This window comes from Nuphar pumila, chromosome 3, assembly GCF_984573655.1.
Source record: "Nuphar pumila chromosome 3, dmNupPumi1.hap1.1, whole genome shotgun sequence".
Taxonomy (NCBI): Eukaryota; Viridiplantae; Streptophyta; class Magnoliopsida; order Nymphaeales; family Nymphaeaceae; genus Nuphar; species Nuphar pumila.
Genome location: NC_143251.1, coordinates 123,550,130 through 123,616,449, shown reverse-complemented (window position 1 = coordinate 123,616,449; position 66,320 = coordinate 123,550,130). Strand labels below are relative to the sequence as shown.

The following is a 66,320-nucleotide window of genomic DNA, read 5'->3' as shown; positions in this document are numbered from 1 at the left end:
TCATTCAAAGACTCCTTCAGGTTTTTTCTCGCCTATTGTCATTATTTAAAGATGACTAACCGAGGATCGAGGGCAGTCATTGAGATCGATACTCAAAATCGATTTATGTACATGTTCTTATCTTTTCGTCTATACATCAATGAGTTTATTAAAGGATGCCCTCTAGTTCTTCTGCTAGACGACATCTTCCTAAAAGGAAAATACATAGTTATATTATTGTCGGCCCATAGTATTGATCATTGTTGTCAGATGTTTCTGGTTTCCTTTATAATTGTGGATAGAAAGTCAAAGGATTCATGGGCATAGTTTTTGTCACACGTAAAACGATAATTGGATCACTACGATATTGAGAACCCCAGAGCTGAACAACAGCTAACAGTCATCTTAGATAGGCATCTAAGGCTACAGTATGTTGTCCCCCACGTATGGACTAATTGTTATGTTGGATATTGCATAAAGTACTTGATGGACAACTTTAAAACTGCTTTTGGTCCATCACTTGTACCACTTTGGTGAAGCACAAACAGAGCAGCTACGACAATACAATGTACATACTTTTTTGACAATATCAACAAGCAACATGGAGACAGGTACATATATGTCACAGAAGATGTTGTAAAGAAACATTGAGCTAACAGTGAGTTTTCAGCTAAGAGGTATGTGTGCTTAACCTCTAATATAGAGGAGGGCTTCAATGTGTGGATTCTCACAATATGTACAAGCCCCTGATTTCTCTTATTGAAAAGTTTGGTCTCATGTTGATGAAACTTTATGAGCAAAGAGGAAATGATGGGCAGAATGCCTAACGTAAAAGAAAAACTCGATAAAGATAAGAAAGATGCATAAAGGGTACGTGTGCAAGTAGTGCATTGCCTCAAGCACTGATATGAAGCCTGCAACCAAGATTTTAAATACACTATTAATCTCATGAGTCAAGAGTGCAGTTGTAGACAGTGGCAGGTTAGTCGGATTCTGTGCAAACATGTGATCGTGTGCATTTTATACGAAGGCAATCAACCATATGAATATTGTGACAAATGATACACTATTGATTCATATCGCATTGCATATAATAGTTATTCATTCATGCTGATGGTGAATAATGTGTCACACATCGATCCTTTGAACCTTATTTTCCTCTTACCCATCAAATGTGGGTCTTAAACCAGGGTTTCCTAAGAAGAAGAGACGGATAACAAACAAGAATATTGTGTCATACAAGTGTAGTATATATGGCGAGCTTGACCATAATAGGAGAAAGCACATTAAATTGTACATTTATTCTTTGGTTTATTGTGCCATCTGTATTTGTTAGTTTTTTCTTTAAAGAATTTTATTTCTTTATATTTATGTAGTCTTTGTTGATGAATAACTCCAATGTTTTATGTGTTATATACATATCTAAGGTAGTTCACAATGAGTACAAGGAGAGTAAAAGGAAAAGAGAGACGTGGCAGACGTAAACCCTATAAAGGTCTATCCTCAGCGCCAACTGTTGTGCCCGAGATACAGGATGTGCAGGAGACTGGTAGGGATCTAAAAGAATTTGATTTTGATGGAAAGTGATGTAAGTGTGAAGTTTGCATGTTTATTTGTTTGTTCTTTTTTATATATACTCATTCGAATATAACATGCATGTACCACATATATAACATTTAGCAAAATTCATAGAAAGACTTTAAGTAAAACACAACCGCCTTGTGAAAAAGGGAGAAAATCTGCCAAAGACAATTTACCTTACTCCTTATTTATTTGTGAGTAAGCATAATCTTTTGTTTTTGTTGTATTACTACTTAAAAATAAAAAAAACTAACTTGTATATGTTGACTGGTCAAAAAAATTGCTCACAACTTTTAGGCATGAAGATGGAGGGCAGTTACATGCTTGAACGATGAATTTTGGCCTTATATTTGGTTTGAAGCTGATAAGGTATCCGTTTATAACATTATTGCATAAGTACCAAACTTAAATTTTGGGTGCCCAAGTTGTGTTTTAATCTCGATTTATTTTGCATCTCTTATTTTCTTCCAACTGAAACAACAATCATTGGGTTATTTGGCAAATAGATATGAATGTGAAGAAATTTATGTTGTACAATTCACATCACACCACAACATGCGCAGATAATAACGTCATGAGCATAGTAAGTTACCATTACCTAGTTAACAATAGTCATCAGATGATAGTGTCTCATACTAAGTAGGTTTAACATGTTTAATGTTTTGTTGCAGGGTCATTTTTTTAGAGGATGTATGGGCTATGATTATTTCACTAATTGCATGATCACACTTGCAGATGATATCCCTCGGCAAGATAACGAGTAAGTACTTTGCTTATATGTTTGTTAATTCAATTATTATTTTTTACATATTGTTGACTTGGATTATGATTGTTATAAGAAAGACTATGGTCTTTTTGTGGGGCAGAGAGCATGAGAGAATTTCACCCAAGTACGTGTTTAAATAAATTTTTTATGATGCGCATCAGAAGGCTGGAAGATATTTTTATAACGAACATAAACCTTTTTGTCAGGCTGATATCACAGATGACAGAAAATAAATGATCGTTTACTACAAGCAAGTTAAGGAATTTGAGTTAGAAAAGGTAGTTGAAGTGAAAAAGGCAGCAAAAATCACAATAGCGCAGCTAGCAAGATCAAACACTACAAAGCAAGAGGAAACTACAATAGCATAGCCAACGCGAAAGGTAGGGCTATTGACATCACGAAAAGAATATTCTTGGTTGGTGGCAAAGTCAGTGCGAACAAAAGCTCTATGTTTGACAAAGGCAAAGGAAGTGCAAATCGAGGCTCCTGGTTTAACGTTCGAAAAAAAAAACTGATGGCTGAGGATGAGGATAATGATGAATTGTGGGGCAAAAATGATAATATTTTCAGATGGATATATTAAGATGAAATAAATAGTAAATGAATGGATGTTATTTAAAATTTGGATAATGTTTAAATGTAAATTTTACAGATTTTATGATGTTTTTAAACACTGAATGTTCTCACATTTGTATGTTTAACTTCATACTAGGTTTAATGTTCTATAACAAAAACATGCGCAAATGTAAGAAATTAGTATGTTAAGGAGAAAAATTGCAAATATTGGTCATTTATCACAAGTTTTTTTTCAGACTTCCTCATCATTGTTTGCAAATATTTTTTGTGGACTTACTCATCCTCTCAAATAATGGTCATTGTACGCAGCTTGGAGGTTTGAGTTTAAAAGAAATTTCACAACTTTTTTATATGATGTTATTACATTTTTTATGTGAAGTAACTCAAGTATTTGTGCAGTTTGGAGGTTTGAGTTTGAAAAAAAAATTGCAGTTTTTTTATGTGACATTATTATATATTTTTATGCAAAGTAACTCAAGAATTTGCGATGTTTAGAGGTTCAAGTTTAAAAAAAAGTTAGCTCACACTCATTTTATGTGAATTTTATAAATTTTTATTTGAGGTAACTCAAGTATTTGAGAGGTCTGTCGGTTTGAGTTTAAAGGAAATTTTGCAGATTTTTTATGCAAAGTTATTACATTTTTATGTGAAGCAACTAAGATATTTACATAGTTTGGAGCTTTGAGTTTGAAAAAAAATTGCTGGTATTTTATACAATTATTATATTTTTATGCAAAATAACTCAGGTATTTGAATAGTTTGTCGGTTCGAGTTTAAAAGAAATTTCATAAATTTTTTATGCTAGTTTTGGAATTTTTTATTTGAAGTAACTCAGGCATTTGTGATGTTTAGAGGTTTAAGATTTTAAAAAAAGTTCTCTCACATTTTTTTATGTGAATTTCGTAAATTGTTTATGTGAGGTAACTCAAGTTGCGAGGTTTGTCGGTTTGAGTTTAAAAAAAAATGGTAAATTTTTTATACAAAGTTATTATATTTTTTATGCGAGGTAACTCAAGTAATTACAACATGTCAATGATTTACAAAACAATTGAAAATATAAATCACTACCCTAGATCCCTAAGTCGTGCTTGCAGTTGCTCATTTACCTTAGCATAGTTTTCTATGATCATAATTTGATGTTATATAATGGCTAGAGACATTACATCAAGTGTTTCCTTTAACACACTGATTTTGACCTCCTTTATAGCATGTGTATCCTCCAATTACTAGATCTCTGCCAGTGCAAGAGCCAACTGAGTATATGCTCTACTTGCATTTTTTTTACGTTTTATGACACACTCCTCCTCCTCCTCGGCTCTCCTTTCAAAGGGATTGCCTGCATCATGATAAGAAACTACATCTTCGTCATCACCAGCAACTACCATGAAAGACAAGCAGTTGTCTTGGCTGCCCTCGCACTACTTCGCAAGTTTCAATTAGAATAGGGTGAGGTAATCCTTTGACTTATCATTGATTGTCATCGGGATAATTTTTCTAATTATGCCAGGGTGATTGATTCGTTGCTGAACATAGCCAATTTGCTAGACCACTCGTTTGGCCATTTAGCACTCCACTTTATTCATGTTGTGTAACCAAATGTTCTTCCTCGCTATAACCTTTGCTTGCACAATGATATCCTGGTTCTCCTCCTCCTCACCCACATCTTCATAGGAGCACTACTTTACCTGTAATGCCCCAAAATTTTGAACTTGTAAATCTTTTAAAATATTTGAAAGAGGCTAGAAAATCTTTTATTTTTCAGAGTTTTGTTTAATAAATCAAGAAAAATAATTTCTTTGAAAAAGGAAGGCAACTTGACAACCTTGGGTGCGTTAGCATAAAAATCCACATTTTTAAACACATATAACTTGCAAACATTTTAATAATCCATTTATATTAGAAATAACTCTCAGTTGTACAAAATTTGGATTTTCTGAGGAAACCCTTGCAAAAAACCAAAATGTTCAGGACGCGGGCTACCAACAGAAATAGTGACATCTCGATACCTTCTCGCAATCGCGCCATCGCCTGTCTCATAACCTATTCATCATCTGTGCTCATGAAATGGGTCAGTTTCATGAAAACTGGTAGGTGGACAAGTAAGACAATATAAAACAGAATTAAGTACATACATTTAATTCTATCATACTTAGGAATTGAAACAAGTGAAAAACCACAACTAACATTATAATTAATTAGCGCAAGTAAAATGCTACAACTAGTATAAGCAATTAATTAACAAAAGTAAAATGCTATAACTAGTATAAGCAGTTAATTAACAAATAATGTGCACTCAACAAAGAATGTGAACATGATAACTTTTGTTTCGATATTAGCTGACATGCGGGTATGCGCAATGCACGAATCGTAAAAACAATTGAGACTAGTTTGGGGCTCTATTATGCCATATATTTTTAATACCCTGAATAGCTAGTTGAGTTTGCTCCTAAGGGGACAGTCGATGACCAAAAGAGGATTCTTCAAAGGCATACGTAGACAACTGATGCATCCTACTTCTACAGAAGTCTATGAGATCTACCACGTAGGATAATCTCTAGTAGTCCTATCCCCTAACTGCGATGACTGGGGACACCGAGTCATTGCCCGTGGAGTGGTTGTTAACAACATGTCCATCAGAGTTTTGTACCATTCTATCCTCTCCCTTGACGAGAAATAACGGGTCGAATGGGTACTTCAGATTTTATTTAACTGAAGACCCATTCTACATGCTTTGGTCTCTCGACCCAACTCAAGTATCTTTCCTATAAAGGTGAATCATCACTATTTATGTGATTGCAACATTATGCCAGTAGCATGATTCGAGTTCACATGACTGTCTCATCCAATCATCGTAGTACTAACATGCCGCACATGTCTACAAGTACGCTACGATGAAAGGGGTATAGGTTTCTCAAAAGGAAACCCCAACACAATGTTTTGCAAAGATGTAATGTAATACAAAAGCTCATTTTTGACATAATTTATCTTTCGAAACATAAGTACAACTCTCGTGCCATTCACATAGTATGAGATCGTCACAGATCTCTCATCTGTTTATCAAAGTATCCTTATGTTGTGTATGGCTCGATACTAGCTTCGATAAACAAGATACATGTTTCTTAACAGAATCCTGCCCAAACACTTACTTGTGCCCCTCATCGGGGTTATCCGAGTCGTATTAGATACGCAAACATAAATAGTAAAAATACTTCTTCCAAATATGGCAATTTGAGAGACTTGGTTACTATCTCGCAATAGGAAAGACTTTCAAATTCTGCTTTGCAAAACTATGCATTTGAAAAATGGGTTCACGCTAAAAATCCTTTTTTTTTTAGAAAACTGAAGTACATAAGTGTGACTCGCATATTTTAAAACAATGAGCGAAACAGGATGCACTCAAGGCTGCACTTATGCAAGTGCAAGTCAGCAAAAATGTGAGCCCATGCACAATACAGTGCCACGGCAAGATGGAAACAATCCTCATTGTGCGAAACTGCACATTGAGCGCAAAAATGCGTAAGTAGTGCACGAAGTGCGAAACTGTACCTCAGCTAGATAAATGCATAAGTAGGTAAATGCATAAAGCAAATAACCTGTGCACTAAAGCGCGATGGCAAAATAAATGACAGAAAGCAGTAAATGCAAAAGTTGTAGCCTGTGCACTAAAGCACAATGGCAAAGTAAATGACATAAAAGAAAGGATAAAGATTATAAAACGGTGTTCTTGAGTTAAAATGCATATATATATATATATATATGCCTAATGAGTGGAGGAAGAGTACTTTGGTGCCTTTATATAAGAATAAGGGTGATATACAAGATTGCACAAACTATCGTGGTATAAAACTCATGAGTCATACTATGAAACTTTGGGAGAGGGTGATTGAGTCTAGGTTGAGGAAGGTTGTCATGATATCGGAGAATCAATTTGGTTTTATGCCTGGAAGATCAACTATGGAAGCTATACATCTTCTTAGACAACTTATTGAAAGATATAGAGAGAGGAACAAAGATTTGCATATGGTTTTTATTGATTTAGAGAAGGCATACGATAGAGTACCTAGGGACGTTCTCTGGTGGACAATGATGAAGAAAGGTGTTTCTCTCAAGTACATTAGTATAATTAAAGATATGTATGAAGGAGTAGTAACCAATGTCCGCACTTGTGGAGGGGTGACAACCAATTTTTCGATAACGGTTGGGTTACATCAAGGATCTGCTTTAAGCCCTTTCCTATTTGCGATAGTGATGGATGAGCTTACGAGATCAATTCAAGAAAATGTACCGTGGTGTATGTTGTTTGCTGATGATATTGTTTTGATTGATGAGTCTAGAGCTGGGGTTAATGCTAAGTTAGAATTATGGAGACAGACATTGGAAGCTAGAGGTTTTAAGTTGAGTAAGAGTAAGACTGAATATATGGAATGTCGGTTTAGTAAGCAACGAAGTAGTGATGGGAGTGTAGTGAAGCTTGGTGAGCAAGATATACCGGTGAATGATTATTTCAAATATTTGGGATCCATCATTCAAAAGTATGGAGAAATTGATGGAGATGTAAATCATAGGATAAAGGTTGGGTGGATGAAATGGAAAAGTGCTACTGGAGTGTTGTGCGATCGTAGAATGCCATTGCGGTTGAAGGGAAAGTTTTATAGGACGACTATTAGACCCGCTTTACTATATGGTACGGAATGTTGGGCTGCCAAGAGACATCATATTCAAAAAATGAGTGTAGCTGAGAAACGGATGCTTAGATGGATGTGTGGAAATACAATAAAAGATAAGATTCGGAACGAAGAGATACGTAAGAAGGTAGGTGTTGTACCCATTGAAAATAAGATGCGAGAGAATCGTTTACGGTGGTTTGGACATATTCGGCGAAGGCCTAATGATGCTCCAGTTAGAAGGTTGGAGAAATGGGAAAATATATTAGTTAAAAGAGGTCGGGGTAGGCCTAGGAAGACTTGGATGGAGATGATAGGAAAGGATATGAATGCTTTGAACCTCACCGAGGACATGGCGTTGGATAGAAATGATTGGAGGAAAAGGATTCATGTGGAAGACCCAAAATGAATTTCTTTTTTGGTTCATATCGCTGACCCCAATTGTTTTGGGATGAAGGCGTAGTTGTTGTTGTTGTTTTGTTGTTGTATATTCTCTATTTTTGTTTAAATGTTAAGTGTTTAATTTAGTTTATTCATTGTTCTTTGCGCAACTTTCCCATACCTTGAGGAGTCTCGGGGTTGCGCTTGCCTTTGAGAGTAAGTAACGAAGGGCTCAGGATGTGGGGGCGTGAGTGAGATCCGTCGCGCGAGCTGCAAAAGACAAAAAGTGATTATTTTAAAATAGAAAGAAATGTCGACCCGCGTTAGCGGTCGGCCCAAGGAAATGAAAGAAGGGGGGGCAAAGGGTGCAACCCCTGCCCACCGGCCTGTTCTGAAAAAGGAAAGGGGCAAGGGCGCAGCCTTTGCCCGCCTGCCTGAATAAAGGGAGACGAAGGCGACAAGCCATAAAAGAAAAAAGAGAAGGGAAGGGGGTTGCGCCCCTTCCCGCTTCTAGCGGTCAACAACGAAGGGGTGCAAGCCCTTGCCGATCTGTCAAAAAATGAGAGGCACGGGCAAAAGCCCATGTCGACCAACCAAACACAAGCGACAGGGGGCGTCACCCTTGCCAAAAAATAAGAGACAGGGACTAAAGCCCCTACCGACCGACCAAACACAGGCGAAAGGGGACATCACCCCTGTCGAAAAATGAGAGGCAGGGCTAAATCCTTTGTCGATCAACCAAACACAAGCGGTAGGGGACGTCGCCCTTGCTGAAAAATGAGAGGTAGGCGCTAAAGCCCCTGCCGACTAACTAAACACAGGCAACAGGGGCGACGCCTCTGCCGGCTTGCCGAAAAATGAGAGACAGGGGATAAAAACCCTGCCGACCGACTAAACACGGGTGATAGGAGGCATCTCCCTTGCCAGCCTGCTGAAAAATGAGAGGCAAGGGCTAAAGTCGTTGCCGACCGACTAAATATAGGCTGCAGAGGGCATCGCCCCTGCCGAAAAAAGAGAAAAAAGAAGATGAAGAAGAAGACAATAGAGGAAAGGAGGGAGTCAGGGGCATACCTGGAGATCAACGGCAAATGCAGGGGGTCCCTGGCTCCGGTGAGGGTTTCGTCGATAGTGGGAGGGAAAACCAAGAGGGAGGAGGGGGTGAGGTGGCCAGACGACGAGGTGAGGGAGGCGGTCGGCAGCCAGAAAATGATGAGAGAGAGAGAACACTGGCGAAGGGGGGAGGGACTTTTCAAATGAAAAACCATACCCCTCTTCGTGCTTTAAATAAGCGCAGAGGGGGGGGGGGTTGTACCAAATTTGGATCTGGGTCAGATATGGATCCAACTCAGGTCCAGAATTTTTTGAATGGATTTTATATTACCTACATAATGAAGTTTTATTCATGGTTAGCCTTATTTTGCATTACTTAAAAACATGTATGACACATAAGAACACAGTAAATTACATAAAAAAATATAAAATGCAACTAAATAGCTAATGTTTAAGTACAATAAAGGAGTAACTACCTCCAACAAGACAAATATGCCGGTCAAGTTTATTTTTCTAGTCTTCATGCTATTCAAAAAGGCATAAAGGTGTGCAAGCGCAATTTCCCCCATGCATATTCATCGATTCGATTCAAGATTGCCACCGAATTAACATATGAACTATGGATCAACTTCCCACTGTTGCCAATGAATAGGCATGTACCAAAAAAATATAGCAAGAATGCTCTTAGATCCTTATCCCAGGTACTACCGACCTTCCTTCCAGCACATAGTAGTTTATCCTTTGTCCTTCTTGCCGTTGTGGGATCATAGTAATTCCTCAATCATGTTAACTTTGGCCTTTCTCTTTTAAAGGCATCATTTGTCGCTCTCAAAACCATAATAGCCAACTGCTTATGACTTTTCCACCGCTGACCACTCACTATCACCTTGTGACACTTCAATTCAGTGATTTGTGTCACATTCTCGAACATGATGGTCATCTATATATCTCCAAATTGAAAGGTTTTGGTTTTTGGGTCCAAAAACTTTACCACGAACTCTAAGAAGGGGTGACTGATCTTTCATGATGAGATCTCAAAGAAACTTAGAAAATGCATACCATCATGCATTTCCTTCATGTCTTTCAGGAGAGCTTGGAACTACTGTCGTACTTGAAACCAATAGAAGTAGTGTATGCGGTTGACATCGGCTTGTGGTTGTTGTCCAAGAGCACCAGACCTTTTATCCCTTTTCGAGGAAATCCTCAGAGCTTGCATTTTTTGCTCAGCATTCGCCCCTTGCTACAATGTCTTCAACCCATGTTGAGTTGGCTTCTCTCCTTATTGAAAAGCATCCTCCTATTGCACATCTGGCTCCAATCCTGACTGAGAAGCATCCAACCATTGTGCAACTCGGTCTTCCCCTTCCTGAGGTTATTACATTTTTTATGCGAAGTAACTCAGGTATTTGCGTAGTTTGCTGGTTCGAGTTTAAAAGAAATTTCATAATTTTTATGTGAATTTAAAAATTTTTTATGCGAAGTAACTCAGGTATTTATGATGTTTGTAGGTTTGAGAGTTTAAAAGAAAGTTCTCTTGCACTTATTTTATACGAATTTTGTAAACTGTTTATATGAGGTAACTCAAGTATTTGCGAGGTTTTTCGGTTCAAGTTAAAACTAAATTTCATAAATTTTTTATGCGATATTATTATATTTTTTATACGAGATAACTCAAGTATTTACAAGGTTTGAGTTTCCATTAGAAAACTCAGGTCATTCTTCGTTGCCAAGTGGTGGCTTTTCAGTCGCAACAGAATCACCCATACCCGCACCACCAAGAATCTAACAGGACTCGTTTTTGACAAGGTGATGGCGTTAGCTAAGTTGATGGAGGCAGCTAAGGCATTTTTGGTGAAGACAGAGGAACATATAGAGGAAATTCACACCGAAAATAATAGGTGTGAAGATTAAAAAGTTCATGAAAATAACACTATTTGCGATTTTGGATAGTAAATGAATTTTTGAAATTTAAAGGTATTTTAAGGAAACATGACATTTTTGTTATACAATGCGATCATTTTTCGAAAAATAAAATTTGAAAAAAAAGTCATTTCCTTGTCCACAAGAGAGAGAGAGATGACATGTCATCATCTTGGAAAGCATAATTTATTTCTTGTACTTTCCTTTGAAAATTAAAAAGTACTCATTTATCTTCTTAAAAAGAGGAAAAGTAATCAGTTTGAACTCTTAGGGAACGTTCGGTTGGATCATTCTGATTTACTTTCTCATTTGAATGAGAAAGCGAATCTGATTCATATAAGCAGCTGAACATAAAGTGCTGGGTTAGCAGATAAGTGAGTGGATGGAGTTCCAACTTGTGGAAATGAGTACTGGGATCCCTTGAGTGTCAAAATGCAAAGCCAGCTCTCTATATTTCTCAGGAAGCTCTGCACCAGATCTCACATTTATAATCTTGCAACTTACACCGAAAAGTTTATTAAGAACAAAGCTCAACTTAATGGCACCAATCCATTCGCTTGATCCAATAAGAGAGGGTCCTTGTCATCAATTCTTACAAGAGCTTGTTGAATATCCCTGTGTGAAGGAACATTTATAGATGTGCAATGCTGCAACTTAAACCAGGAGATGATAGCCTGCAATGATCGGTAAGCACAGCCCCATTCATTGTCATTTATGTCATCCTGAAGGTGATGGTAGTATTCATAGGAACCATCAACCAAAGACACGAAACCTCCTGAGACACCACTACTTGGCATTCCATTATGAGCATCTTTGAGCCGATTAGAATCTGCAAAGAAATCTTTTGCAACACCAAATGTAAGAGAGTTTGCAACTCTAAGAAGTGGACGATCCATAGCAAGCAAATCTCTGCGAGTGAATTCTGCAAATCACTTCAACAACTGTGTCAAAGTTCTGTTAAAGAGAGGTTTGCTGTACCTCATTCTCTGACCATATCCATACCATTGGTCATCAAGGTGGTCGCCTGCTGTGAATGGTTCTTGGCGGCAAAGGGGTTAGGGAATAAGTAGTATAGATATTAGCAAATAAAAGGTACAAATACAGATATTTATACTAGAGATACTTCAATGAGTATGATGGGGATACAGATCTAATGTAATGCACTAATGATGGAACTGTAAAAAAAACGCAGAGATGTCTTAAGTGAATATGAAAACATACATGGAGCCGAGCTGTTAGAAAGTGAATCTCATTTGCCTTTTTAAACAAAAGTCACTTTCTAATTTGCTTGAGATTCAAAATCACATGAGACCCCATGTGATTCTCAATCAGGAGCAGCCGAACGTACCCTTAATAATGAAGGTCACTGTGTTTATTTAGCTTATGATATAACCTGAGTTGAAGGATAATTTTAAATGTAGGCCCTTGTTTGGCAGTTTTCAAGGAAAGTTTAGCTCATATTTGGGATTTCAGAAATGTGATGACCATATTTGAAATTAGGGACAAAAGGTTGAACCCTAAATGAAAATTTTCATAGTTTTTATCAATAACGTGATTACATTATGATTTTGTGAGATTTGTGTGTTTGAGAGAGAGAGAGTCATCTCAATAAATATTACAAAAATACCCTTTAGGTGGGTGATATAAAATATTTCATGTTAATTATATTATTAATATCAACATGCTTTCATAAGTATTAAATAAAAAATCTTTTTTAAATAAACACTACAAAATATTTCATATATATATATATATATATATGTCGCATTATCTATTGAAATTTTTTTCAAACCTGTGTCACGTACTCAAGTCACATACGCATACATACCCATATCATTGTGACATAGATACTGTCTACTTTGTTTTGGTAATTAAGTTGTTTAATATCCCATTTAAGTAGGAATAGCTAAAGTCATGGGATTTGAGATTGCATCTTATAGGCTTGGTTTGTATCATCTATATGTGTATCCTAACCGTATGAAATGAGACAAGTAATGAAGTCAAGTTTATTCTCGTATCCATTTTGCTTTTATCACCATCATGTGCTCTTATAGCTCTCTATCATCAATAAAATAAAAAAAATGCATGCTCCTTGAAAGAATATTGTAGCACTTCTTATCATGGATTTTTTTTTTTAACCTCATTGGTACCTTACAGATTTTTTGATGTCCGTGGACTAGATGCACAATCACTTGTCTGCATGGATCTAACCACCGACTGATAGATCTAACCAGAAGTATTTGTTTTAGGTGTGTCAATGGGTCTGGTGTGACCCAGACCCAACCCGTACCAAACCTTATAGAGTCAAGGTTCGTTGACAAAGAATGGGGTCTGATTAGAAACTGGGTTGGATCCAGAGGGTCTGATTAGTATATAGAAACAGATATGGTTTCTGAAATTTCATACCAATCCTGGGTCTGACCGAGTTCCAATTTAAGACCCATGATTTTTCAATATAAAAAGGATAAAAAAATATTATTTTACTGGGTATGGACCGAGTCTGGTTCATATAATCCTTATGGAATGCAAGTATAGTTTTTCTTATGGCAGACCCGATCCCAGTACCCGCACCTCAAAATCAGATCAGGGTTTGGAGTCACCTGGGTCTGAACCAGATCCAACCCTTTGGCACTCCTAATTTGTTTGAATGACATGGTTTATTTACCATATTATTATAGGTTTAATCATCTCCAAGGCATATAAGATCCAATTTCCAATATAACAGTAAAAAATCAACTGCTCACAATTCATAAATGAGGGTAAAAATGATCCAAAACATCATGTTGGTGTCAACTTTTAACACATGAAAATAGCAAATAGTTCATACTAAACCTCATATAAAACTTTTGATGTTTTGGAAATTGGACCTATGTAAATCAAGAGTATACCTACATAAATTATATATATATATGAGAGCTGAACATATTAGGTCACATTTCCCGTTCTGCCCCATAGGTTTTAAGTGTTTTATGAGATCTGAACCGTTAGATGTGTTTAGCATGCTCGACAAGTTTTTCCAATGAGAAAAAATATTTTTCTGAGCCAGAAACAATTGGCACCTTCATAGCCATTGATATTGGATCAACAAAAAAACCTGTATAGGTGTCAAATTCCGGAGATCCAAAAGCTGGTTCCCACTAAACAAAACCTATACATCACATCTACGGTGTTGGACCTGAGAAAAAACACATAAAACTATAATTTTTGAAGGAGCCTAACGAGACCTAACAAAAAATGGGGCATAAAGAACACATTAATTACTATATATATATATATATATATATATATATATATATATATATATATATATATATATATATATATATATATATAAGAAAAATGGTAGGTGTCTGACCCGTTTTGTACCTACCACATGCCTAGGGAGCTTGGATAGGGTTTTTTAGGTTGTTTTTTAAAAATCTGACCCCATGGATGTGTTCTGCATGATCGATTTACTAGGAAATCACACTTGGATCATGTTTTTTTGAGAAAAATGAATTTTTAATCATTAATTATTTTTTGAAATTGTAGACCGTTGATTTTTTAATCTTATAAAAACCTAACTTGGTGTTGGAATCGTATTATCCAAAAGTCAATTCCCACAAAATCAAACATGTAAATCACATTTGTATGGTCAGATTTTAGAAAAAATAGAAACAATCTTTCCAAAACTTGATAAGCACTTTGTAGGCACAAAAAAAACTCTGGCACCTCTCTCTCTCTCTCTCTCTATATATATATATATATAAATATATATATATATAAATATATATATATATATATATATATATATATATATAGTAGTAATGATAGGATACACTTACCATATCTACAAAGGATCATAATTAATAATTAATAAGAATGTGATTTATATAAATTGCTTTGTAGAACGCATGCTGTCATTTTGGATCATGTGAATATGACGTGCATGTAAGATTTTCAAGACCTTTAAAAATCAAATTCATCACTTAAAAGATCACGTTATTTTTTGTCAATAAAACACGATTCAATATGTGATACTTAGCAAACAATTAATTATTGTCAGTACATTTATATGGTAATCAAACAAATTGTTATCAATACATTTATAAGGCAAGAAGCTAGATGGAACTAGGTGCACACAACATCATGCCTTTCAAACTTTATTTTTGCCCTCAGCCCTCGAGCATCTTTCAAGTTTATCAAATACCAAATTCCCATAAACTTTAATATTGTAAGAAGGTGCTACCGGCTACCCAACTATTCGGCTTTGTTTTCCAATCACACCCCTACTATTCTAATAATAATAAATCATGCTAGGTCAGCTTTAGATGACAAAAGAAAAGATTGAAGGGTATCAAGACAATACTTATTAAGGAAAAAATGGTTGCATGCTATGACATATCATCTCAATCTTAGCCGTCCAATTGAATTCATCTGGGTAGCTACCAAGAAGTTTGGTTCCACTCATCCCTTATGTCATCCCCCATCTTCTTACCCCACTTAAATCTTATTGATGCAATTGTTTTTATCAAAATCTGAACCCATAGATGAATTCAGCATGGTTGCATCATACTTATTTTATGAAAAAGTATGTTTTTTTTTAATACAAAATTTTGTGTTTGGTCAACTGTTGATTTTTTTAATCGCCAAAGAAATCCTGCACACAAGTTGGATTATGATGATTTAAATGTCGAGCTACACTAAGTGAATGATACATGTAGATCACATTTATGAAGTCCCAATTGATCAAAACAACTTGCTTCAATGCAATTAGGGATAGCAGTGGATCGGGGAGAAACGAGGCTCTGCCCTACCTCACCTCGTTCGGACCGGAGATGGAGGACATGAAATGAGAATGGAGGCGATGATGGAGGTTAAAATCAAAACCCGTGCAGGGATGAAGGCAGGATAAACTTATGCTTTTCCCCACCCTGCTCTATTCTTCTCTCCAATCCCCACTCTGCCCCATCCCCGATCTTTCTTTAGGGATGGCAGTAGGCTGAGAAAAAATGGAGCCCCGTCCGGTCTCACCCTATTTGGACCGAGAATAGAGGACATGAAACATGAATGAAGGCGGGAAAGAAAGTTAAAATCAAGACCCGTGCAAAGATGGAGGGCAGGATTTTGAGACAGAAAGGGGGTGGAGACCATGTACCCGGACCCCACCCACTGCCATCCCAAGGAGGGATATGCAGATAGGGATGACTTTGGGGATAAGTGTAATCCATTTGGCTAAAGTGATCCGAGTTTCATTGATTGAAGATTCTTTAGACCGTATTAAGATTCAATTTTATGATTGTGTGACTTTATAAAACAACGATTCTACACAAAGGTAGGTTGTTGTATTTTAAATTCACATAAGGTGTAATAATAAATGTGTATTCTAGCCCATAAAGCATGTTTGTACTTAAAGGTACAATGTTGAATTGCCTATGGTTACATGATCTGCTAGTTTCATCAACTGAAGTCGATTCTTTGTGAATTGAGGTGACAGAGCAACTATGGGTATTGTCATTTCTACCAAAGTAGAACAATAATGACTCAATTATGATTGTCTAAGAAAAAGTGAATAATAAAGGGTCTCAATGTTTACCTTTTCATCACAAGTCTCGTCTGAACAATAATAAAGTTTCATTTTTTGTTCCTTGTTTTATCAGGTTCTTTCTTCATTGACGGTTCTAGTAATATTCTCCTATTAGACATATCTAATTTATCGGATTGGAAAGAAATAGTGTTGTTCACTCTCGGATACACGAACTTAGATTTGGCCCTTAGGATTGACGAATCTCATGCTCTTATATAGTAGAGTACAATCGAACAGAAGGTTATCTCTGAGAAGTGGGAGCACTCGAACAGACTTAGCATGTTGCTTTTACAATCTCGAGTGGCTAAGAATATTCAAGGTGTTATTCCTCACTGCAGAACAGTGAAAGAATTTTTGTGATCCACTGATGCTTAATTTGTCAGTTCTAATAAGGTATGGGCTAGTACATTAATGTTCAAACTAGTATCTATGAAATATACTGATGATAGTCATATCCTACAACACATTTTAGAAATGAAGAACATTGCATCTCAGCTGAATAACATGAAGTTTGCCATTTCTGATTCTTTCTTGGTCCATCTAATTTTGATCTCATTCTCTACTGAATATAGACCCTTCAAAATCTCCTACAACACACATGGTGATGAGCGGTCTTTTAATGATCTCTTGACCAAGTGTATTGAAGAGGAAGAATGATTGAAGGGTGAGAGGGTGCCGAGTACACATATAACCTCTCATAAGAAAAAACATAGGCCAGGGCCAAATAAAGGTTCATTAAAAAAGAAGAACAAGAAGAAAACCTCTGGAGAGTGTTCAAACTCTCAGGCAAAAGCTTAATCCCAGGCATGAAGCTCTTCTATAAAGTGTTTCTTCTGCAAAAAGAAGAGAGATAAGAAAGTGGACTGCTTGAAGCATAAGAAATGACTCAAAAATAAAGATAATAAGTCATTTGTTTCTCATGAGTGAAATTTGATTCATGTTTCATTGCATCATTGGTGGATTGATTATGGTACTACGGTGCACATTGTCAACTCTTTACAGGCATTTCTCAACAAAAAGAAACCAATAGAGCATGAAAGAAGCGTCTTCTCAAGAAATAAGATGCATTCGTATGTCAAGAACGTTGGGACCTGCAGAGTTGTGTTGAAATCGAGATTCATTTTAGATTTGGTTGATACTTTTTATGTTATATCCTATAGTTGGAACCTGGTTTCAATTTTGAAACTTGATAAGTTTGGTTTTAGTTTTAAATTTGAAAACTCCAACCTTGTTATTATAAAAAAAATTTATTAATGCAGATTCTGTATATGTGTGTGATGGTTTGTATCGGTTAAAAACCAAATTCCAAATTTAAGAATCTCATCTATTGAGAACACAATGATTGACAATAAACGTGGTCTAAAGAAAGATTAATCATATTTGCTTTGGCATCGAAGGTTTGGACACATCTCGAAAGAGAGAGTCCAAAGACTTATGAAAGAAAGAATCCTTGGATCCCTTGATTTCACGGATATAGAGTCATGTGTTGACTGCATAAAGGCTAAGCAGTCTAACACGTATAAGAAATATACCAAATGCAGTAATGAAAAGTTAGCGATAGTGCATACGGATGTTTGCGGCCCTTTTTCACCGTATCATACGGGTGAAAAATATTTTTTCACCTTTATAAATGATTACTCACGGTATATGTATCTCTACTTATTATTTGAAAAAACAGAAGTCTTTCGGGTTTTTAAGGACTTCAAGAAAGAAGTAGAGAAACAAATTAGTGGAAAATTTTAGGTTGTCAGGTCTGATAGAGGTGGCGAATATTATAGTCGTTTCACTGAGATGAGACAAAAGGAAGAGCAATTAACGCAGTTTCTAAAAGAGAAAGGCATTGTACCTCAGTATGGCATGCCTGATAGTGCTTACCAGAATGGTGTAGCTGAAATAAGAAATAGTATGCTTAAAAAAATAGTTCGAGAGATGTTGAATCACTCAAACCTTTTCTTGACCTTGTGGGGTGAAGCTCTTAGAACAACGGTACATATTTTGAATAAGATTCCTACGAATGTTGTTCAAATGACTCCTTTCGAGTTATGGACTGGTAGAAAACTTTTTTTGTCATATATGTGCATAAGAGGATGTCCAGCAAAATCTAAATTGTATAACCCACATATAAAAGCCTTTGATCCTATGATAACTAGTAAAATTTTTATTGGTTATCCAAAAATATTAAAGGGCTTTAGGTTTTATTATTCATCTCATACAACATAGATAGTGAAAATAGATAAAGCGAGATTTCTTGAAAATAGTTCTATTGGGATAGATGCATATCAAATTATTGAATTTGAGAAAATGCAGAATTCAGGTTCCATACCTGCGAAAGATAAAAACTCAGTTTTTCCTGTCATTGTCCCTTTGGATAATGTCAGAAAAAGTTCGGTCAATGAACATCAATCTCAAATGGAGCAAGTTGTTGATGAAGATGTACAACAGCAACATGATACAAAAGTTCATTTTGAACCATCTATAGCACATGTATAGAGGTCTACAAGGACCAAGAAATCTGCTATCCATTCGAACTATGTGGTGTATTTGCAAAGGTCTAATAATTTTACAAATATTGACCATGATCCCTTCACCTTTGCAGAAGCCATTGAAAGTAAAAGATCAACACATTTGATCAATGTCATGAAGGAAAATCTTGACTCTATGGCAAAGAACTAAGTGTGAGATCTTGTACCTCGACTTGATGGAGTTAGACCTATTGGTTGTAAATGAGTCTTTAAGACCAAAATAGACTCTAAAGGTCAATTGGATAAGTACAAGGCTAGGCTTGTTGTAAATGGTTTCACACAGATAGAGGGCATTAATTATAATGAGACTTTTTCTCCTATATCAACTAAGGAATCGTTGAGGATAATCAAGGCTCTCATGGCTCATTTTGATTTAGAGCTACAACCTCCTATTAAAATTGCCTTCCTAAATGAGGATTTGAAAGATGAGGTATACATGCAACAATCTCCCGGTTTCAGTGTAAATGACTCGAATCATTTAGTTTGCAAATTAAAGAAGTCAATTTATAGACTTAAGCAAACATCCCGCCAGTGGTATAAAAGGCTCAATCAGGTAATTATGAACTTTAGATTTACTGAAAATATTGTTGATCAGTGCATATACATTAAGACTAATGGGACTAAGTTCATAATTTTGGTTTTATATGTTGATGACATTTTTTCTCGCAACTAATGATTTGAGTCTACCATATAAGACAAAAGATTTTATTTTCTCTCATTTTGATATGAAGGACATGGGTTAGGCCACATTTGTCCTTGAAATTGAGATCCGTCGTGATAGAACTAAGGGTGTCCTTGGCCTCTCTTAGAAATCGTATATCCTTACAGTTCTTAAAAGATATGAAATAGAGAACTGTTTTCCTAGTTTGGCACCCATAGTGAAAGGGGATAAATTGAGTGTAAAGGACAGTTCTCAGGATGATAAATGAAAAGGCTCAGATAGCAACTATCCCATATGCTTCAGCGGTTGGAAGTTTGCAGTACGCGCAAACCTGCATATGACCTCATGTCGCATTTGCTATGGGAATGCTTGGTAGATATTAGTCAAATCTAGGCATTGTGCATTGTAAGGCAGCGAAGAAGGTCATGCGTTATTTGCAAGAAACGAAGAACTATATGTTGACTTACAGAAAGATTGACCACCTAGATGTCATTGGATACTCTGATGCGGACTTAGAAGGATGTTTTGACAGTAGAAAGTCTACTACTAGATATATTTTTCTACTAGCGGGTGGTATCGCCTCATGGAGAAGTAGAAAATCATCTACAACTGCTGCTCATACCATGGAGGTGGAATTTATTACTCTATACGAGACTTCATCTGAGGTTATTTGGATAAAAAACTTTATTATAGGTCTTGGGATTATGGACTCTATTGAGAGACCACTAAAGATCTTTTGTGATAATGAAGTAGTTATGTCTTTCTCAAATAACAACAAGAGCTCAACCTCGTGTCGACACATAGAGTTAAAATACTCTGTTATTAAAGAAATGACTGAGAATCATCTGGTATGTATTGATACAAATGGTACGAAGAACATGACTGCGAATCTCCTTAATAAAGGGCTAGCACCAGGATTGTATTCTCAACATGTAAAGGGGATGGGTCCTTTTATTCCTTCTGATATATGATAATAGATTATGTGATCACATTTGTGAAAATGAATTGATTCTCTATGGCTTTGTATATTGTTGATTTTGCATAAAAGATCTCTCATTTGGTTAAAGAGAATAACTGAATAACAATATTAAAGAACCAATAAAACATGTTAGAAACCAACACATTCATAAAAGTAATCTTAACAGGCTAAAGCATTGAAAATGAGTTGTATTGTAGTACATGAAAAATATGACATTTCATAAAAAAAATGATCTATCTTTGTGACTCATATGATTCATTCTTATGATACAGGATAACATGTGAATCCACATAAAGAATTAAGTCAAGATAATGGTATAAACCTCGATATAGTATATTTTTAATGTCAATAGGTCAAGTGAGAGAATGTTGGACATTTGGGTTTGGGTCTAACTTATAGTGTGGCCCGGTTTGACACTAATAAGAGGGTTAGTGAGGCTGTTAGTAGGCACTTAATGAGAGTTAGTAGGGTGGAGGTTACGTGAACGTGAAGAGTTCACATTCTCTAACCACTCTCTATCTTGCATTATAAATAGAGACGGTATGATGAGAGCAGCTAGAAAAGATAGCATAATTGTTATTGGATTCAAGGTCCTGCTCACCATCGACTTGAAGGCCTGGGCTCATCGCATAAGTCTATTGGTTGAAGAGAACACCGAGCACCTGCACATCACTTCGACCATGGCGTCTACTGGTAAGTGCTTATTTTGTATTCGGGTTTTTAATTTTTGTGAATACATCAACACTTGTGTGACACTGGCTTGAAACCATGGCAGGCTGGAGGACCCTTCTGGGAAGTGGAGTTTGGGAGGATGGCAACATCTCGATCGCCAAGGAAGCAGAGGAAATCCCCATGGGTCATGAAACAGTCAATTACCTCGTTCAGTTCTTCCAAGCAAGAGGACTAAACATACTCGACCTTGTCGCTCTCTCTGGTACATTTTGTTTTTCTTTTTTTCTGTCACCGTTTGGTAAAACCCTTGAGGTCACACTGACGCAAACAGATCTGATCCGAAACAACTAAATACATGGAGTGTCGATCCGGATCGAATTCAGAACAGCCAAAAACTGCAAAAGCATCCTGGATTCTAACCCATTTGCATCCCTACTCGAGGTCACCTTCAACTTCGGAGCAGAGGATGCCTCCTATAGGTCGGTGAAAAGGTTAGATCAGGTCACTCATCAACTCCAAAGATAGCCGGTGATTAGGTGCAGTAGCAAACTAAAAGAGTACAATCACATTATTCAAACCGCTGTCCCACAAACCATGGTCAGGAAGGCGGAGCTATTGGGAACTTCCAATAACAAAGTTTAGCTGGAGATTTTGAAGGGACGGGTGGATGATTTTTTTTTTCCTATCAAACTTGGTTCGGGTGGTACTCATTGTGCTAAATTTTGCATGATCATCGTCAGGAGCTCACACGATGGGGAAAACAACGTGCGATGCCGTGCGATTCAGGCTCTACAATTTCAAAGGCACGGGCAAGCCTGACCCGAGAATCAACCCCAAGTAGTTGAACTACCTGCAGAGGAAGTGCAAATGGGGAGGCACGCTCGTCGACTACGACCCAATGACGCCCAACAAATTCGACAATGCCTACTACATTAACCTCCAGAAGAAGATGGGTCTGCTGCTCACCGACCAACTGCTTGCGTCCGACCCGAGAACCAGACCCCACGTCACCACCTTCGCCTCCAGCAACAAGCTCTTCGTTCGCCAGTTCGCCGTGTCCATGGCCGATCTGGCAGCCATCGAGGTACTCACAGGACCCGGATGAGGGTGAGATCAGGAAGCAGTGCAGTGTCCCCAACAGTAACTGAAGAGTCTCTCCTGATGAGCATGATGATGGTGATCATGAATGCTCAAAATAAACCAAACACGTAGCGACTGTAATTGAAAATGCTTCATGGGGTTTTTTGTTTTTAATTTTCTTTTTTCTTGTTTTGTGGATCCGAGACGGTCTTTTGTTCTTTCTTTTTTTTCCTTTTCTTGTGTTGGTAAAGAAAAGCTTCACCGAGTGTTATCCTCCCGTGGTCGGGTTGTACTGTTGAATTATTGTGGATGTAAGTGGTGACTTTTTATATAGAACAACGGAAAAGTTGGGTTAAATGTAATCATACAGCAATCAAAATGGTCAAAGATTATGAATTCCAAGCAGGGACGACCCGCTGAAGCGAAGTCGCGAGTTTAAGACACATGGCCATACATCCTTTGCTCACCTGTTAAGGTTGAGTTCACTCTTTAAGAGGTGTTTGTTTCATGCCCTTCCCTATGAAGGAGGCTCTATTTTATAGGAAATTTCTTACAAAAAGATGAAACAAATATGTCTATGGAAAATATATGGTCGAACAGACCTACATAATAAATACCAAAAAACAGTTTTCCTGTCAAAATGAGTTCATACCTCCCTCCCCTTCTCCCCCAACCAAAAAATACTTTCCCCCCTTGCAAAGGAAAGAAGCTTCCCTCAAGTATGAGCTTAACAAACACTCCCTAAGCAAGCAAATTTATATGAGGTGAAACATCAAGACACTGGACAAGTCGAGAAAACGGGATCCCGTTGCATTCCATAGAGCACATCCATTGATCGGGTCGAGTACTTTACAATGTACTCGATCCAATCACTGTATTCGTTTCTTTTCTCTAATGGATGGAGGTGATCTCATCCATTCAGCACTAGTTTTTGCTCGGTTGGTTGCCAATGTGTTTTTAAGGTAGAAAACAAATAAAACTTCAGATATGTTGGGGATTTGCCTTTCGTTGGCCGCATGTCTTCAAATCTCTCTCAACTAATCAAAACATTATGGGTGCTGCTTGCAGTAGAAGAGAGAGGCAAAAAAAAAACTGACACCTTTGATGTAAGGGACACTCCTTATCTGGTAGGAGCAGCTAGTGCACGTCACCTTGTGTTGAGACGTCGCAGGTTCAAAACCCAATGGTATAGTTGTATAACTGGTAGGAGTCTGCTTAACCCCAGCTTGACTTCAAAAAAATGCTTTGGAAGCCCGTGACAGAAAGGAGATGGAAAGGGCAACAAGATGGGTGATTGGAAATGAAGGTGAGACAACCAACGGAAGTGAACTTTACATCTTCATGAGGATTAACAAGATGGGTGATTGGAAATGAAGGTGAGACAACCAACGGAAGTGAACTTTACATCTTCATGAGGATCTAGTTGAAATCAAGAGATGGGGCCAAATCTCCAATATAAATCTGAGATCCAAACAGCAGAGACCGGCGGGAATTCCATGAATCATCATTCACCTTCCCAACACTGGCTTCCGAACACGGCCTCAAGTGCATTGAAGACTAGCAAACCGGACAGATTCAGATCGGGTCAGATGCAAAAGTCTGACCTGATTAGAAAATGGATGTGATATTAAGTGCAAGTAGCTGATTTATCACCCAACTCTTAAACACTAGGGAGTTGGGTTCCACATCATATAGCTATCCAATCTATACCTTGAATTTTGCAGTTAACTTGGTTCCATAACCGGTTCATTTTATAGCATCCATATGAGCTGAACTCAAACCGAACCCGACCAAGTTCTGTAAATTTGAACCACTTCATCAACCTTTGATTATCATGAGTATATTGCTCAACAATTGTAAAATTCTGAGAGGATAAAACGCATTAGAAATTGAAAACCCAAAGTAACAAGGTGGTGCTACAGACTACTAATAATTGACTCTTACGACATGGAAGAGACCACTGCCTTACTATAAAAAAGAAAACGAAAAAACATAATTTTTTGGAAACATCCAGCATAAAAAAGATATATAAATACTTCATGTTACCAACATCAACAGTCTGTCAGCTAAGCAAAAACCACATAGCATCTGCAACTCCAGAGTAGCCTCTTAAATTTCCAAACCACTGTTTTCATCAGACTGACAGTATCGGACAGCCGGGGCTGGCCTTGAAAGGAAAAAAATCTTAAGATGAAATGAAAAAAAATAATCATGAAATGAATTGTGATAGCCATGGTTGCATCTATTACTCTTAAATACACACTCAAATTTCTAAATTAGCTAATTGCACATCCACAATCAACCTCTTCACGCAAATAGCTAATGCAATAACTAAATTACACGAATTATACCACCATGTATCCCTCTTTTGAGATTCTTCATCTTTTATGGAGCTGTCAGCAACCTCTTGATCCCAGCCTTCTGTTCCCCTGTTAGCCTTGAAGGGAACTTTATGATGAACTTAATTCTCAAATTTCCCCTCCTAGATGGCTCCTTAGGTATGGGCATTCCCTCCTTGGGCACCACCTCTTCATAGTCCGGATATATAATGTTATTAATGGAAATGGTTAAGCTCCTACCATCCGGAGTTGTCAAATGGACAACAAAACCCGTTAGAGCTTCCACTAGAGATACTTTTTGTGTAGTGACCAAGTCATTCCCTTCCCTCGTGTACATGTTGTGGGGCTTCTCGTCAATGATGAAGATGAGATCTGCAGGAATGATGTTGGGTTGTTCATTGCCTTTCTCTGGAAACGTGATCTTTGTTCCTTTCTTCCATCCTGGCTTAATCTCTATCGCCAATATTTCCTCCATTGTAACAGTTTTCCTGACAGGATCGGCAAGAGCAAAAGTTAATAGTGTGAGCACCATTAATCCACTCACCATACAAGATGAAACTAACTTTCAGGCTCTCAGTTCTATATACAGCACAAAAAAATCACAATCAAAGTCAAAGCAAAATGGATTAGTGAGATCATAAAGAAACACGACCAACTTTGGCAATTCAGTTGAACGATACAATACAAAGTTTCATTTTCCTTTTTTTTTTTGGTGGGGTGGGGTAGGGTGGTGGGTGGCTGGTGTCTAGACCAAGTCCTGCAGCTTAACGTTTCTTCTCAACTCTTGAGGTAGAAACTATCAAAACAGGAAAAAATGAAGGGTGCTCAGATTCAACCACAATGGTACAATCAAATCCAAATGAAAAGCAATTACTCAAGACAATCCATCAATCCCCTCTTAATTGGAGCCTACATTATCCTGCATTAATGTTAGAATGCCAGAAAACTAAGCATATCTGAAAAGGCAGCATCCTCATTCAGGCGTACACTACCTTTTACGGAGTCACCATGAGACTGGTCATTGCAACAGGCAGTAACAGGGCACCTAAGACAACAGCAAACAGATAAAGATGTCTGATATTTTATGGTTTCAGTAAAAAATATAGCACCAAGACAGATGACAAGTTGTGGGTAGGTGTATGGATGCTTTGTAGATACCTCATTTTTGTTTATGCTTATTTTAAATAGCTTACACATTGTTTGGATGTCTTAGTTACAAATTTTCATCATTTTAATAACCACAAAAAAAAAAGTGGGATCTACCCAACACCACCAATCATTTCCAACAGACAATGACCACAAGAACAAATTGCAGTCGCTCAATTGCCAGAAAACCTTCCCTTTAAGGACTTGTTTCCATGTTTTCTGGCATCTGCTTTCATTCTTCAGAACGGCGGAATATTTCCTTGTTCCACTGGATCTATGAAAGTGCTCTCTAGCGAGTTGCGAGTTGAGATGGTAGGTTAGGATCAAGAAAGGAAAGGGAGGGAGAAAAACAAGGGGAAGGTGGCAATGAGGCAGGAAAAGGGGAGGGAGAGGGAGAAGAGGAAAGAAAAAAGTAAAGGAAGAAGTCTTCAGCAGTGAGGGACTCTTCAGTGATGGTTTTTTCAGTGGAGGAGGAATATCCAACAGTGGGGACGTCAATGGAGGAGGCTGTTTCCTTGTTTCATTTATTTATTTAAACATCCAAAGAAAGCAGTCTATATACAAGTAATCGTTTATAAAATTCAAAAGTAGCACTCTTTTTACTGTTCATATGTTTACCAACAATAAATAGTACTGCTTCCAACATAAACTCAACAATAGCAGATACAACAGAACAATTCTCAATTATCAAGTGGCTATTCTTCACTGGCCATTTCTCATAATTGAAGGTTTAGTTTCCAATTCGGAAGAGTTTTTTGTTGCATTTGACCAAATTGCATAAAAATAAAACACACTTGGCATTTCCCCCAACCAAAATGGATGTGTTCGTAAACCTATATTCCATGGAGACAAGTTTCACCTGCATGCCATGTCCAAAAGAAACATGCTACACAAAAATGCACAAACATAAGGATACATAACTGTATCTAAGATGAATTTCAACTCAAACCTTTTTCCAACTCAGCCGTGTTGTAGCTATCTCAAGGAGCAAAATTTGAACAGGAACATGGAACAATAAACATTTCAATGGTGTTCTCCCTAGAACATTTACTTACCACCTACCAAATTCTCAATTTATGCACAACGAAAATGAAATATGATGAGATCATTCAGAATGCCACATGGTGTGCTTTCTCTCGCTATATCAACCACCAAACCACAAATGCATATTACACTTTTTGCAATAAGTGGCAAATTCTTCCCCACATTTCAGTCTTCAAACTACTTTGCCATCAATTTCATGAGCATGATTAACATATTTCCTTATTCTTTCTTCTGATTTTTTCTCACCTGTTCTTTTTCCATTAGTTCTGCATCTTCATTGACTAGAGTTTTTTCTTTCTAGAATTTGCATGCTTCTCTTTTTCACAAGCCCACCCTTTTTCTTCCCAATTGAGGACCTAGGTGAAAATTGTTAGGAAATGGTATTCCACCGTCAATCACAAGAGGAAGAGGAGTAGAGAGGGAGAGAGGCATCGGTGGCTGCAGAAAACCCAAATCAGGGTCGGCGGTTTTGCTTCTTTAGCTATATACACGTACAGTTTTAATTAGGGTACAAAAATACCCTTTACATAAAGTGTAGAAATTACATGTCATTAATGAGCATGTGTTTAAATAAAAACTTAAAACAAATTGGGTCTGGATCCTGAAATCCAGGCCCAATCGTGACATCTTTACACCCTCCCTCAAGTTGTACATAGTTTTGAACCATGAACAACTTACCTTTTAACATCCAAAATCTGTCCTTGATAAGTCCTTTTGTAAACAAGTCAGCAACTTGATCAGCAGTCCGAACGTATTCTGGTTCAATTTCCTTCTCTTCGACCTTATGTCTTACAAAATGTTGATCAATTTCAATATGCTTGGCATGACTATGGTAGATACGATTGAATGACATGTTGATAGCACTTTGATTGTCACACAAGAGAATGCTTTTAGAAATCGATTCTCCTACTGCCAACAGGTGTCTGATCCATGTCACTTCAGTTGTAGCAGCTGCCATTGATCTATATTCAGCTTCTGTGCTCGACCTGGCAATGGCTTTTTGTTTCCTACTGCTCCAGGAGACAAGATTTAGGCCAATGAAAACACAGTATCCTGAGACTAATCTACGCTCATCTGGATCTCCTGCCCAATCTGTAATTGTGTAAGTAAGAAGTTCATGCATGTGATGGCCATGCATACTCTTTCTGTACATAAGGCCATCTTCAATAGTTCCCTTCAAATATCGAAGAATGTGTTTAACAGCTTCCATATGTCCAATATGCGGTTCATGCATGAACTAAGATACCTGATTGACAGAATAGACAATGTCAGTTCGAGTGAAGGTAAGATACTGAAGCATTCCTACTACCCTGTGATATCATGTAGGATCCTCGTACAAATCTTCATCTTGGAATCTACATTTGATCTTTCTGGTAAGCATTTGATCTTTGGATCCGATGTGATTATGGTTCCTTTCTAATTAACTTTGTCTTATTCTGTTATCTCAATCCACTCAGCAACTGACAACAAAGTTCAGAATAGAAGATATGGAGTTAGTGAATAAATATGATCTCTTGTACAAAGTTGGAGAGAGGAAATGAAACCTCAAATTGGATGAAGGAAATGAATGACTAAACAACAAGAGAGCTCCCATAGAAAGGATAGTATTCTTTGTTCCACTAGGTTAAAATGCAGGCCTTTGATTGTCTGAGTTCTTGTGTATTTCTTCATGTCAGCTTCAAAAGTGGAAATTCAATTTGAAACTTGAAAGTAAATTTCTCTTTGTCCTCTTTTTCATTTGGGGGAAGTTTAACTTGAGTTGGAGTGCAATAAAGTTTATGTTGGTAAATGTAATAAGTATTGGTTTTTTCTTTTTTCCAAGTTGGGGGTTAGTTTCCTCTTTGCTTGATAAAACGTGGTGGGTTCAAATATTTCAGTGAAATGAAAGATGTGAGCAAAGAGCATGCTTAACAAATGATGCAGTACACATGAGGCAAAAACTGCAAAGCATTTATCCTCTCACCTGATGGTTTTCTGGAATGTTTGCACCAGAACACAACCTCCCTCTTTCCTCCATTCTAGTAAGGGGCAGGGAAGGGATATAACTCAGCGGTAGAGTGCCACCTTGACATGATAGAAGTCATCAATTCAAGCCTGATTATCCCTAAACCCAATGTGAGATTTTCTATTTTGACTTGCTCCCCCGCCGTGATCGAATGAGATAAGAGGTTTGTGGGATTGACATGAGAGGGTAAAGGGATGACTATATTGTTGGGAGCAAACTCCATGCTAATATAAAGCGCACGGATACAAGTTATGCCTTGGGATGAAAGACAATTCTGAAGAAGGAAGCTACAAGTAATGCAACTATGAATCTCATGGAGAGTTTGATCCTGGCTCAGAATGAACGCTGCCGGCATGCTTAACACATGCAAGTCGGACGGGAAGTAGTGTTTCCAGTGGCGGACGGATGAGTAACGCGTAAGAACCTGCCCTTGGGAGGGGGACAACAGCTGAAAATGGCTACTAATAGCCCGTAGGCTGAGGAGCAAAAGGAGGAATCTGCCCGAGGAGGGGGGCTCGCGTCTGATTAGCTAGTTGGTGAGATGGTGAAGGTTTTAAAGTTATTCCCAATAATGATGGTTCTTCCTATTGTTAAAGCTTGTCTTCTTTTAAGGAGCTATGGTTAAATGTTATGATCGCCTTTTGTGAGTTGGATGTCTAATGGGTCAAAACTTTGAAGTTCTGCCACATGTAAAATTAACATTCAACATCATATTTTCAACTGTTACTACAGTTTATGAGGTACAGGTGTACAGCCCTGCTTTTGGTTCTCTAATCCTCAATTTTAAATGTAAGTATTTGATGATTTTACTATGTTTAGATGACTGAAAAAAGTCTAATGCATTTAGTCTACAACTAAGAAATGACTTCCACATTTTAAGGCACGAGATGCAATACACAGTCATATTGCACAACTTACAATCCGGAAAGAAATGTTCCTTTGTGAATGTCTTTGGACAACCACCAAACTTTGAATAGGAAATTGCTGCAAATAGAAAGAATGCACATGATTTGCCATATCAGCAACATTAACAACCAGCTACCAAACAACAGTACATTAAAAAATATGTTGAACGAGAATAGATTCAAGCACATAAAAAAATCACAATTTTGCATCTCACTGCTGATCAATGACCATTCTTTTTCCAATTTAAGTAAAGAATATCATGCTCATCTTGGGAGTTACCAACCATATCAAAGGTGATACTAGCCTGTTTTGTACTTAAATCACTTTCCAGAATAAAGCAAGATTTTACACTCATACATTCCACATGTAGGCCTAGCACATTTAGAAACATTGTCCGGTTTGTTGGTCTTCGCATTATGCACTCAAATAAGCTCAAGTTTGATCTATATGTTGAAATTAACTGGGTTAATTAGCAGATTTTTTTGGTAAGCTCTAACTACTCTGGTGTGGAATGCAGGCAAGCCTATATGAGTTTCTCAAGACAGAAATAGAACAACTTGAGGTATAACGCCCCAAAATTTCAAAGCGTAAACCTTTGAAAATGTTTAGAGAAAGCCTTTCAAAACTCAGAGTTTTCAATTTCAAAAGTCAGCGGAAACAAATTTTCTTTTTAAAAAGAGCAAAACAAGTTGACAATTTTGGGCACGTTACCGTAAAAATCCATCATTTTCAAAAGCATTTTAACAAAACAATTAGTGAGCCAAATATACATTAATGATAAACGTCAGTTGTGCAAAATCGAGGGTTTTCCCTTATACCAAACTCGAAACCAAAACAGGTATCCAGGACACAAAACTATGAGCAGGAGAGTGAAGTCGCAGGCCATCTCACATCCTGCCATCGGTTGTCTGGTAGGCCTACAAGTCACCTACGCCCATAAAATGGGTCTGTTTCGAAAAAAACAGGTAGGTGCGCAAAAGACAATAAAGAACAAAGGCTAACGCAAAGCATGCTCATAGGATAAAAAAAAAATAGAAATTAATGGCAAATTAACAACGCATGCAAATATTCATGATCAACTGATTCCACTGGCAAAGACCAACTAGCTGAAAAAAAAATAACTAACAGTGAATGAAATTAAGCACAGTACGCAATTATGAATCTCAAGGTGTGCAAATAAACAGTAGTGTGAACAAGATATTTTTAGTTTCGATATTAACTGGACTGTGGGTACGCACAGACGCGAAACGTAGAAACAACCGAGACTCATCCAGGGGTTTATTATGCCATGTATTTTTTATAACCCGGATAACTGACTAAGTCTGATCCTAAGGGGACGGTCAATGACTAAGAGAGGATCCCCCAAAGGCCACTCGTTCAAAAGATGCATCCAACTTCTACAGAAGCGTCTGAAGCTACCTTTTGTAACCCATTTTCCCTAACTCCGATGACTGGGGAAGCCGAGTCTTCTGCTCGTAATTGCCATTAATGGCCTGTCCATATAGTTTTTATATCATCCATCATCTCTCTTGATAAACCGTGACAAACGGGCACGACGAGGATTTCTTAACCGCCGCCCCGTTCTACATGCTCTGATCCATTAGACCCACTCGAGCATCTTGCCCTTGAAGGCGCATAGTCACCATTTTGTGAATTTCAACATTTGTGCCCATTGCACGTTATGAGGTTTCATCGACCTCATGAACTACTCATCGTAGTGCAACTCATCGACCATGTCCAAAGGTATGACTATGATGGTAGATAAGGGTTACTAAAAAAGTACCCCACCACAAAGTAAGTTAGTCCATGCATGTCTGTCTTCACTCTCAAGAAAATCCAAAATCCCCATAGAAAAACATTTTTCTCGAGATTAGCAATACCTAATTTCACCTTTTGTCGAAAAGAGCGAACATTAGCATGTGCGTTCGCATGCCCTGCAAGGTTTGCCCTGGAAGAATCGCAAGAGGCAAATCCTTGCATCATGTGTGGCAGCCCAAAACAGTAGTAACAGAACACAGAAACATAATAGCATCATCTAACGAATATCATACAGCGAGAACAAAAGGTAAGACAAAAAGTAAAAGCAGGAACGTAAATATAAGCAGAAAGCTGAAAAGTAAAGCCGGGGCACATAAAGCGTGGCGGCAACAGTCAAGTAAATACAAAAAAGTAAAGACAGAGGTAAAAGTAGAAAACAAGCTTGTGCACATCAAGCGCAACGGCGACAGAAAGTAAAAGCAGAAACGTAAAGACAATGTGCAGAAAAAGTAAATACAGAAAGTAAGTCTGAGCACATAAAATGCAACGACAACAGAAAGTAAAAGCAAAAACGTAAAGACAAAATGTGCAAAAAAAGTAAATAAAGAAAGTGTAATGAAAAGAGGCGGAAGCACCAATAGAGCAAAAAGTCACTCTTTTAAGAGTGACTACTAGAGCCAAGAACACAAATACCAAATGTGCACACACAAAACTCACAAATATAGAAAATGACTTAAAGTCATAAGTTGGATATTATTGAAGAAAGGAAGAGAAGGGTGTAAAAACCCACACATTTACAAGGGGGAACTGTAATGAGATATTGCGGAAATATAAAGAGTGCATACAAGCACATACAACAATGAATAAAAGAGAAAATATCACAAGTCCACGAAGGGACAATACAAGCACAAGCCTTTAAGAAGGCAACAATATACAAAGCCTCTTATTGAAATGAGAGAGGAGCTCTCCAAGATGAAAATACACAAGGGGATCACCCCTATTTATACAAGAGAAGGAGGAGGAAAAAGGAGGGCCAAAGGGCCTCAAAAGGAGAGCCAAAAGGGGGCTCCCATAGAGTCGTTGGGAGCCCCCAACGGTCACATTTGTGACCGTTGGGGGCTCCAACGACTTCTATGTTGGAGCCCCTTTTGGTCCTCAAAAATAATAAAAATAAAAATAAAAAAATAAATAATAGAAATTACATTTGATCAAAAAGAAAAAAATAGTTGTTTTCTAAAACAACTGTAAAATTACAAAAATACCCCTATCGGGTATTGATGTAATAAACAGAATATATATATATATATATATATATATATATATATATATATATATATATATATATATATATATATATATATATATATATATATATGTATATATATATATGTAATAGGTACATTTTAACACCCCCCCTCAAACTTTACGGGGGAAGGACGGAAAGTTTGCCGAGAAGAAACATGAACCGAGGAGCTGGAAGAGCTTTGGTGAAGAAGTCTGCCAACTGATATTCTGAAGTGACATATGGCAGAGCAATAGTTCCTCGTAAAAATTCGTCACGAACATAGTGGCAATCCATTTCGATATGCTTCGTACGTTCATGAAAAGTATGATTGCTTGCGATATAGATGGCACTCTTATTGTTGCAACACAGCTTGGAGGCTTCAGTAATATCAACTCCCATATCTTTAAGCAAACTGCGAAGCCATACAAGTTCCATTGTTGTGGTTGCCATTGCCCGGTACTCAGCTTCAGTGGATGAGAGTGAAACTTTCTGCTGCTTCTTGCATCGCCAGGCAATTAATGAGTCCCCTAAAAAGACACAAAAACCAGTAGTTGAGACTCGATCATTGGGATTACCTCCCCAATCTGCATCAGTATAAGCAAGAAGATTCAAAGGGGAAGAGGAGGATAGAAATAGCCCTTTATTGATGGTATTCCGAATGTAGCGAATGATTCGGAGAACCGCACTCATATGCACGGTTGTAGGAGCATGCTGAAATTGACTGACTGAGTGAACCGCATGAGTGATATCTGGTCTGGTGATGGTTAAATATGTAAGAGACCCAATGAGTTGTCGGTACGGTGTAGGATCTTCCAGAAGAACCCCATCTTCTAACCGTAACTTGGCATTAATAACCTCGGGAGTCTCTACCTTCTTATCATCAGAAATCCCAGACTTAGAACATATATCTGCAGCAAGCTTCATCTGTGACAAAATATATCCTCTAGGAGAATATGCAACCTCAATTCCAAGAAAATATCTGAGAAAACCTAAATCAGACATATCAAAATTATCTTTTAACATATTTTTAACATTAATAATACTACTTTGATCATTTCCAGTGATAATCATATCATCAACATAAAGCAACAAAATTACGATACTAGAACCTGCATTTTTAACAAAAAGAGCAGTGTCAGTATAACAAGAATGAAATCCTAATTTCATCATGATATCACTAAAACGATCATACCAAGCCTTAGGAGCTTGTTTAAGACCATATAATGCCTTTAAAAGCCGAAGTGTTTGACCTTGCTTAATATTTATTCCGGGTGGTGGATCCATATAAACTTCTTCACTTAAACTTCCATTTAAAAAAGCATTTTTTACGTCAAGTTGATAAATAGGCCATTTTTTGGTTGATGCGACAGCTATTAAGGTTCTGACACTTGTCATACGAGCTACGGGGGCGAATGTTTCTTCGTAATCAATACCATATTCTTGAGAGTATCCCTTAGCAACCAATCTTGCTTTATATCGTTCCAACGAGCCATCGCTTTTAGTTTTAACTTTGAAGACCCAACGACAACCAATAGGTTTTTTGTGTGAGGGTAGATCAACTACTTCCCAAGTATTGGCCTTTTTTAAAGCATTTAATTCAACTTGCATTACTTCAACCCAATGAGGTATAGATTTAGCTTGATTATAGTGGGTTGGTTCAAAATAAGAGTGTAGAGTTATCAAACATGCCCGATAGTTGGGAGTTAAAGAGTCATAGGAGACAAACCTATTTGGGGGTATTGATATTCTAGAAGAATGCCTAACTTGTGGTTCCTCAATGGATTCGGAAATTTGAGAGTATTTTTCGAGGGCACTAATAGGTTTTTCTTGATTTCTTCTTGAGTAAACATTTATATTGGCATTGCTATCATGAACATTTGTATTTAAATTATTATCATTTGAGAGTGTTATGTCAAGAGGGGATACCTCGTGAGTGTCATCTATGTTTTCAAGAGAATCTTCTTGTATGTCATCAATAAGATCATATAAGAATACATAATCAATTTCATTTGTCTCTTCTATTTTATCAAAACCGTTTTTGTCTTCGAGAAATGTTACATCTTTTGAAACATATAGTTTATCATTCTTAAAATCATAACATCTATACCCTTTTTTATTTTCACCATATCCAAAAAATACACATTCAATTGCTTTGGGAGATAACTTATCCCTTTTATGTAGTAGGACAAAACATTTGCAACCAAAAATACGAAGTCGATTAAAATCGGGTGAAAACTTAAAGAGTTTCTCATAGGGAGAAGCATTTTTTAACTTAGAGGAGGGCATTCTATTGATTAGATAGGTTGAGGTAAGAACGGCTTCCGCCCAAAAATTTTTTGGAATATTTCTAGACACAAGCAATGTTCTAGCGGTTTCTATAATGTGCCTATGTTTCCTTTCCGCTAGGCCATTTTGTTGGGGAGTCCTAGGACATGACTTTTGATGACAAATGCCATTTTGGCTTAAATAATTTTGGAATTCGTGAGATAAGTATTCACCACCGGAATCGGATCTTAAAATAGATATGTTACTTTGAAATTGATTTTGAACCTTTTTATGAAAATCTTTAAAGAAAGTAAATACTTCTGACTTATGACTAAGGAAATAAATCCAAACATACCGAGTAAAGTCATCCACAAACGTAACATAATATGAATAACCCCCTTTAGACATAACCGGAGAAGGACCCCAAACATCCGAATGCACCAATTCAAAAGGCCTTGATGAGAAAAAAGATCTAGTTGGAAAAGGAATAGACTTCATTTTTTCAAAAATGCAATCTTTGCAATTAATTTCTTTTTCCTTACAAAATTTGTTTCCAAAAGGAAAGAGATACATTTTGGAATAACTTGGATGACCAAGTCTTTTATGCCAAGTTTCCATATTTTTTTCTTGGACATAAGAACAAAAAAAATTTGTAGGGAGATCAAGATGGTCCATATAATAGAGGTCTCCCTTTCTATGGCCTTGCCCAATCCGCTTCCCGGACCGGAGATCCTGCACAAAGCAACCATTAGATGAGAAAGATATTTCACATCCATGGTCGGCAATTTGAGAAACCGAAAAAAGGTTTAAATTTAATTTGGGAACAACTCTTACTTTTGGAACAAAAAAATTTTGAGAATCCTTAAAAGAGCCAATACTTGAAATTTTCAAAAAAGTTCCATCGGCCGTTGAGACACAAGAGTCTTTTGAATTGATGCAAACATCACTAAGTGCATTCTCATGAGGGGTCATATGAAAAGAAGCTCCGGAGTCAAGGATCCAAGAATACGTACCGGGTGATGATGTCGAAGCAATGGCCGCACCCGATGTGGAGGAAGAAACTTTAAGCATTTGTTGGAGAGCCATAGATATTTGTCCAAGAGTTTCTTTAATGTCATTGTTTTTGCCTTCATCTTCTTTGGAGGTGGTTTCTTCAAGAGAGGCTACTTTAGGCTTGAAGGCTCCCATAAGCTTTGGACAAACGGGTCTAATGTGACCCGGCTCATTGCAATAATGACAAACAATCATTTTTCTTCCTCCATTGTAGTTCCCTTGTTTCCCAAAATGAGGAGGCTTATAGGTTCTAACATTGTTACCCGGTTTGGATACGGCAAGGACTTCATCAACATGCTTACTCATGCCAAGCCTTGTCTCCTCTTGAGTGATTTCGGCAATAGCATCCTCAATAGGAGGAAAAATAGATCTATGGAGAAGTGAGGATCTCACTTGCTCAAATTCGGGGCGTAGCCCAAAAAGAAATTGAAACAATCGCTCTTGTTCCATTTGTTTTTGTCTTAAATCAACATCTTCCATAGAAACCCACTTTGGCTCTAAAAGAGCCAATTCATCCCATAGTGGGTTAAGGGCACTATAGTAATCTTGAATGCTAGAATCACCTTGCTTGGTGGTTCTAACTTTTTCTTGCAAGAAGTATGCTCTTGCAAGATCCTTTTGGGTATACATACCCCTCATAAAGGACCAAGCCTCATTGGCTCGACGAAATTTAGCTATATTAGCACATACCTTAAGCTCCACATTGTTCATAAACCACGCAAGGATTTTTGCGTGATTGCTTTCCCAATCTTCTACTTCCTTTTGATGATTTTCAATGGCCTTGAGACGAGCATCTCCCTCAAGAGCTTTTTCTTGATCTTCTTCCATTTTTGTGAGCATAAGCTTCGGTTCCGGAACGGTCCCCATGACATAACCCCAAAGCTTCTTCCCTTTGAGATTATTCTCCATTGCCGATGCCCACATCATATAGTTCTTTCCATTGAGTTTGAAAGAAAGATTAATCTTTGTCTCCATGATGTTGCCAAGAAGTGAGAAGATGTCCACCAAAATAAGAGATACACGAACCACACCTTTCCTTCAAGAATCGAGTGGCTCTGATACCATGTAATGAGATATTGCGGAAATATAAAGAGTGCATACAAGCACATACAACAATGAATAAAAGAGAAAATATCACAAGTCCACGAAGGGACAATACAAGCACAAGCCTTTAAGAAGGCAACAATATACAAAGCCTCTTATTGAAATGAGAGAGGAGCTCTCCAAGATGAAAATACACAAGGGGATCACCCCTATTTATACAAGAGAAGGAGGAGGAAAAAGGAGGGCCAAAGGGCCTCAAAAGGGGGCTCCCATAGAGTCGTTGGGAGCCCCCAACGGTCACATTTGTGACCGTTGGGGGCTCCAACGACTTCTATGTTGGAGCCCCTTTTGGTCCTCAAAAATAATAAAAATAAAAATAAAAAAATAAATAATAGAAATTACATTTGATCAAAAAGAAAAAAATAGTTGTTTTCTAAAACAACTGTGAAATTACAAAAATACCCCTATCGGGTATTGATGTAATAAACAGAATATATATATATATATATATATATATATATATATATATATATATATATATATATATATATATATATATATATATATGTATATATATATATGTAATAGGTACATTTTAACAGGAACCTCCTCTTTATATAGAGGAGGAGAGCACTAAAGAGGGACCATAAAGGGGGCTCCCTTCTAGTCGTTGGGAGCCCCAACGGTCATAAATATGACTGTTGGGGCCCCAACGACTAGATGGGTGGGGCCCCTTTATGGTTCCAAAAAGTAAAAAACAGAAAATGAAAAAGGAAAAGGAAAAAAGGGAAAAAAGAAAGAAAGGTAGAAAACAAAAAATACATATGGAATTACCAAAACACCCTTATCGGGTTTTTGGTTTATACAAAACAGGAAAAAGGTATATAATTATGTATATATACATATATACATATATATACTTATATATATATATACGAATGTGTATATATATATTTATATATACATAATTTAACATGCCCCCTCAAACTTTACGGGGAGAAGACCGAAAGTTTGCCAAGAAGAAACATGAATCGTGGAGTTGGGAGCGCCTTGGTGAAGAAGTCAGTCAGTTGATACTCTAAAGTGACATATGACAATGTGATGGTCCCTTTGAGATATTCGTCTTGAACATAATGGCAATCCATTTCGATATGCTTGGTCCGCTCATGAAAGGTGTGATTGCTGACAATGTATATCGCACTCTTGTTATCACAACAGAGCTTGGTGGGAGTGGAAATGGGAACGCCCATGTCACCAAGAAAACTTCTGAGCCACACAATCTCCATAGTTGTCATCGCCATAGCCCAATATTCAGCTTCAGTAGATGATAAGGAGACCTTCTGTTGCTTCTTGCATCTCCACGAGATGAGAGATTCACCTAAAAAAATGCAAAGACTCGTAATTGAGATCCGATCATTGGGATTCCCTCCCCAGTCAGCATCAGTAAAAGCAGTCAATTCAAGAGATGAGGAAGAGGATAAAAAGAGTCCCTTGGAGATGGTATTTTTGATATATCGCACAATTCTCATTACGGCCGCCATATGAACCGTAGTAGGTACGTGCTGAAATTGGCTCGCTGCATGAACCGCATGAGCTATGTCTGGACGTGTGATGGATAGATAAGTGAGGGATCCAATTAATTGACGGTAGGGGGTTGGATCTTCAAGAAGAACGCCATCTTCAAGTCTTAGTTTCGCATTGATAACTTCAGGAGTCTCCACTTTCTTTTCATCAGATATTCCTGATTTGGTACAAATTTCTGCAGCTAACTTCATTTGAGATAAGATGTATCCACGCGCGGAATAAGCCACTTCAATTCCTAAAAAATATCTCAAATAACCAAGGTCAGACATATCAAAAGTATCTTTTAACATAGACTTAACATCATTTACTCCCTTTTTGTCATTCTCAGTGATGATCATATCATCAACATACAGCAGAAGCATAATAATGGAGTCACCTGTCCTTTTGACAAAAAGAGAACTGTCAGTATAGCAAGAAGAAAAACCTAAATTGATTAATACATTACTAAACCTGTCATACCAAGCTTTAGGAGCTTGCTTAAGTCCATATAAATCCTTTTTTAATTTTAAAACTTTTCCATTTAAATTCATACCTGGAAGTGGTTCCATATAAACTTCTTCATTTAAATTACCATTCAAAAAAGCATTTTTAACATCAAGTTGAAAGATTGGCCATTTTTTAACAGAAGCTATAGCAATAAGGGCTCGGACACTAGTCATTCGAGCAACTGGGGCAAAAGTTTCATCATAGTCTACCCCATACTCTTGGGCATATCCTTTGGCTACCAACCTAGCCTTATATCTTTCTAATGAGCCATCGCTCTTAGTTTTAACTTTAAACACCCATCTACATCCAATGGATTTCTTGCCATTGGGAGGATCAATGATTTCCCAAGTGTGCGCCCTTTTAAGGGCATTAAGTTCAAGTTCCATAGCTTCATTCCAATGAGCATATTGTTTAGCATCATTGTAATGAGATGGTTCATGAAAGGAGTGAAGAGCAAGTAGGCATGCTCGATAGTTAGGAGAAAAAGAGTCATAAGAAACAAATCTATTTGGTATCTTGGGAATGCGATTTGATCTTCTTTGAGAGGTCTCTTCTATCGATTCACTTTGAGAAAATCTTTCAAGGGCACAAGGAGGATTTCTTTCATGCCTTCTAGAGTAGACTTGCATTTGTATTGAAGCATTTTCTTCTAAGTTTTGATCATTATTTGGATGTTCAACAAGATCTTCATTAAGAGGTTCACTAGGATCAACATGATCATTTATGATGTTTTCTTGAGGTAACAAGTCAAATAAGAAGGATAGTCAATATTTTCATTTGGTTGATGCGAAAAACCATTTTCTTCTTCAAGGAATGTGACATCTTTTGAGATATAAAGTTTATTCTTAAGTATGTCAAAACATCGATATCCTTTTTGTTTTTCGCCATATCCCAAGAAAATACATTCAATAGCCCTAGGAGAAAGTTTATCATTTTTGCGAGTTAAAACAAAGCATTTACATCCAAAAATTCTTAATCTTTTATAATCGGGAGACATATTGTAAAGTTTTTCAAATGGAGAAAGATTTTTTAAAGAGGATGAAGGGATTCTATTGATGAGATATGTTGAAGTTAGAACCGCTTCGGCCCAAAAGGATTTTGGGATATTTTTTGAAATCAATAATGTTTTTGTAGTTTCTATTATGTGCCTATGTTTTCTTTCCGCAAGACCATTTTGTTGCGGAGTGTTGGGACAAGAACGTTGATGACAAATTCCATTTTCTTTTAAGTAGCTTTGAAAATCATTAGACATATATTCACCTCCCGAATCGGACCTAAGGATAGATAGATTTTCCAAAAATTGATTTTTAACCATTGCATGAAATTCTTTAAGGCAGGAGAAGACTTCGGATTTGCGATTTAGGAAGTATATCCACGTAAATCGAGTGAAGTCATCAATAAAGACCACATAATACGAAAAAACTCCTTTAGACAAAATAGGGGAGGGTCCCCACACATCGGAATGAACAAGTTCAAATGGCCGAGTGGTAAAGTAACTTCTTTGAGGAAATGGAGTAGCTTTAGATTTCCCAAAAATGCAATCTTTACAAGTCATGTGATTGTCTTTACAAGTATTGTTCAAAAAAGGAAAAAGAGACATTTTTACAAAATTTGGATGACCAAGTCTTTCATGCCAAATTCCAATACTTTAGTCTTTAACAAGATTGCAAGATGACTTAGATTTTAGCGTCAAAAAGTCCATAAAATAGAGATCACCCCTTCTATGGCCTTGTCCAATCAGCTTCCCTGACTGGAGATCCTGCACGGTGCAATCTTTAGGTGAGAAAGAGACTTGGCATCCATGATCGGTGATTTGGGAAACGGAAAAGAGATTTAAATTAATTTTCGGAACAATTCTTACTTTAGGAACGAAAAAGTTTTGAGAATTTTTGAAGTCAAGTGTTCCAATACTTTCAATTTTCAATGACGTTCCATCGGCCGTTGAAACATAAGAGGATATGGGTTCAGAAGAAATATTTGAAAAAGAGTTTTTATGAGATGTCATATGAAAAGAAGCACCAGAGTCTAGAATCCACATACCTGGAGGTGATGAAGAGTAGGCGATGGCGGCTCCGGATGTTGAAGGAGAAGACTTGAGAAGGTGTTGGAGAACTTCGGAGATATGATTAAGAGTTTCTTTGATATCTCCTTCTTTGGAGAACTTTCTCCAACCGCGGCAACCTTTCCTTTAAGCTTTGGACAAACCGGTCTAATGTGCCCCGGTTCATTACAATAGTGGCATATAATTCCCTTTCTAGGCCCATTGTTATTTTTGTTAAAGTGGGGAGGTCTATATGCTTTAACATTCGATCCGGGCCTAGTAACGGCCAAAACTTCATCACTCTTAATGCTCAAGCCAAGTCGAGTTTCCTCTTGACATATTTCGGCAAGGGCATCTTCAATAGGTAGGGCTTTGCTTCTATGGAGAAGAGATGCCCTCACTTGTTCAAATTCCGGGCGAAGACCATGAAGGAATTGAAAAAAGTGCTTCTTTTCAATTTGTTCCCTTAGCTCAATATCTTGTGGAGCAACCCATTTAGGCTCAAGAAGGACAAGCTCATCCCAAAGAGGGGTTAGAGAGCTAAAATAGTCCCGGACACTCATATCCATTTGTTTGGTGGCACGGATTTTTTCTTGACAAAAAAATTGCCGAGCAAGATCCTTTTGGATATACATACCCTTAAGGAAAAACCAAGCCTCATTGGCCCTTCTAAATTTGGCAATATTAGCACAATTTTTAAGGTTTACATTGTTCATAAACCATGCCAAAATTTTGGCATGGTTACTTTCCCAATCCTCAATTTTGGATTGATGTTCATTAATGGCTTTGATGCGCTCATCTAAAGCTTTTTCAACTTCATTTTCAATTTTTGTAAGAGCAAGAGAGGGTTCGGGAGTAGTTCCCATAACAAAGCCCCAAAGTTTCTTACCTCTTAGATGATTTTCCATAGCGGAGGCCCACATGAGATAGTTGAACCCATTTAGCTTAAAAGAAAGCTTCACTTTAGAGTCACGTTCCATCGGCACCAAATATACTTCCTTTCTTCAAAACTTGAGAGGCACACGTTCCAAGGTGACAAAAGAAAAGCCCAATCACCAACCGAGCTTTGATACCATGTAATGAAAAGAGGCGGAAGCACCAATAGAGCAAAAAGTCACTCTTTTAAGAGTGACTACTAGAGCCAAGAACACAAACACCAAATGTGCACACACAAAACTCACAAATATAGAAAATGACTTAAAGTCATAAGTTGGATATTATTGAAGAAAGGAAGAGAAGGGTGTAAAAACCCACACATTTACAAGGGGGAACCTCCTCTTTATATAGAGGAGGAGAGCACTAAAGAGGGACCATAAAGGGGGCTCCCTTCTAGTCGTTGGGAGCCCCAACGGTCATAAATATGACTGTTGGGGCCCCAACGACTAGATGGGTGGGGCCCCTTTATGGTTCCAAAAAGTAAAAAACAGAAAATAAAAAAGGAAAAGGAAAAAAAGGAAAAAAGAAAGAAAGGTAAAAAACAAAAAATACATATGGAATTACCAAAACACCCCTATCGGGTTTTTGGTTTATACAAAACAGGAAAAAGGTATATAATTATGTATATATACATATATATGTATATATACATATATATACTTATATATATATATATATACTTATATATATACGAATGTATATATATAAGTATATTATATATATTTATATATACATAATTTAACAGAAAGTAAGCCTGGACATATAAAGCGCGGCGGCGACAGAAAGAAAATACAAAAAAATAAATAGGACAAGGATCGCGAAACCGCATCCTTGAGATAAAAACGTAAGTATATACTTATATATATATATATATATATATGTGTGTGTGTGTCCTTTGTTTTTCCTTTTTTAATCATCTTTTATTTGGTTTAGCATTTTGTTCGTTCATTGTCCTTTCGTGCAACTTGCCCCTACCTTGTGTGTGTGTGTGGTGGGGGGGGGGGGGGGGGGGGGGTTGCGATGTTGTGTACGCCTGCAAGCGTAAGTGAGGACGGGCTCGGGCCACGGGGTGTGAGCGTGCTCCGTTGCAAAATCTGCAAAAAGATAAACTGTTAACAAAAGAATGATAAAATTGGAGGGAAAGGGTGGACTCGGCCGTCATGCCGAGCCCGACCCATCTCGACATCAACAGGACAGGCAAGGGCAGGGGCTTCGCCCCTGCAGGCTTGCCGGTCCAGCCGAGGGTGGCAGGAGCTAGGCCCCTGTCGACCCGATAGGTAGGCAGGGGGGGGGGGGGGGGGGGGGGGGGCGGCCCCTGCCGACCCTGCAGGGAGGACAGGAGGCAGCAGGGGCTTAGCCCCTTGCTAACGAAAAAGAACGAACAGAGGCAGGGTCTCGGTCCCTGCCGGAAAAAGCGTAGAGGCAGGAGGCGGAACCCCCTGTCTGTTGGAAACAATAGAAGAGGCAGGGAGCGGAGCCCCCTGCCTAACGGAAACACACAGAGGCAGGGGGACGCCCCCTGCCTGCCAGAAAAATATCGAGGCAGGGGGGGGGGGGGGGGGGGGCTCTGCTCCCTGCCTGATGGGAAAAGAAAAACGGAGGCAGATGGCAGGGGGCTTCGCCCCTGCCTGCTGGCCGAAAAAAAGGGGACAAGCAGGATCATCGCCCCTGCCTGCTGGCCGGAAAAAAAAAGAGAGGACAGGCAAGGGCATCGCCCCTGCCTGCCGGCCGGAAAAGATAAGAAATCAGGGAAATGAAACCACTGGTACCTAGGACTTCTATATAGCTGCTGAACCAGCTGACTAAGAAGTTTAATTTTTTAATACTACCATTTATTGTGGCCATAGGAAGTGAACTGTTGCAACAGAAATATTGTTGCAGCATTTAAGCATAATTGCATAATGAAACACATAAAGCAGTTGCTAATCAAGTTTTCGGAAGGATATTGGAGAAGTCGAGAGAGCATTCTCCAGTCACTTGAAAGCATTCCAGATATGAAGTTCGCCTAATCAAAGAGTACGCTTCAGGCCAATTAATGGAATGTTACTGTTTTCTGTAACCATTTTAATACAGTTTTGCAACTCAACAAGGAAAGCTGCTGGAAGACATCAAAACAGAGCAACGTAGGCCACAGCAGTTAGGACATTTCAGCGCCTCAGCTACTCGAAGCCATCCGCATCCAAGTGAATGAAGCTAGAAAACACTAAATGACGCATTAAAGAGAAAGAAAAAGGCATTTGGCTTTGGTTTTCACTACATTGGGGCAAACAAGAAGCTTAAGTTTGTTAGTTAATCAACTCTAAATGTGGCACCTGCCTATCTCACAGGATATAAACAGTATAGGACAATCTAGCAAGAACTCAATTCATATCATATCTTTATCAAAAGGGCTATTCAACTAATTCCATGGATCGACCAACTTACCCACTCGCATCAGCAATCTCCCTCGAGATCTTCATCTTCTTCGTCGTGCCCTTGTAGAGATCCTCCAGGCTACAGGGCAGATGGTTCTCTATTGGAGGCGCCTTACGCGGTTGCTTCTGACTCATGGAAGGCTCACCGAAGGACCCAAAGAAATCATCGCCAAAGATGCTACCAGGAAACCGCGAACCTCCCCGCGAGCCGCCGCCTGCGCCACCAAACGGACCCGAAAACCCGAAGAACTCGGAAAAGATGTCATCAGCGTTCCTGGGATTGAACCTGAAGACGTTGGGGCCACCTTCTCCGGTGGAGAAGAAGGAAGAGCCACCGGATCCCGTTGGGGGCACTTGCCCCTTGAGCCCTTCCTCTCCATATTGATCATAGACCGCACGTTTCTGGGGATCGCTCAATACCTGATCAAAAGCATAATTCACTTTGGTGGAACCTTACGATGAACGTAATCTAGATAGAGATAGAGAGAGAGAGAGGGGAAATGGGTACGTCGTAGGCTTCGGAGATTTGCTTGAATTTGGCTTCGGCTTCCTTCTTGTTGTTGGGGTTCTTGTCGGGGTGCCATTTCATGGCGAGTTTCCGGTAGGCCTTCTTGAGATCATCATCCTTGGCGTTCCTGTCCACCTGAAGGATCTTGTAGTAATCGACGCCCATATCTCCTCTCCGCTTCTACTCTCTCTCTCTCTCTCTCTCTCTCTCTCTCTCTCTCTCTCTCTCTCTCTCTCTCTCTTTGCAAAGAGAGTACTGCTTGTTTTGATTTGGTGGTGGCGGTGGTGGTGGAGGAGGAGGAGGAGGAGCAAACGGAAGGACAAGCGAAGGTGGGAGGGGTGAGAATCCGTGCACTAGAACCAGCTTCGAAGGCGACCAAGGAAGGGAGGAAGTTGAAGAGAGGACAACCTTCCAGAAACTTCCAGAGCCATCGTTTTAGTACCGCCTTCGTAGTTTTTTCGTCCTTCCCTTTTCTTTCGCCTAATAATAATAGGAAAAGATAGTAATATAATAAACAATGATATTGGTAATTACAACTATCTGATTTTCCTACTTCCTTCGCCTAATAATATAATAATGATAATGATGATAGATTACAACAATCTCCTTGATTCCGTCTGGGTGGCATCTGTGTAACTGATTTTATTTTATTGTTACACTGAGTTTTTTAATAATAAAATATCTCTACTCATGATTTAATTAAGAGTAATGGGTAAAATAAAATTAATATTTATATAGTGCCTCAGACACACTTGATTTACACACATCTGATAAGGGTGTCAACTGGTCTGGTTTGGTTCGGACCTAAGTGGAAACTGACCCAGATCTGATTTAATATTTTGGTACAGGGTTCAGGTCCGAGTCCAATCAGACTATCATAAGAAAAAACATACACGGATCTTATAAGAATTACATGAACCAGATCCAGCCCATACCTGATAAATTTACATTTGTATCTTTTTTATATTGAAAATTTGTGGATCATAAATGGAACTCAGGTCTGGCCTGGGTCTGATATGAAAGTTCACAAACTATACCCGGCTTCATATATTAATCGAATTCTTTGGGTCCGACCAGGATTCTATTAGAACCTTCTTGTTTATCACCAAACCATAACCCTATAGGGTTTGGTAAGGATCAGGATCGACTCAAACCAGACCCATTGACACCCTTAACATCTGATATCCAAAACTAAAAACTAAGTTTGAATCATGTTTAGTATGTTTTAATTTACTGTTTTTTATGTCATAAAATTATTTTCAATACAATGTTTTGTTTCTTTTTAATACTTTATTAATTTTATGAATTATCAGTTTTTTGTTTTTTTGATTAACATGCCCTTAGAGTAAAGCCTCCTTTTCCAATAGACAAGCCCTACTAGGGGCTATACAACTGAAAAAACACCCGTACCGTTCCATCACATGGTGACTTGCACAAATTGTTCCTACCAAACAAATGAGGCTCTCGTTGGTTGAATTGTGAACAACTGGTTTTTATTTTTAAAAGTTGGGTTTAATTCTCATGGGCAAAGAGGGCATTCTGGCAAAGAAAGGAAAGTTTGATTATATAACTTTTTTAAATAAAAAAATTCACTTGGAGCATGCAAAACACAATATAAAAAATGTTAGAGAAATGAGAGAGAAAGAGAGTCCTGAAAATGGTGGTAGCCGTTGGAAGATGGAGATGGAGAAAGCTTTTCTTAGGGCAGCCCATGAGAGTAGATGGGTTCTAGGTCTAATCAAAAAGAATTTTTGATAGAAAAAATTTGTCATTCAAAGGTGGGGCACGTAAGAAGGGTAGTGCCCCACTGGGGCTTTTCATCCTTTCAATAAGGGTTCCTCGTCATTAAAAAAAAGGTCCTAAAGCTTGTCCACCCTTAGGTGGAGGAATTTTTTCTATCAAAAATCATAATTTTTAAAAAACCTTTCCTTTCAAAAAATTGATCGTGTTTGGCATAGAGATGGCAGTGGACCAAGAGAAAACAGGGCTCCGCCTCGTTTGAACCGGGGATGAAAGTCAAAATCAAAACCTGTGTGGGGATGAACTTACGCTTTCCCTTGCCCCGCCCCGTTTGAACCTGGGATAGAGGACACAAATGAGGATAGAAGTTAAAATCAAAACCCGTTTTGGAATGGAGGGCATAATTTTGAGACGTGATGGGGGTTGAGACCATGTTCCTAGTTTGTCATGGTTGAAAATGTTATCATTTTTTCTTTTCTACTTGCATTTTTCTTACAATTTTCTGGCTTCCAAACATGCATAGTTTTACCAAACGATGGGTCGTCAATATGAGGTTTGTGATGGAGATTTTTTCCTTGGATTATCTAAAAAGAAATCTTAACATGTTAAATAAATTGTGATGAACACATCTATGCGGTTAGATCAAGCATTTGGTAGCTACATCCAAGAAAAGTACAGTTTGTACCATCATATGGTTTTGAAATTTAGGCCATCAGATATTTTCTCATATTTATTTTACAAAGCAAGTGGGTTATTTTATAATTCACAAAAATTAAAAGTGGCATTAGATTCCATGCACAAAGTGAAGATGAGAATCCAGTTTTCAAGAGATACCCCGATGCATGAGAAACATTTATAAGTCACTTTCCTACATCTTTCTCCCTTCCAAACGTCCCCAATGCCCTTTCTCCTCAACTTTCAACTTTGTGATCTAGGGATCTCTTAACTGATTCCCTTGTCCAGTTAATCACATGACAACATTCCATGTAGAGCCTGCATTCTTTTGTTGTGGGTCCCACGAGATACTATCATGTGATTGGCTGTGGTGGTCAGTTAAAAGAAGAGATCCCCTAGATTCGAAGCAGGTTATATGTCCCCCAAAGATGGTCATTAGCCACATCGCATGTTCGGAGGTCCCAATGAGCGCCACGTATGTAAGCATGTGTGGCTTGTATCCCCATGTTTGTCAGCATCAGTTAGTATGTGGTTGCAGAGACTTAAGTACCCTTTCCTCCATTGGTGCCATAAAACGATGATTCTAGAAAAGGAGCGGTTGCAAAGACTTAAGTACCCCCGAAGATGGTTATTTAAAACCTAGTCCCTGCACTGCAGGATTATCCGAGAAAGGAATCCTTCCTGAAGAAGGCCATGAACATCAACCCTCTCTCACTCTCTCTCTTCTCTTTCTGCCTTTGTGCACATCCAGCAGACGATCCTACACTGTTCTATCAAGCACCGACTGACCTGCACACTGCCTCTGTGCACATTCAGCAGACGATCATATACTATAGCATGGTTCAACTTGATGAGTTGTGGAGCCTGATTTAGAGTTTTTGCCCTTACAGGAGGGGGTCCGGGGGCTCCCACCGGCGCGGGTCCCGCTGCATGGTCAGTGAGCGGGGGTCCATGGGGGGGGCGCCCCTGGCGGGGGTCTCTAGGGGTGTAACACCCCAGATTTCCAAAACAAAGCTAAGTTAAAATTTTCATAAATTTCTTTTTTGTTTCTTCTTTGCAGTGGAACTTAGAAAAACTTTTAGCAGCGGAATCAGACGATAATGAGTCGTCGATTTTAGAAAACCTCGGGCGAGTCACAGGTATGTGGTCATGCACCCCTCGACCACCAAGGTATTTCATTTATCAAAACCACTTGTTTATTACAAACATCACTACTTGGAAAAAGCAATATTGGTTCAATAAAAGGAAGCAGTACAACTCTGTCTAAAGAAACCCTGAAACTTGATATAGGCTTGCTTCGTATATCGCAACGCAGGTTCAACACCTGAATCTCCATTAAACGGGGTCAGAAGCACTAATGGTCTGGTAAACAAGCAATCATACATCCATTCAACTCAAGTAAATGCATTGACCACTCAGGGTCACAGTTCGCAATAACGACGCTTAAGTCTCCACGACTTAGTGTATATCGCAAGAGCCTCCTATGAGCTATGAGTTGAACACTTCGCTCAAGTCTTCATGACTTAGCGTGAGCCTTTTCTGGGTTGTGATTTGAATCTCTTGCTCAAGTCTGCATGACTTAGCGTAAGCCTCTCCAGGGCTGTGATTTGAATATCATGCTCAAGTCTCCATGACTTAGCGCAAGTCTCTTCAGGGCTATGATTTGAATAACTGCTCAAGTCTTCACGACTTAGCATTGACTTCTTCTGGGTCTCAAATGGGATGTCAAACTCAAGTCTTCATACTTGGCACATTCATATCTTACGAATCTAAGGGCAAGTTTCTCGAGCTTCGCTTAGTCGTACAAATACAATATGGGTCTTTGCTTAATCGATTCAATAGTATACCAACCATGACACATTTCATAAGGTTATGCAGGACTTGACACAACAACGTCCATCCACTCATACATTCAATACATCATTGAACCTAGAACTAATGCATTGTTTTGATATTAACATTTCACCCCCTGATACACGGGAGAACTCTTTGTCTAGGCATTAATGCGATGTTCTAGGGTTGATTATTCTATATATTTTAGATATCTCAGAGGCCCGATGACCCCATCCATGTTAGGGTGGTATTCTCGTACCGGAAGAACCCTAAGAGGCCAATTCGGATGCATCCTCTACTTGCAGTAGTTGAGTTCAATCCTTAGATATTTAAGGATAATCATGCCCTCAAACCCCTTAAGTAACTGAGGCCCCATTAAACTTTGTTAGGTTCAGTATCAAACATATGACACTCGGGTTGTACCATCACTGTCTTTCACGATGAGCAAGTCCTGAAGGGGTCTGTCGATCTAACCGTTAATTGTTGGATATGTTCTTGTCATTTAGACAAGCCAGTGCATCCTGCACTGAGGATATATGTACCCTACCTCATTCAGTAATCCTCTCTAACATGGACATTTAACCACGGGGTTCATGATACATTTAAGTCTTATTCATATGCATGCTTAACTGAGCTCTCGGCTCTTCGACCATCACAAGCATCTCACCGCTTTTGGGTGAACAACATACTCTGGCACGATGATCTTTACGAGTCTAGTTGTGTAACAGTATCCATGAGCATGCATATGACTCAATCTCTTTTGGATCGGTTGCTCGATGTGTTTCACCGCAATGAGCAGTTGGCCTAGTTAAGGTGTAGCAACCACTTTAGCTCATTGGCCCTTATGAGTGAATTGCCCTTACAAACAAACATGAAATTGGGTCATTCTAGCACGTTCCAACAACATGGCATCTTTGTACCATTCAACTGGTTCTGACAGCTCTTTTGCCAACCATCTTGCCAGCACTTCTTCTGCTTGACGACAGAAGTGTAATGAACCTTTCTACGTTATAGAAAGTACTGAGGGCATATGGGCAACACCTCCTTTGTATGATGAAGTAACATGCTCTGCTCTTTCTAAGCTTGGTTGAGCTTCTTCAGAAAATTTTGTAACACACTCTCTCTTTAACTGAAGAAGCGTGTGTTTCTTTTAAGCTCGATGATTATCTTTTCAGAATTTCTAGCAACACTTCCCCTCTTTGATGGAGAAATCGCTATGCTTTAACTCAGGAATGGATGTGCATTGTTGTGTGTACTTTGCATCCATCAAGGTTTATTGAAACCTTGGGTCATAACCAGGCCATACGCAAATGCCTTAGTCTTTACGAAAAAACAGTTTTATGCAAAAGCGAAGCCTTTTCAATAGATGCTTCATTGGTTAAGCAAAATCTTCATCGAAGAGCAATAATGAAATTGCATTGGCGATTTGGAGTTGATCTTCATTTGAACGCTCACTTACGCACCATATATGTAATATAAGCAGAAGTATGTGCTTTATATGACGGCAGTGTAAAGGAGTATATATACTTATTGTTCAGAGGGTGAAACCGAACAAAATATTCTACATATATAATTGCAGAAAGCAGAGAAGCCTTGGCATCGTTTGACACGACGACAAGACAAAATGCATAATTTAAGTGCATAATAAAAAATTACAAAAAGCAGGGAGCCTTGGCATCATACAACGCGATGACAAATCTTAAATTATATTTAAGCAGGAGCCTTGGCAATATATAATGCGACGACAATCTCAAGACAATATATATGAGAATCGACATCCAACAATAGTTACAAGGCGAGCGCGTGAACACCGAAGTGTCCTAGATGGCTTAACCAAGAACTATGTTGAGGTACCATTTTTAAGAATGCATATATTGCGCATTCAAACATATATATCCGATGATAGTTATAAGGTGAGCGCGTGAACATCAAAGTGTCCTAGAGGGCTTAACCAAGAACTAGAGTCAGATACTACTTCAGAAGGTATATGCTATATACAAACAAACAAATACTTGAGAGAGATGGATCAACAAAGCGAACTTATTTATTGATTTGTGAAGAACAACTCTGAAATGCCCCTTCTGCTTCGAACGGGGTTCAAACCTTTTTTTGAGAGGTCAGATGAGGTCAACCTAGTTGAGAAAGAGGAAGAGCAGGTCAATCTACTCAACCTAAGTGGTTTGAACCAAACTGGGTTCAGTCTAAGTCAATTGGGTTCAGCAGGTTCAGACTTAGCCCAAGTTGGCTAGGTCTGTGTTCAGAAAATCAAACCAAAGTTTAGGACAAAAAAGGACTTAGACTTAGACTTCAAACCCAACTAGGTTCAAGTCAAGTCAATTGAGTTTGGACCAGGTCAAGTGGGCTAGGACTAGGTCAGGCATGCTAGGACCAAATCAGGCAGGCTCAGACCGAGTCAGGTGGGCTAGGCTAGGTAGGGGAGGTTTAGGAGAGAGAGAGAAGGCAAAAGGAGGGGGGACAATTTTTTATAAAGGGGGGCACCTTCTTTTATAGCCAAGGTTACTTGGCCCCCAAGTACCAGAGCCAAGTAACCTCCTCCTTTGGAATTTTCTAGAAAAAAACTAGAAAAATCCAATGTCTTCTTTCCCCTTCTTGCCATTTTCTTTCTGAAATTTCCAAGAGGTTCCTTTTGGTGTGAGGCCTACATAGAAATTCCATAGGATATTTTATAGGTCCCACTAGATATTTTCTGAGAAGTATTTTTGTGGGTCCCACCAACATTTTTATGGGTCCCATAAAAATTTGGGGTTTTCAATGACTTTTTTCTGAAAAATTTTGAGTACGTCATTCTCTTTGTATTGACGTAACTAAGAAAGTTGACTCGTACAAATCTCTTAATTTTATTCAGGGAGAAAGTTATGACTCTTTGACAGTTTGAGCATATATTCGTGAAGATACGAATATCCTAAGTATATCTGGCTCATAGTAATCGATTCGATTCACATTACGGGTTCAGATGCTATTTTCACATGAAAATGCCTCGTGAATTTTATTCAAAAGTTGTCTAAAAATTTGTGGATCTTACATCATTACCCCCTTAAAAGAATTTCGTTCACAAAATTCTAATAAGAGTGCTAAGTGAATAGTTGAGGATACTTATCCTGCATATTGAATTCGGGCTGTCAACTGCAATCATCAACACCATGATGTTGTCATCTCACTTTAACAAGTGGAATGACCTTCGACCTTAGCACTTTTTCTCGACGGTCCACGATTTCAATAAGTCTTTCTTTTATCGTCATATCTTCTTGAATGTCGATGTTTTTATGTTGGATAACGTGGGAAGGGTGGTGAACGTATTTTCTAAGCATTAACACATGAAATATGTTGTTTATCAACGCATATTACGATAGCAATGCGACTCGGCAGGCAGTCTCTCTGATCCGGTTCAAAACCTTGAAGGGACCAACGAATCTGGGGTTGAGCTTCCCCTTCTTTTCGAAACAAAATACACTCTTGGTTGGAGAGACCTTGACGAAAACCTTGTCTCTAACAGAAAAAGTGAGCTCCTTACGCCTTTTATCTGCATAGCTCTTCTATCGGTTATGAGCAGTCAGTAGCTTCTTCTTAATCATATGGACATGCTCAGTGTAGTGCTGTAAGATAATGGGCGTGTACAAGGTTCGCTCACCCACTTTGCCTCAATGGATTGGTGATCGGCAGGGTCTTCCGTACAGAGCTTCGTACGGTGCCATTCCAATGCTAGCGTTGTGGCTATTATTGTAAGCAAATTCGGCCAACGCTAAGCGGGAGTCCCAATCACCCTTCCATTCCAACATACAGGCTCTTAGCATATCCTCAAGAGTCTGTATGGTTCTCTCAGATTGTTCATCTATTTGAGGGTGAAAAGTTGTACTGAACTTAAGTTTTGTCCTCAAGGCTCTCTGCAGCTGCTCCCAGAAGTGAGAGGTGAACTTTGGGTCACGATCAGATATGATCGTTATCGGCACTCCAAGGAGTCTGACGATTTTTCGAATATAGATCTCTATCAATCTTTCGGTTGAATAACGATTGTTGATTGGTAGAAAGTGAGCAGACTTGGTGAGTTTGCCCACAATCACCCATATTGAGTCATGTTGTCTCTTGGATCGAGGTAATCCTATAATAAAATTCATCATAATACCCTTTCATTTTCATTCTATAATTTTGATCTGTTGCATTCTATCGCCAGGTCGTTGATGTTCGATCTTAACTTGCTGGCAGGTCAGACACTTTGAGACAAATGTAGCAACATCTCTTTTCATACCCCTCCAACAATACTTTCTCTGCAAGTCTTAGAACATTTTTGTACCTCAAGGGTAGATAGTATACTTGTTATTGTGTGCTTCCTGGAGTATCTCTTCTTTAAGCTCAGGGTTACTTGAAACTCATATATTTTCTTTCATCCATAGACTTTCATATTCCTTTAAGTGGAAGAAAATATCATCCTTATCAGCCCTAGCTTTCAGTTCCAAGTACTAGGGGTCCTTGAATTGTTTAGCTACAATCCGATCGAGGATCTCAGGCTGTATTGTCAGACTTGACAATCAAATTCTACCTAAATTAGCCAAGAATGGCTTCTAGTTGACGAAATCTTCTATCAACTTTCATTGTCCTCTGAGGCTGACGAGAGTGCCAACACTCGTGCAACTAAGGGTGTCTGCTACAACATTCACCTTTTCAGGGTGATAGAAAAGCTTGAATTTGTAGTCTTTAAGGAATTTCAGCCATCATCGTTGCCGCATATTCAATTCTTTTTTAGAGGAAAGATATTTTAAGCTTTTATGGTCCGACATGACCTCAAACTTTTTCCCATATAGGTAGCGTCACCAAATTTTAAGTGTGAATACCACCGCGGCAAGCTCCAGGTCGTGGGTTGGATAGTTTCTCTCATGGATCCTTAATTACCGTGATGCATAAGTGATCACTTTACCATGTTTCATCAACACACAACCCAGACCCGTTTCTGAGGCATAAGTATAAGCCACAGAGCCTCATTGATTAGAAGGTAAGGTAAGGATAGAGACAGTTGTAAGCCGTTGTTTGAGGGTCTCAAAGCATTTTTTACACTGGCCATTCCATTCGAACTTGACTCTCTTTTTCAACAGTTTGTCATAGGTATGAAAATTCAGGAGAAGTCTTGTATAAACTTCTGGTAGTATCCGACAAGTCCCAGGAAGCTGCAGACATCAATGATATTCTTTGGTTGTTTCTAATCCAGTACAATTTACACCTTCACAGGATCCACTGTTATTCACTCTTTTGAGATTACATGGCCAAGAAACATCACTTTGTCTAGCCAGAATTCACATTTTGAAAACTTTGCATAGAGCTGATTATCTTGAAGGGTTTTCAAGACGATTCTCAAGTACTCATTGTGTTGTTCCTTGTTCTCGGAATAAATAAGAATATCATCGATGAAGACGATGACAAACATGTCCAAGTATGGCCTGAATACCCGATTCAGCAGGTCCATGAAGGCAGCTGACGCATTCGTGAGTTTGAACGACATTACTACGAACTCATAATAACTATATCTCATTCTAAAGGCAGTCTTAGATATATCCTCCTCTTTAACTCTGAGTTGATGATACCCAGACCTGAGGTCGATCTTGGAGAATACTTTCGTTGTTTTGAGTTGATCGAATAAATCATCAATCTGAGGCAATAGATATTTTTTCTTAATGGTTGTCTGGTTTATCATCTGATAATCAATGTATAACCGAAGGGATCCATCCTTCTTCTTTACAAATAACACCGGTGCTCCCCACGGTGATACACTTAGATGAATGAACCTTTGTTCCATCAGTTCTTCCAACTGATATTTCAGCTCACTGAGCTCTATCGACGCCATTCGATAGGAGGCCTTTGATATTGGCATAGTTCTAGGTAAGGATTGAATTTCAAATTCAACCTCATGAAGTGATGAAAGTCCTGACAATTCCGCAAGAAACACATCGGGAAACTCCTGCACCACTTCCACACTCTCGATAGGCATGACAGTTGAACTTTCTGTCGAAAGACTTAATAGAAAGACTACACAACCCTTCCCAAGGTATTTTTGTACCTTAAGTGCCGATATGAGTCACTTCTGCGGGACAAGTTTAGATAACCAGTATTCTACCTTAGACAATCTTGGTCGAGATAGAATCACCCTGCCCTCGCGGCACAAAATCTTGGCATGGTTCTGGGCCAACCAGTTCATTCTCAGAATGATAGTATATTGTACCATATCGATTATGATGGCATCAGTAAGCAAGTGTTGCCCAACTATCTCTATATACAGGTTCTTTACACACTAGAAATATTTGGTGTGTAAACCCAATAGATTGTATACCTCGATCATTTTATCAACCGGTTTCACCGAAGCGTGGAGTTGTTCGGTAAAATCATCGGAGATAAAGGTATGAGTAGCACCATAATCAAACAAGACGTAAGCGGCATGTCCATTCACAAATATGGTGCCTTTAATGAGGTCATCATTTTTTACTTGTTCAATCATTACAGCATATATACGACCTACCATAGGTCTTTGCTCTACTCTAGGTGGCGGTCGTTGAAACTGAGGGTACTGTAGTGCTTGTCAAGAGGGTCCGACAAATCCGAGATTCCTCTTATGTTTATCTGCAACCTTCTTGATGCAATCCTTTATAAAGTGGCCAACTTTGCCACAATAGAGGCAACCACCAGTGTCATGAAGACATGGTCTCCCAGGGTAGTTCATACGGCACCTCGGGTAGTTAGAGTTAGGTTGTCGATTGTTTGGAGTAGTATTCTGCCTTGGTGGCGGCCTCACAACTTGTTGAGCGGAGTTCTTGTTCCAAAACTCTTTATTGCGAAAGGGTGGTCATGATCCTTGCCCACTCAGGAACGTTCTCTTGCAGTTTTCACTATCTGTTATCAGCCTCTTTGCTACGACCCCTTTAGATTGCTCCTAATCAACTTATAGTTTTGAAATTGCGATCACAATAACTTGAAAAATTTGAGGCATGTTGGTCATGACACGAGACCGCAACCCTTCCTGTAGCCCATTAATGTACTTGTCAGTCCTCTCCTGGTCGGTTTCAAACAACCGAGAGCAGTACCGCTCAAGATTTTGAAATTTGGTGGTATAGTCAATCAGACTCATACCGCCTTGCTTCAATTCTAGAAACTCCATCTTTTTCTTGTTTCTAGAGTGCAACGGGAAGTAGTTATCCAAGAAAGTTCTCTAAAAATCATCTCAAGGGATGACTTTAAGCTGGGAGAACTGGATGATCTTAGTGGTATCTCACCACTTCTGTGCATTATCCTTCAGCCTATATGTGCTGAAGTTAGTCTTTTTCTCTTCTTGTACTCCCAATACCAGGGATGCACACTCTGTTTTCTCGATCCAGCTTTCTGCAAGCTCTGGATTGGCTCTATCGGTGAAGACCGATGGATCAAGCTTAAGGAAGTTCTCATAAATTATTCCCTCAAGGTTCTCACTGTGAGGTGTGACTGATTTTAACCTCGTTTCAAAGATGATTGTTACTAGGTTGATGAGTGTCTCTAGCAAAAAACCCTGTGTATTTAACTCTCCGCTCGGCATGGTTCTCCTCATTGTAGGAGCCATTTATCTATTACACATAAGCAACGTGTTTTAGTTTCTCGATGTATATACGGAAGTAAAACTTTATTCACTTTATACATATTCCAAATGCATACTTCTCCCTTTTGTACAAGTGTCACACCACACTAGCGGACATTGGCGGCGAGAAAATAACACATGAGTCCATTGACTCCAAACATTACCAATCTCATAAGAACTGGGTTTTTTTTTTAACATGAACAACCCAAAATACCTTCTATAGTCACCTTGTCTCAATTTAGACACAGTTGGAGTTGGCTCGCGTGGCACTTCCACACTCTCGAGTAAATCTTATGGATAGATCAGTGAAGCTGGTCCACGCTCCCATACCGTAGCATCATAGCTCGGGGAGTCCAAAATCATGATCAGTGAACAAATGAAATTACCTCCTTCATTCGGATCATACAGGCTAGGAGTATGTGATACCAGTCCACCTTTCCATCCAATATCAGCATGATTAGGGGAGTCCAAAATCATGATCGACGAATAGGAGTTGTAACCTTCATTCGAGTCAAATAAGCTCGGCGTATGTGATGTCAGTCCACCTTCCCATCCAATATCATCATAATTCAGGAAGTCTGAAATCATGATCGACGAATAGAAGGAGTTGTAACCTTCATTTGAGTCATACAAGCTCGGCGTATGCGATGCCGGGTGATAGCTTAGCGAACGATTGTACTCCGCTAGAAACTCAAAGCACTTTAGGCTTGGTGACCTTTCAGAAGTCGTTGGGGTTCTACTACTCTCAACACTTGATTGATGTGGTCTACTAACGCGCGAGGTCTCATCCTTAAGACAAAGTGATTCCCACCACCCATATCGGTGGTATACCTTCTTTGGCATTCGTTGGCAGAATACCCATCTTTGCCACAATACTGGCATTTTTGGACTTCTAACGGGCATATCCACTCATCGTGCATAAATTTGCAATGATAGCAGTGTCCACGCAAGTCGTAAGTTTGCCATCTATACAAAGATGCACCCAAATCAGTAAGTTCAAAGAAAAATATACTTATAGTGCGATATCGCAAACAAGATGAATCTTGAACCAGGTTTCTCAAAGACAGGCTCTAATATCAATTCTGTAATGCTCTGAATTTTCAAAACAAAGCTAAGTTAAAATTTTCATGAATTTTTTTTGCAGCGAAACTTAGAAAAGCTTTTAGCAGCAGAATAAGACGATAATGAGTCATCGATTTTAGAAAACTCCGGGCGAGTCACAGGGATGTGTCCAAACACCCCTTGACCACCAAAGTGTTTTATTTATCAAAACCACTTGTTTATTACAAACATCACTGATTGAAAAAAGTAGTAATGGTTCAATAAAAGGAAGCAGTATAACTTTGTCTAAAGAAACCCTATGCCGCCTTGCTCCGCATATCGCAACGCAGGTCTAACACCTGAAATCTCCATTAAACGGGGTCAGAACCACTGATGGTCTGGTAAGCAAACAATCATATATCCATTCAACTCAAGTAAATACATTGACCACTCAGAGTCACAGTTCGCAATAACGATGCTCAAGTCTCCAGGATTTAGCGTATATCGCAAGGGCCTTCTTTGGGCTATAAGTTGACTTAGCATGAGCCTTTTCTGGGCTATGATTTGAAGCACTCTCTCAAGTCTGCACGACTTAGTGTAAGCCTCTCTAGGACTATGATTTGAATATCATGCTCAAGTCTCCATGACTTAGCGCAAGCCTCTTCAGGGTTATGATTTGAATAACCGCTCAAGTCTCCACGACTTAGCATTGACCTTTTTTGGGTCTCAAATGGGATGTCAAACTCAAGTCTTCATACTTGGCACATCTGTATCTTACGAATCTAAAAGCAAGCTTCTCGAGCTTCGCTTAGTCGTACGGATACAATATAGGTCTTTACCCAATCGGTTCAGTAGTATACCGACAATGACACCTTTCATAAGGTTATGCAGGACTTGACACAACAACGTCCATCAACTCATGCATTCAATACATCGTTGAACCTAGAGTTAATGCATTGTTTCGATATTAACATTTTACCCCCTGGTACACGTGAGAACTCTTTGTCCAAGCATCAACGCGACGTTCTGGGGTTGATTATTCTATGTATTTTAGATACCCTAGAGGCCTGATGACCTCATCCATGTTAGAGCGGTATTCTCGTACCGGAAGAACCCTAACAGGCCAATTCGAATGCCTCTACTTGCAGTAGTTGAGTTCAATCCTTAGATATTTAAGGATAACTACGACCTCAAACCCCTTGAGTGACTGAGGCCCCATTGAACTCTATCAGGTTCAGTATCAAACATATGTCACTCAAATTGTACCATCACCGTCTTCCACGATGAGTAAGTTCTGAAGAGGTCTATCGGTCTAACTGTTACTTGTCGGATATGTTCTTGTCATTTGGACAAGCCAATGCATCATGCACTGAGGATATATGTACCCGACCCCATTCAGTAAACTCCTTTAACATGGACATTTAACCACGGGGTTCATAAGACATTTAAGTCTTATTCATATGCATGCTTAACTGAGCTCTCGGCTCTTCGACCATCATGAGCATCTCACCTCTTTCGGGTAGATAACGTACTCTGGCACGATGATCCTTACAAGTCTAGTTGTGTAATAGTATCTATGAGCATGCATATGACTCGATCTTTTTTGGATCGGCTGCTCGGCGTGTTTCACCACAACAAGCAATTGACCTAGTTAAGGCGCAACAACCACTCTAGCTCAGCAGCTCTTACGAGTGAAGTGTCCTTACAGGCAAACATGGAAACGAGCCATTTTGGAAGTATTCCAACAACAGGGCATCTTTATACCATTCAATTGGTTCTGGCAGCTCTTCTGCCAACCATCTTGTCAGCACTTCTTCTGCTTGACGACAGAAGTGTGACGAACCTTTCTATGTTGTAGAAAGTACTGAGGGCATATAGGCAGCACCTCCTCTGTATGATGGAGTAACATGCTCCACTCTTTCTGAGCTTGGTTGAGCTTCTTCAAAAAATTCTGCAGCACTCTCTCTCTTAAACTAAGGAAGCGTGTGTTTCTTTTAAGCTCAGTGAACATCTTTTCAGAATTTTTAGCATCACTTTCCCTTTTTGACAAAGAAATCGCTATGCTTTAACTCAGGAATGGATGCCCACCATTGTGCGTACTTTACATCCATCAAGGTTTATTAGAACCTTGGGTCATAGCGAGGCCATACGCAAATGACTTAGTCTTTACGAAAAAGCGGTTTTGAGCAAAAGTAAAGCCTTTCCAATAGAGGCTTCATTCGTCAAGCAAAATCTTGATAAAAAACCGGTAATGAAATCACATTGGCGATTTGGAGTTGATCTCCATTTGAACGCTCACTTATGTGTCATATATGTAATATAAGTAGAAGTTTGTGCTTTATATGATGACGGCGCAAAGGAGTGCATATACTTATTGTTCGGAGGGTGAAACCGAACAAAACATTTTATATATAATTGCAAAAAACTGCGAAGCCTTGGCATCGTTCGACGCGACGATAAGATAAAATACGTAATTTAAGTGCATAATAAAAAATTACAGAAAGTAGGGAGCCTTGACATCATACGACGCGATGGCAAATCTTAAATTACATTTGAGCAGGAGCCTTGGTGATATATAACATGATGGCAATCTCAAGACAATATATATGAGAATCGGCATCCAACGATAGTTATAAGGCGAGCGCGTGAACACCGAAGTGTCCTAGAGGGCTCAACCAAGAACAATGTTGAGATACTATTTTTAAGAACGCATATATTGCGTATTCAAACATATATATTTGACGATAGTTATGAGGTGAGCGCATGAACACCGAAGTGTCATAAAGGGCTTAATCAAGAACTAGGGTCAGATACTACTTCAGAAGGTATATGATATATACAAACAAGCAAATACTTGAGAGAGATGAATCAATAATGCAAACTTACCCATTGATTTATGAAAAATAGCTCTGAAATGCTCTTTATGCTTCGAACGGAGTTCAAACCTTCCTTTAAGAGGTCAGACTAGGTCAGATGAGGTCGACCTAGATGACAAAGAGGAAGAACAAGTCAAGCTGCTCAACCCAAATGGTTTGAACCAAACTGGGTTCGGTCTAAGTCAACTGGGTTCAGTAGGTTCAGACTTAGCCCAAGCTGGATGGGTTGGGGTTCAGAAAATCAAACCAAGGTTTAGGACCAAAAAAGATTTGGTCTTTGACTTCAAACCCAACTAGGCTCAAGTCAAGTCAACTGGGTTTGGACCAGGTCAAGTGGGCTACGACCAGGTCAGGCATGCTCGGACCAAGTCAGGTGGACTAGGCTAGGTACGGGAGGTTTAGGAGAGAGAGAGAGAGAGAAGGCAAAATGAGGGGGGACAATTTTTCGTAAAGGGAGGCACCTCCTTTTATAGCCAAAGTTACTTGGTCCCCAAGTAACCTCCTCCTCTGGATTTTTCTAGAAAACCTAGAAAAATCCAATGTCTTCTTTCCCCTTCTTGCCCTTTCTTTTCTGACATTTCTAAGAGGTTCCTTTTGGTGTGGGGCCCACATGGAAATTCCATGGGATATTTTGTCGGTCCCACCAGATATTTTCTAAAGAATATTTTTGTGGGTTCACCAACATTTTCGTGAGTCCTGCAAAAATTTTAGATTTTCGACAATTTTTTTTCTGAAAAATTCTCAATACGTCATTCCTTTTGTATTAATGTAACTAAGAATGTTGGCTTGTATAAATCTCTTGATTTTATTAAGGGAGGAAGTTATGACTCCCTAACGGTTTGAGCATATATTTATGAAGATACAAATATCCTAAGTATATCTGGCTTGCAGGAATTGATTTGATTCACATTCCAGGTTTGAATGTTATTTTCACATGAAAATGCCTTATGAATTTTATTCAAAAGTTGTCTGAAAATTTGCGGATCTTATAGGGGGGCAGCACCCCCCAGAAAAAAAATTGGGGCATTGTATAAATTCTTTTTTTTCTTTCCCTATTGTAACTGTCGAAAAAAGCAATAAAGTCTTTTGTTTGATCATGGTGCTCATATGTTTTCTTCGATTGTTTTTTGCTCGAGGTTTTCGTAACACTCTTTCTCATGATTTTCTATTTTTTTTGTTACGCGATTTCCGTAAATCGCTACTCGATTTAGCAATTTTCTATTTTTTTTGCTATGCGATTTTCGTAAATCGTTACTCGATTTAGCGATTTTTCATTTTTTTTTGCTACACAATTTTCGTAAATCGCTACTCGATTTAGCGATTTACGAAAATCGCATAGCAATTTGCCATTTATTTTCATTATACAATTTTCGTAAATTGCTACTCGATATAGCGATTTACGAAAATCCTATAGCGATTTGCCATTGATTTGGCGAGGAGGTGAGTCATGTCGGAGAGCACGACATCGGAGGTCGAGATGAGGACCTCGTGGTGCCTGAACCCGACGAATGCCCGCCAAGACTTGCGAGTGCGAACGCCCATGTTGAGCAGTGTCAGGGTGGCCTAGAAGGCATAGCCCTGATCAGAAGTATTGTCGAAGTGGGGGTAGATAGATTGTACTTTGAAAGACTCCATTGTAGGTGTACTGAAGAAACATTTTGTTGTAGGTATCCCTCGAAGGTGGTGAAGGAGCCGCCGCAGTCGGTTGTCCGCTAGATGAGGGTAGCATTCCGACCACTGCTAGCAGAAAGAGAACGACGATCACCATTGAATCACCGACTCTTTGCCTCACCGACTCTTTGCCTCCCTTAATATAGTGTTTCACGGAGAATGAAGAAGAAGAAGATGATGACAGAAAGTTCAAATGGAAAAGAAAGAGAGAGCGTTTCAGGTTTGTTTCGTTGTTTGGACTTTGAAGAGTTAACATCATCCTCGACTTTGTGAATGGAGGATATTTTTGTCCTTTTTTTTTAAACCATCGTTTTTCTTTTTTTGAATAAAGGACATTTTTATCATTTTCTTGAACCATTGTTTTATGGCGAGAATAGCAAGAAAGGGTATTTGCAACCGCATCGGACTCCAACACTAACTGATGCTGACAAACATGGAGATACAAGCCCCATGTGATTAAATACGTGGCGCTCATTGAGACCCCCCGAACACGCAATCTAGCTAACGACCGTCTTCGGGAGAGAACACACACCACCCTTCCCCCTAGATTTATCCTTTTTTTCCTCTAACCCTCTTGCCCTTTTGGCAGGCGACAGAAAGGAATCCTCCTTTTGGCTAATCCAACGCTTTGCATTGCCGTAGTTTTAGCCCTCCATGCCAAAATGTTAGTTGCTTGGCCGCTAACGCCTACCACCAAACACAACCAGGGCAACTGCGACACCAGCAGCAGCTCCATGACCACCTGCCTGGTCTTTCTTTGCAGCGTCTCCTGCTTCACTGACAGCTTCAAGTGTCCCAATGGGGTCGTCCGTCATGGGGATCGCGACGTTCTGGGGGCTGTGGGTCTTGGACGGGGACAACAAGCGCTGCCTGCAGGATGCCGACTACATGATCAGGTTCATCGACTTCGTGCATGCTCTCACCTCTATAATGGTGTTCGCGGTTGTGGCACTTCTTGATCAGAACATCGTTAATTGCTTCTACATGGTGCCGTCGGAACAGACACGGCAGCTGCTGTGGTCTTTGCCCGTTGCCATCGGCTTCTTTTCCAGCTAGTTGTTAGTGGCGTTCCAGACCAAGCGCCACAGAATTGGATTTCCACTAACAGCTTAGTAAATGCATGTCTGTGCTAAATGAACGTGCTAAATGGGGTTTTCAGTCTTTTTCTTATTTATTTGTAAATTCTGACCATGTACTTGATTTCATAGGGATTTGCTCTTGAAGCGATTCCGATACATGGGTGGGTTTTTGTAAGGTTCGAAAAATCAGCTGTCCAAAATCTTTTGTGATGTACTTGATTTTATAGTTGTATAGCCATATTTTTTTGAATTTGCAGTGTTGAACTCTCGAACCTGCACACCCGAACCCATGTGACGTAGGTTTTGACTATTGTTCATGACGATCATTGCCCCCCTTAGCTTAGTGAAATTGTCCAATAGTTTCAGCCAAAATGATGATACAAAGATGTCACTCATTTGTAGAGTACACCCTATTCAACACACTAAGCACAAATTGCACATGAACCAAAAAGTGGAATATACTTGATAAACATGCTTAATAGGGTTTTCAAGCTATTTTTGTTTTATTTTTTAAATTTTGAATCTTTGATCATACAAATGATCCATATGCTTCTATGGTGGTACTTACACTTGATTTACATAGATGTTCCAAAGCAAGCACATGTGTTATATATATATATATATATATAGAGAGAGAGAGAGTAATGGGTCGGTGTTAGACCGTGTGATAAATGGGTTTTTGAGCTTCTCTGGTGCTTTTTATGCTGTTCCAGCCCTATAAATGTGTTGGGCATAGTTGATTTACTAAGAATCCACATTTGGATCATGTGTTTTCGATGAAAAAAATGATGTTTGGAGCCTTAAAAATTATTGGTTGATTTTTGGAACTTTATAAAAGCCCACTAATGTGTTGGAATCAAACGCTTCAAGAGGCGAACACTATAAAATCAAGTACATAGATCACATCTATGCGGTTAGAATTTAAAAATAAAATAAAAAAACTCAAAAAATCCATTTAGCACTAGTAATGGGTCGGTGCTAAATAGTTTTTTAAGTTTCTTCAGTGCATTTTATGTAGTTCCGGCCCTATAAATGTGTTGGGCATGATGGATTTACTAAGAAACCACACTTGGATCATGTGTTTTTTATGAAAATGATTTTTGGAACCTAAAAAATTTATAAAGATTTTGAACAATTGATTTTTTCAGTTTTATAAAAACCCACTCGTGTGTTGGAATCAAACTCTTCATGAGCTGATCCCTATAAAATCAATGACATAACTCACATTTGTACGGTCAGAATTTAAAAATAAAATGAAAAAATCCTGAAAAAACCTATTTTAGCACTGAATGAGTTTAGCACCGACCTAATATATAATCTGTCGGTACATGACTAAATTGTGCATCACGCTACCATAACATTCCTGGGGAAAAGGAGCATTTCGTACTCACCCAGGACCTCAATTGTGAAACCCTCCCCTGCTCTCCCTCACCCTCTCCTTCCCTGCCTCCGTCTTCCTTGCCCTCCTCCTCGCCACCGACACTTGACTCTCCCTCATCTTCTCTGACGGTGGCAACCGGTGACACTGTTGGCATCAACTGAAGCAATGGGAGGACAACCCTCACTTCTTCCCTCGGCATCACGATGAGGGCTCCGATGATGGGGTTGATGCCTCTACCATCGGGACCTTCCAGTGGACCACCGCCCCTGTTGGCGGCCACAACGATGGTGGCGTGGAGGTGAAGGAGGAGGAGCAACTCTCGTTGAGGCACATCATGTTTGGGATCGCCGACTCTACACAACTTTGGAGCAAGAGGAAGGAGTTTGTGAGGCGGTGGTGGAGGCCTAGCGAGATGATCAACCACGTCTGGCTAGATGAGAAGCTCTCCGTCGAGGAGGGTTTGCCACTGATTAAGGTCTTCGAGGACATCTTCGATTAAGGTCTGAGCTTCAGCATTTTTTAAATGGCAGATTTTTCTGCTTGTAAAGCTTTATTTTTGCTTTGTTGGTGGTCTTTTATGTGATCAATAATACTTTTCTTTTCATTTTTGAATGGTTTAGACAAAAAAATTTATTAGCAGTTAAATTTTAAGAACACACCCAATTTTGATTGGTTGTTTTGGTGGGTTGATGCTTTGTGCAGAACATTTTTTGCAAACTTGGTCTTGGGAGGGTTTCTTACTCAGCAGGGGGTCTCAATGAGCCTAAGGGCTGCATTCGTTTTTCTATGTAAGTTGTAAAATTCATTCAAAAGAAAGTGTAATTGCTCTGTTATTTAAAATTATAGTAAGAGCATGTGATAATCTAGTTCATATACTATTTAGTGTTACTGTGGATATCTGAAATATGATTCCAAAAAAAAAAAAAATCCAGATGCCCTACAGATAAAATGAACAGTATGCCACTTAAATGATTGGTGATACAACTAGAACACTTCGAGCACGCTTTGGTTTTCTTGCCTTAGTCTTCCAATCATTATAGCAGGGACATTCTCTATTGTGACCAAATATTTGTCAGCAGACAGTGTCACTTCTTACAGCACATGATACACATGGCTTTCAGTGATGTGTTTTCGAGCATCTAGTGGCATCCACTCACTAAATCTTGCCAAATAACTTACGGGATTGCACATTGCCAAAATGTTGAGC

At 38.8% G+C, this 66,320-nt stretch overlaps 2 protein-coding genes across 2 annotated transcripts; one reads left to right on the top strand and one right to left on the bottom strand.

Moving 5' to 3' along the window:
* Positions 1-21,190: 21,190 nt before the first annotated feature.
* On the top strand, positions 21,191-22,158 carry LOC149843597 (peroxidase 7-like). Its single transcript, XM_090000935.1, has 3 exons — positions 21,191-21,338; positions 21,421-21,579; positions 22,058-22,158. Exons 1-3 carry the CDS (start codon positions 21,191-21,193, stop codon positions 22,156-22,158), a joined length of 408 nt encoding a protein of 135 aa, XP_089857061.1.
* A 2,445-nt stretch (positions 22,159-24,603) lies between these two features.
* On the bottom strand, positions 24,604-45,414 carry LOC149843596 (uncharacterized). Its single transcript, XM_089999951.1, has 3 exons — positions 45,212-45,414; positions 44,714-45,123; positions 24,604-25,224 (listed from the first exon to the last, which is right to left on the bottom strand). The coding sequence occupies exons 1-3, from the start codon at positions 45,374-45,376 to the stop codon at positions 24,783-24,785; spliced, it is 1,017 nt and encodes a 338-aa protein (XP_089856077.1). The 5' UTR covers positions 45,377-45,414; the 3' UTR covers positions 24,604-24,782.
* Positions 45,415-66,320: the final 20,906 nt, after the last annotated feature.

What these genes read in the sequence shown, in the direction of transcription:
- LOC149843596 (XM_089999951.1), bottom strand. Translation starts at nt 45,376, where the DNA reads ATGGGCGTCGATTACTACAAGATCCTTCAGGTGGACAGGAACGCCAAG. An exon ending in AAATCTCCGAAGCCTACGAC is followed by an intron (nt 45,124 to 45,211) that starts GTACCCATTTCC and finishes GCTTTTGATCAG; the next exon opens with GTATTGAGCGATCCCCAGAA. An exon ending in GAGATTGCTGATGCGAGTGG is followed by an intron (nt 25,225 to 44,713) that starts GTAAGTTGGTCG and finishes CGATCCTGTCAG; the next exon opens with GAAAACTGTTACAATGGAGG.
- LOC149843597 (XM_090000935.1), top strand. Translation starts at nt 21,191, where the DNA reads ATGAGAGCAGCTAGAAAAGATAGCATAATTGTTATTGGATTCAAGGTC. An exon ending in TTCGACCATGGCGTCTACTG is followed by an intron (nt 21,339 to 21,420) that starts GTAAGTGCTTAT and finishes AAACCATGGCAG; the next exon opens with GCTGGAGGACCCTTCTGGGA. An exon ending in CGACCTTGTCGCTCTCTCTG is followed by an intron (nt 21,580 to 22,057) that starts GTACATTTTGTT and finishes GATCATCGTCAG; the next exon opens with GAGCTCACACGATGGGGAAA.